Source organism: Urocitellus parryii, chromosome 3 (genome assembly GCF_045843805.1).
Source record: "Urocitellus parryii isolate mUroPar1 chromosome 3, mUroPar1.hap1, whole genome shotgun sequence".
Taxonomy (NCBI): domain Eukaryota; kingdom Metazoa; phylum Chordata; class Mammalia; order Rodentia; family Sciuridae; genus Urocitellus; species Urocitellus parryii.
The window spans coordinates 203132919-203186502 of NC_135533.1; the positions used below are offsets into that span (position 1 = coordinate 203132919).

At 46.9% G+C, this 53584-nt stretch overlaps 1 protein-coding gene and 1 pseudogene across 1 annotated transcript; both read left to right on the forward strand.

Moving 5' to 3' along the window:
- Window positions 1-2210: 2210 nt before the first annotated feature.
- Pbx4 (PBX homeobox 4) lies at window positions 2211-35755 on the forward strand. Its single transcript, XM_026389945.2, has 8 exons — window positions 2211-2366; window positions 17091-17164; window positions 28194-28441; window positions 28726-28916; window positions 29315-29450; window positions 32370-32526; window positions 32925-33031; window positions 35414-35755. The coding sequence occupies exons 1-8, from the start codon at window positions 2215-2217 to the stop codon at window positions 35504-35506; spliced, it is 1158 nt and encodes a 385-aa protein (XP_026245730.2). The 5' UTR covers window positions 2211-2214; the 3' UTR covers window positions 35507-35755.
- LOC144253533 (large ribosomal subunit protein eL21-like) lies at window positions 12929-14264 on the forward strand (annotated as a pseudogene).
- Window positions 35756-53584: the final 17829 nt, after the last annotated feature.

Genomic DNA, 53584 nt, shown 5'->3' on the forward strand with positions numbered 1-53584 from the left:
CCCCACCATTTTTGAGGCAGGTCTTCCTTAGTTGTCCTGGCTGGCTTGGAACATGTGCTCCTCCTGCCTCAGCTGGGATTATAGGCATGTGCCACCATGCCTGGTGAGGAGCCAAAGTCTTAAACCATTAAAGCATCCATTTCAGGTGAGCCAAAAACATCTAGGTCCTTCTACATTAAATGGATCTAGGTTTCCCACTGGGAGAACTTATCCCCTCTTCTGTGAAGAACCAAGAATAAACCAAGATACTTGGTTCTTCTCAAGGGTTCAAGTAGATATCACAGCTCTTAGGGCTTCCAGAAGTGACTACCCAGGCACTCATCCAGATATATGCCAATTAAAGATGCAGGCCCTGCCTTCATGAAGCTCCAGGCCTAATGGACAGACATTACTTTGGGTTCTGAGGCAGCCAATCAATTCCTACAGGCTGGGCACACCTGATGACCTCCAAAATCAACTCTTTCACGCTCTGGCTACTTTTTAATCATCATCCTCCAAGTTCTCCCTTAGAACTTTGTGCTATCAGCTTTTCCTTCTTGGTTTCTCTTCTCTGCCAGGTGGCATCAGGTTTTATTTCTGCTGGTCCCTGAAGCTTTCAGTGCCCCTGCCCCAGTGTTCTCTGAAGGCCACTACTTATCAGGCTTCCTGTGTAGTTCTGCATCAGAGAGTGACCTTTTGTATGAGGCACCACTATGTGGCCTCCATGTGTTCTATTACCTCCTGTTATTGGGGCCAAGCGTTGGGTTTCCTTCATCGCACGCTTTCCTTGTTGTTCTTACACCAGGCCAATATGACTCATTTCCATCCCCTGTGGAGTGTCTTGCAATCCAGTCACATCACATGATGTTTGAATTTCCTCTCCAGCAACAATGGGAAGAAGATTGCCCCTGGTCCTGAGGTTTCCCATCAAGGCTGAGGATTCTACTGAGCCTGCATCTGAAGTCTGTCCTCAGATCAAACTGGGAATGAATTTAGAGAAGGTGTTCACATCCACTCTGTTCCTTTTTCCTCACTTGAGAATCCTTTTCTAAAGGCTAGAAACAAAGACCTGTGATGATTCTCTTCAATTTGGAGTGCAACTGTGGGGGAGGCACTCAGCATATCATCATCCAGTAACCATGTGCTAGCATTTTCCAGGCCCAGAATGCTGTAGACAAAGAATGAATAAACAGGTAAGGTTATGTGGAAAGGATACGGCTAGGGAGTTAGCATGATTCTAAATGACAAGGATAATCATTGAACAGTTGGTGGTAGGGAGGCTTCTCCTTATTTTCCAACACTTGGGAAATAACTTTTTAGTTTATAAATATATGATCAACGTATCCCATAAATAGATACACCAAAATAAATAATAAAAACGATTCTTCTGAAGAAAAAAAAAAAACAGGCAAGGTCACTCATAAGCTGTATCTTGGAAAATGAATAAATTAATTCTGTAGTGGAGAAAAGCACACACTTCTGACCTGGCTGACCACACACACACACACCTGGGTCCCTCTGCCAGGTGAAAGGGACATAAAAGGCTCCAGTGGAAGAGCCAGAAACCCTAGTGACTCACCTGATGGGACTGAGACTGAGGGGAGCAAAAGGGAACCCAGCAAGGGTCATGGATTTGGGGTGTGTCGTTGAGGCTCTTAGAGGTGTGGAGGGGTTCTAAGGAGGAAGTGACTTGGAGGAAGAGTGTGGGGGCCTGAAAAGGAACTGGAGACTTTAAGGAAGTGGGAGCTTTAAGAAGATGTGAGGGTCTCTGAGGAGTGGGGTCTCAGGAGAAAGTTCTGAGAATTTGCGGGGGCGTCTGGAGGAACGGGATTCTTGAGAAGTGGGGTCCCTGAGGGCTCTCGGTGGAGAAGCGGGGACTCTGAGAAGAATGCATGTACTGCGGAGAAATAGGGGGTGCAAGCCTCAGAAGCCTAAAGGAGCCGGAGTTGCACTAACTCAGATTGGAAGAGGGTGAGAGTGGGAAGTGCCTCCGCAACACCGGAGCACGTCCTGGGCAGTTGGCAGGGGTCAGTTCGGGGCGTGTCATGGGGGCGGTGCACGGAGCCTGGTTGGCTGACGGCGACGTGGAGGCGTGTCTTCAAGGTGCGCAGCGGCATGTGGTTGGCTGCCAGCGAAGGGGGCGGAGTCCATAGGCAGCGGCGGTTGGCTGCGCCGCCCGCGCGAGCGCTCCAGGCCCAGCGGCTCCTCCTCAGCTCCCGCCTGGCCGCGCCGCCCATGGACGCCCCGCTGCGCTCGCCTAGCCCCGCGCAGCCACCACCTGCCCCGCGCCACCCGCCTCCCCGGCCTCCGCCAGGTCCTGACACGAGCGACGTCCTGCAGCAGATCATGGCCATCACTGACCAGAGCCTGGACGAGGCGCAGGCCAGGTTCTCCTTGCGGGCTTGTCGGGGGCCACTGAACGGGGCGGGCCGAGGAGGAGGACTGGGGCAACTAGGGCGAGAAGGGGACTGGCACCAACATCTGGGTGCGGAGGAGGTGCAGACAAATATGGGGGCTTGAGAAGGCCTGAAGGTTTCCAAGGACGAGGGATGTAGGGGAATAAAATGGAATGGGTTGGACGGGCCTTATGGGACTAAGCAGAGGGTGAAGGGTTTAAGGAGCTGGGTCCTGGAGCGAGAGGGATGTGTATAGTGAAAGAGAGTTTAGGGGTTACTGGAGGGAGGGAAGGGCCGAGAGATGGGTACACTCAGTCCTGATTGTTGAAGGGCGAACGAACGTCTAAATGGATCGGTTGGTGGGATTTAACAGGATGGCAAATTTGGAGGGCAGATAATGGTGGGGAAAGGGGTTCAGAAAGTCTGTGTAGAAGACTGAAGTTAAACTGGGGTGAATTTGTGTGGGAACCATTCAGAGCTTTGGGGAGAAGGATTTGTGAGGGAGATGGGTGGAGATGGAGGACCCCGCCTTTTTTTTTAAATGAATTTGGCAAATATTTATTGGACATTTACTAAGTGCAGGTCACTAAACCAGGTGCTGACATAATCTTTGCTTTCAAGTTCATGGTTTGGGGGAGAGAAAGTAAGTATAAAGAAGTATATATTCTGGTAAAGCTGTAAGGAAAGGAAGGCATATTGTGGGATGCCAGATGGAGAAGGCAGGCCCTGGAGAAGGGATGGAACCTTCAGAGGTCCTGGGATCCAGGGAGAGAAAGTTCATGGTCAAGGAGAGCCAGGGAAAGAGTTGAGTTTGGAAAAAGACTGGAACCTGATTACAGCTGGAGCCTACAAGTCTCAGTAAGGACTTTGGATTTTATTCCAGTTGCAATGGGAAAAATCAAAGCAAGTTTTAAGACCACCTGCCCATTTACCTCCATCCACCACTTGTCAGACAGAATTGGTGAAGTCAGCTTCACAAGATAGTTCACTGTGTTTGGGGCTTGCTGGGATTATTAGAAAATAGGAAAGGACTGAAGACATTTTGGAAGATGAGACTGTAACTCTAAGGGGCCTGTTTTGAGGTGAAGGTTGTTCCTTAGGGATGGAACTAGGATCTGTAGGGCAGACTGTACAGCCACCAAAGTCATTCATAAAGATGGATTATAAAGCCAGGTAAACAGCAGCCCCAGGGGCTGGAAGGTGTAGCACAATAGTAGAGGGATATGCAAGGCCCTGGGTTCCATTCCCAGCACTGCAAAAAAATAAAATAAAATAATAATAATAATAATAATACAAAAACAAAAAATCCAACAGCTTCAGGAAGAATGAGGCAAAGAAAAAGATGCAATATGCATTTGGGTTTTGTTGTTGTTTAGTACCAGGGATTGAACCCAGTGTCTCTTTTTTTAATATTTTATTTTGAGACAGGGTCTTGCTGAGTTGCTGAGGTGGGTTTTTTTTTTTTTTTTTTAAGAGAGAGAGAGAGAGAACTTTTTTTTAATATTTATTTTTTAGTTTTCGGCGGACACAGCATCTTTGTTTTTGTATGTGGTGCTGAGGATCGAACCCGGGCCACACGCATGCCAGGCGAGCGCGCTACCGCTTGAGCCACATCCCCAGCCCTGAGGTGGGTTTTGAACTCGCAATCTTCCTGCCTCAGCCTCCTGAGTTGCTGGGATTACAGGTAATGTGCCACCATGCCCAGCCATGCATTTGTTTTTCAAACTTTCTTTTCTTTTCCTCTTGTGGAATGTTGACTCTGCAATTTTGTAGCCTCTATCTGCAAAGTTAGGAGTACTCTCATCCTCCAACTATGTTCATTCTACTTTTTGGAGCACTGCCAGGTGCTAGAAAAACCAAGATGGCTAAGATGTTCTTTGCAGAAAAGTAGGGGGTACAAGCCTCAGAAGCCTGAAGAGACAGAGTTGCACTAACTCCTCTTGGAGTTAATTCAGAAATAAGGCATATGATAGACTTGTCATAACAGGAGTGCACAGTTTAGAGATAATTCACAGGCTAAGCCAGAAGAGAGTACCTTACTGTGATGACCTAACAAAGCTTAGGCTTTGTTATACTTTTTCCCTTTTATTCCCAGGGCTATGCACAATGCCTGGCACCTAGCAGTAAAGTGTCATGGCACTGAAGAGATTCTGAAAGGATTAGAAGGAGCTGGGGAGGTATATGCTCTTCACACCTAGGAACTGTTACCACAGAAGCAACACTGGTTTCCTGGGAGCTGCTTATGCTCCTTCCAGTCTGGGAGGGGAGCTGCATGAGGGGAGAGCTCTGCCCAGGTGTGATCTTCCTTAGGTTTTTTCAGGCATCTGTGGACCCAGCACAGCCCCAAGGCTGCTGTATTTTCCTTGCAGTAATCCCTTGAGATTCTAGTTGCCCTAGAGAGTCTTTAGAAGGGAATGTAGTCACTCAACTCTTCTTTGCTGTTTTAGAAGGCAGTTTTTTGTTGTTATTGTTTGTTTGTTTGCAGCATGAGAGATTGAAGCCAGGAACACCTTGAAATATCTTTTAGAGCTTTTTTCCCCCTAGACAGGATCTCATAAAAGTTCCTTAGGCTGTCCTTGAACTTGTGATCCTCCAGCCTCAGCCTCTTAAGTAGCTGGAATTACAGGCATGCATATTATCCCCAGCTTGTCTGTTTTTTTTTTTTTTTAAGGCTAAGAAATTAAATGGGGGAGGAGAGTATTATTCATGCTTTACTTGATAATATAGTTGTTACTTAGCTGTTTGCTCATTCCTGGCTTCTTTCTGAAGTAGAAAAACCCCTGGAGTTTTTATTTTGAAATTTCAAAAGATTCAGATTCCTCACTCCATTGAACCTAGCTTGTAGACAAACTCTACAGTTTCTGAGGGTCACCCAAGTCCCAACAACAATCTTTAGTCCTTAGATGAGTCACTTACTCCAATGTGAAAAAAACACAGCTGGATGGAATCTCTTCCTCACGGTATCCAAGCTCTCTGTATCCAAGGATTCTGCATCCACAAGATCTAACCAACCTCAGATTGAAATATGTTGAAGAATATATTGAAAAAGTTGCATCTGAACAAATGACATTTATACTGTATTAGGTGTTATAAATAATCTTGAGATGATTTAGAGTATATGGGAGGGTACATAAAGGTATATGTAAATACTGTGCCATTTTACAAAGGAAATTGTGATAGGGCAACCTATTCTAGTCCTGGACCTTGAAATAAGAGGACTTCCGAGAGCCCAGAGGAAGGAGAGTCAGAGAGAACTGGGATAGAGCCTCAAACACTCTACTAAGGGGTTGGAGAGGGTGTTTTTGAGGCAGGCCATGAAATGCCATTTCATATTTCTGATCAGTAGACAAGAAGTTGTGGTTTGTTTGTTTGTTGGTTGGTTTTTATTTGTTCTAATTGGTCATACCTGACAGTAGAATGCATTTTGACATATTATACACAAATGGAGCACAACTTCTCGATTTTCTGGCTAAAACATGGTGCAGAAACACTCAGGGTTATGGTTTTGATAAGAAATATAGTTGTGTTAGTTGGACCCGTCAATGGACAAATTAGGAAATGACATTGTAGTGAGCTTTTTACAGACTTACATTTGTTCTGTCTGAAAGATGCTGTTGTTGTTTTTTTCCAGTCCTGCAGATTTTTTCTTGTGTCATGTTACACAATTTTTCTTCTTTCTTGGTTCCAAATCTAGCTCCTGGTCCAAAGCTTTATTTTGCTTAAATTACTATAATGACGCCAATAATTGAATTTGAGAATCCCTACATGTTCTCAGTCTTTGTTTGCTGTCTTTCTTTCTTTCTTTGTGGGTTTGTTTTTAAAGTGACCACTGCAGTTGATTTATGGCATTTATTACACATTGATCCTTCCCAATTTCACTATTATCAAGAACCTTATTTTGAAATGACAGGGCATCTGCCTCCTGAGCTATATTCCTTCCTGAAGTTTAGGGTCCTCTGTGACAATCTAGGTTTTATATCAAGGTTTTATGTTGTTTTTATTTTATTTTATTTTGGTGCTGGGAATTGAACCCAGGGCCTTGTGCATGCAAGGCAAGCACTCTACCAACCGAGTTATATCCCCCAGCCCTTCTATCAAGGTTTTATTTCTTCATTTCTCTCTCTTTTTCTTTTTCTTTTTGTATCAGGGATTGAACCCAGGGTCACTTAATCACTAAACCACATCCCCAGCCCTTTTTTTGTTTGTTTGTTTTTGTTTTGATGCTGGGGATTGAACCCAGGGCCTGTGTATGCAGGCATGCACTCTACCAACTGACCTATATCCCCAGCATCCCCAGCCCTTTTTAAACTTATTTTTAAAATTTGTAAACATTTTTTTTAGTTGTAAATGAACACAATACCTTTATTTTATTTATTTATTTTTATGTGGTGCTAAGGATCAAACCCAGTACCTCCTACATGCTAGGCAAGTGCTCTACCACTAAGCTACAACCCTAGCCCTATTTTTCAAAATTTTGAACAGGATCTCACTAAGTTGCTTAGGACATTGCTAAGTTGCTCAGGCTGGCTTTGAAACTGTGATCCTCCTGCCTCAGCCTCCCAAACTTTTGGGATTACAAATGTGCACCACTTCTCCCAGAAAGGTTTTATTTCTTAAGGGTAGAGAACATGTCTTCTAATTTTTGTTTTGTAAAAGAGATGCATAATGTTATTAGGTTCTTTATAATAAAAATAACCTTTCTAGAAATTAGAGTAATTATAGAGGTTTGATTCTATCTTTGGTTCAGGTGTTAGATCATTGATGTCAGGGAAATTTTTTTCAAGAAATATACTGTTCTACAGAGACAAGATCCCTGAATATATCTCATATGCCTATGTAATTTAAAATTATACCTATGGGCTGGGGTTGTGGCTCAATGGTAGAGCATAGAGCGCTTGCCTAGCACATGTGAGGCACTGGGTTCAATCTCCAGCACCACAAAAAAAACAAACAAAAACAAAAACAAAAAACTAAATAAAGATATTGTGTCCATCTAAAACTAAAAAAAAAAAAAAGTTTAAAAAAACTAAACTAAAATTATACCTTGCTAAGTAAAACAAGTTGCTTCATAATTGCTTGGAACTGCTCAGAAATTATAGCCTAAATTAGAAGCTATAACATATTGTTAGTAGACTACAGAATGTGGATTATGTTCTATTCATTTCTGGGTTCCTTGTTCCTGAACAGTGACCAGAATATAGTAGTTGCTCAATATTGTTTGTCTCATTAATATCCATTAAATTAGACTAGCAGAAATACAGTTCATTACTTTCATTTTCTGGCATTATTCTGTGTGATTCTCAATATTTCAGCTGCAGAATTTTAGGATTGATTATAAAAGGATTTTCACAGAAGTCTTGGGGTTTTTTTCCTTTTAATTTGGTTGTTTTGTTAATTTAGAAGCATCCTCAAAATCTATTTATTTAAATGATTTATTATTTCTCATTGATTGAATTTTTTTTAAAGAAATAATTTTCTCCACATTTTTTATTGGTCATTGACTGAAATTGTGTGTGTGTGTGTGTGTGTGTGTGTGTGTGTGTGTGTGAGTGATGCTGGGGATTGAACTCAGGGTGATGCCTGTGCTAGGCAAGTGCTACGGTTGAGCCACACCCCTGGCCCTTATTGTTACTATTGATTTAATGCTGATGCATGGATTTAATAGAGTACGTTTATATATTTGTTAGCAGGGCCACTATCAGCACTCTTTTTCTCCTAGTCTCCATTCATTGATTTATAATCACTTAAGTAGTAACAGCTGTCTATTGCTATGTAACAAATTACCATAAACTAGGGGCTTAAAATAACACACTTATGATCTCAACATTTCCTTAGGTGAGGAATCTGGGCACAGCTTAGCTGGGTCCTCTTCCCGGTGTCTCAGAAGGCAGGCTGTGTTCCTATTCAGATCTCAGCGTCCTTTTCCAATCTCATGTGGTTGTTGACAGAATTCAGTTCCTTCCAGTTGGAGGACTGGGGTCCTTGTATAATTCCTGGCTGTCAGCTGTGGGCTGCTATTAGCTTCTAGAGGCCACCTAGAGTTTCCCTACCACCAGCCCTTACTGTGTGGCACATGGCTTCAAGGCTAGCAGGTGACTTTTCAGTCAGCTAAGGTTTGAAGTCATAGGTAATGTCACATAACCACAGGAGAGACTGTACCATCACCTTTGCCACATTGCAAATCACAGGTTCTGCCTGAACTTAAGGAAATAGCATTATATAAGGGCCTGACTCATTGGTGGTTACCTTAGGGTATGTCCACTAAGTAGGTGACTTCATCCCCTTGGTAACCTTCTGGACTCACTGGTCAGTAACAGTTTGTTTAAGCAGTGCAGTCAGCTCCTCAGTCTACTCTAGGCCAAGAACAAGTTCAAAATTTAGGCATTTTTCTTTTCATCATAAATTGTAGAAACACTGTGAAATTATTTTGTGTGCATTAAAATTTTCTTTATACTGTATTTAAAGTAAGATGTTTTATAAATAGAAAATTGATGAAAAATAGTCTTAGAGTCTGCTTTAGGGAAGCAGAATAGCCAACCTCACTCTCTTTCCTCTTCTTGTTAGAATGAAATTTATAGGGAGGAAAAAGAAACTCCAACTGGAGTCCATTCTAATTAATGGAAATACTGCTTCTGTGGCTTGAGCCTAGCATTTTAGGCTCAGTATCCTCGGTGGTCGACTACTGCATACTACATCAGAAAAACTAACACTTACGTTTAGATTTACAGAAGGTCAAATCTCATCCCCCACATTCTCATATTTGGAGTTCAGAGACATGGATTTTCATTCTGTACCCCACCTCTAGCCTTTTGAAAAGCATCCCACAGGGTGTATGGTAAATTTGGAAGGCCCTTGAAAAATCAGAAGACTCATAGCAGCATAGGGTACTATGGTAATGTTTGACCTTCCTCATGATGTTAATCACATCTGATTTCCATTATGAAATTATTGATTTTCAGATGTATTATCCATTCAGCCGTGGGCAGTAGTTTTGTTTTTTGGGTTTTTTTGTTTTTGTTTTTTTTTTTGTCTGTTATTGTTGTTGAACAGAGTTGGGGATTGACTCAGGGCCTGCCACTTGCTAGGCAAGTGTTTTACCACTGAGCTACACATTCAGTATCTTTTTTTCAGTGATAGTCCTGGGTATTGAACCCATGGGCACTTTTTCCATTGAACTGCATCCCCGCCCCCTTTTTTATTTTTTATTTTGATATAGGGTCTCACTAAATTTCCCTGTCTGATTCTCCTGCCTCAGATTCCTGAGTAGCTGGGATTGTAGTCATGCACCACTGTGCCTGGCCTGCAGTATCTCTCTCTCTTTTTTTTTTTTTTTTTTTGTACTAGGGATTGAACTCAGAGGTTCTTAAACACTGAGCCACACCCTTAGCTTCTTTTACTTTTTATTTTTGGGATAGGGTCTTGCTAATTTGCTCAGGGCCTTGCTAATTTACTGAGGCTAGCTTTGAACTTGTGATCTTATGATCCTCCTGCCTCAGCCTCCCAAACTGCTGAGATTACAGGCATGTGTCACTGCGCCTGGCTGCAGTATCTTTTAATATTGAGTGCTTGGATGACAGAGGTACGGAATTTAAACTTATCATAATAGTAAATATTAAAATAATGGCATAGTATTCATCAAACTTGCTCACAGAAGTTCTGCTACATGTACACACCATTGCAATTTCAGTTACCCTCACTGCCTCTTTTTCATTATCATGTTCTCCCTCTAGACTGGCTGTTTGGCATATAAACATGTGTTAATGTCTCCTACCTTTAAAAATGCACACACACACACACACAAAAGCCAGGTGTATTGGCATACTCCTATAATCCCAACTACTAAAGAGGCTGAGGCAGAGGATCACAAGCTCAAGGCCAACCTGGGCAACTTAATGAAAACCTATCTCAAAATAAAATTAAAAAGTCTAAGGACGTAGCTCAGTAGTAGAGTGCTTGTCTAGCATTTGTGAGGGCCTGGATCATCCCCAGCACTATAAAAAACCAAATGAATGAACCAATTAAAAACACAAGGAAGCTACAGCCTTCCCTTGACTCACCTTGACTTGATTTGTACTGGGATTTGTTTTATCCAGGCATGGCAAGGTGAGAGAAATGGAGACAGCTGCCTTTGAAAGAGAGTTAATTTCTTATAGTTTTCAAGAAGAGGGGGCACACCGTGCCACACAAGGCCATGTGGAGAAGCTTCTGGTTCAATCAGGAGGCAAAAGGAACAAGGGGAAAGAATGGCCCAGAGACTTTGTAGTGATTAAGAAGAAATGGGTGAGTCAGGGTAGGCCAGTTTGAGCAAGCTTGGAATTGGATAGTGTGAATAATTTCAGCAAGCTCTGGGTATCGGGGTGGCCCTAGTCATCCAGGCCCTGGCCCTGGGGTGATTCAGGACAGGGGAAATATTGGCTTGCTGCGTGAGTTAAAGGAGGTGGTTGGGGATGTGAGCTTTGGATTGGTTGGCTTGCATGTGAAAGGCAAGGCGTGTTCACCACAAGTTATTATCTCATGGGAGTAGATAACTGGGAGGAGCAGTCTCATTCTCAGGCTGTCACATTTAAAAAACAGAATATAAAAAACATTATTTATACACCATTTCTTTTAGCACCTGCTGTACTTCTTTGCTCTCCTTCATGATAAGACGTCACAGAGTTTGTGGTTGCTGCTTCTACTTCCTCTCCATTTCCTCTCTAACCTTCTCCCTCCATGAGTCACCCTTGGCCTCTCATTTCTCAAAGATTATGCCTCTCTCCTGAAATCCTTTTTCTTGGTTCCCCAGTTTGGTCCCAGTCTCCTTTATGGATGTTTGTTTTGCTTGACATTTGCAAGTCAAGTCCCTGTTCCTGGGCTGGGTCCCGATCCCCCCCAATCCACATTCTCCTATGGCGATTCCTGCAAGTCTTGGGGTTTTAAGTACCATCTCTAAGCTAGCAACTCCTCACTGTATATTGTATATTTCCAGTGTAGAGTCCACATCCATGTACCCAGCTACCTATCTGAGTCCTCCTCCTGAGTAACTCAAGGAATCTCAAATGTAACCTGATCAAAACACAGTTCTACTTTCCAAACCTTCCTCCTGAATCTGAACCACTACAGTGTCTCCACTATCACGGTTAATAGGCCCACCATCCACTTGCTCAGACCTAAAACTGGTCTTTATACCCAAATCTCCTTTTTCCCTAAAACCTGATACCAGTTTATGGGAAATTCCTGTTGACTCCACTTTCAAAATAAAAGGTCTGTCTTTTTTTTTTAATGTCTACTATCATAAATCTAAGCTAGCAGCATTTCTGTCCTACTCTGGCTATAATAGCCTCGTCTGACTATTATTTTTGGTTCCACTCTTGCCTTCCTTTACTCTAATCTCCAAAGAGTGACCACAGTGATCTTTTTAAGATGTATTTTAGCCAGACTTGGTGGCCCACACCTAAAGACCCAGCTACCCAGGAAGCTGAGATGGGATAATCACTGGAGCACAAGAATTTGAAGCTAGCCTGATCAATATAATAAGACCCTGTCTCAAAAGTAAATAAACTAAAATTAAAAGTAAGTAAATATGGGCTGGGGATGTAGCTCAAGCAGTATTGCGCTCGCCTGGCGTGTGTGCGGCCCGGGTTCGATCCTCAGCACCACATACAAACAAAGATGTTGTGTCCGCCGAGAACTAAAAAATAAATATTAAAAAAATTCTCTCTCTCTCTCCCTCTCTCTCCCTCTCTCTTTAAAAAAAAAAGTAAGTAAATTTGTAAAAATGCATTTCAATTGAGAATAGGCAAACTGATCAATAGAATAGAATTGAAAATACAGAAATGAACCCAAACATCTGTGGCAAATTGATTTTTGACCAGTGTGTCAAGACCTTCAATGGGGAAAGAATAATCTCCTCAATAGTTGGTGCTGGGATAACTGGATATTCGTGTGCAAAAGAATGAATTTGGGGGGCTGGGCATGTAGCTCAGGGATAGAACGCTTACCTGGTATGCGCAAGGCCCTGGGTTCCATCTCCAGCATCACACACGAAGGAAGGAAGGGAGGGAGGGAGGAAGGGAGGATGGGGAAGGAAGGAAGTTAGTTGGAGCCCTACCTCACACCATACAAAATTGTACTTAAACATTGGGCTGGGGGTGTACTTTAATGATAGAGAATTTGCCTAGCTTGCAGGAGATCCCTGGGTTCGAAAACACTGGGGAGAGGGGATAAGGAATTGAAAAGACATTTCTCCAAAGAAGATATACAGATGGCTGATAAGCACTTGAAAAGATGCTCAACATCATTAGTGGATAGGGAAATGCAAATCAAAAACATAATGAGAGGGCTGGGGATGTGGCTCAAGCGGTAGCGTGCTTGCCTGGCATGCCTGTGGCCCGGGTTTGATCCTCAGCACCACATACAAAAACAAAGATGTTGTGTCCGCCGATAACTAAAAAATAAATATTAAAATTCTCTCTCTCTCTCTCTCTCTCTCTCTCTCTCTCAAAAAAAAAAAAAAAAATTAAATAAATAATGAGAACTTTTCGGCCAGAACCACCATCTTTCAGTAATTCGCCAAAATGACAAACACAAAGGGAAAGAGGAGAGAAACCCGATGTATGTTCTCCAGGCCTTTTAAAAAACATGGAGTTGTTCCTTTGGCCACATATATGCGAATCTACAAGAAGGGTGATATTGTAGACATCAAGGGAATGGGTACTGTTCAAAAAGGAATGCCCCACAGACTGCAAATTGGTGCGGCCAATTTGGAAAGCAGTTTGGAGATTTCTGGGAAAGCTGGGAATGGAACCACCATTTGACCCAGCTATTGCCCTTCTCGGACTATTCCCTGAAGACCTTAAAAGAGCATGCTACAGGGATGCTGCCACATCGATGTTCATAGCAGCACAATTCACAATAGCTAGACTGTGGAACCAACCCAGATGCCCTTCAATAGATGAATGGATAAAAAAAAATGTGGCATCTATACACAATGGAGTACTATGCAGCAGTAAAAAATGACAAAATCATAGAATTTGCAGGGAAATGGATGGCACTAGAGCAGATTATGCTTAGTGAAGCTAGTCAATCCCTAAAAAACAAATACCAAATGTCGTCTTTGATATAATGAGAGCAACTATGAACAGAGAGGGAGGAAGAGCAGGAAGAAAAGATTAACTTTAAACAGAGACATGAGATGGGAGGGAAAGGGAGAGAAAAGGGAAATTGCATGGAAATGAAGGGAGATCCTCATTGCTATACAAAATTACATATAAGAGGTTGTGAGGGGAATGGGAAAATTAACAAGGAGAGAAATGAATTACAGTAGATGGGGTAGAGAGAGAAGATGGGAGGGAAGGGGAGGGGGGTAGTAGGGGATAGGAAAGGTAGCAGAATACAACAGTTACTAATAGGGCATTATGTAAAATTGTGGATGTGTAACCGACGTGATTCTGCAATCTGCATTTGGGGTAAAATTGGGAGTTCATAACCCACTTCAATCTAATGTATGAAATATGATATGTCAAGAGCTTTGTAATGTTGTGGACAACCAATAAAAAATAAAAAAAGAAAAAAAAAAAGGAATGCCCCACAAATGTTATGGCAAAACTGGGAGAGTCTACAATGTTACCCAGCATGCAGTTGGCATTGTTGTGAATAAGCAAGTTAAGGGCAAGATTCTTGCCAAGAGAATTAATGTGTGTATTGAGCATATTAAGCACTCTAAGAGCCGAGACAGCTTCCTGAAATGTGTGAAGGAAAATGATCAGGAAAAAGAAGAAAGCCATAGAGAAAGGTACCTGGGTTCATCTGAAGCGCCAGCCTGCCCCACCCAGAGAAGCACATTTGGTGAGAACAAATGGAAAGGAGCCTGAACTGCTGGAAACTTTTCCCTATGAATTCATGGCATAATAAATGTTAAAAAAATAATAATAATAATGAGATACTACCACACACCCACTAGAATGGCTATAATAAAAAAGTAGACAATAACAAGTATTATTGATGATATTGATAAATTGGAACTCTCATACATATTTAGTGAAAATGTAAAATGGTTTAAATACTGTGCAAAGCGTTTTGGTATTTCCTCATGAAATTACTACGATTTGACTTTCTAGTTGTGTATGTATACAAAACCTTTTACCTGTATGTTCATAGCAGCATTACTCATAATAAACGGAAAGTGGGAACAACTCATATGTCCATCAAAAATTGATTGGGGGGGCTGGGGTTGTAGCTCAGTGGTAGAGCACTTGCCTTGCATGCATAGGGTCCTGGGTTTGATCCTCAGCACCATATAAATAAATAAAAAATAAAGATATTGTGTTCATCTACAACTAAAAAAAAATATTTTTTAAAAATGGTGGCTGGGGATGTGGCTCAAGGGGTAGCGCGCTCGCCTGGCATGCGTGCGGCCCGGGTTCGATCCTCAGCACCACAAACAAACAAAGATGTTGTGACCGCCGAGAACTAAAAATATATAAATATTTAAAAAAAAAAAAAGAGAGTCTCCTCTACAAACTTCAAAAATATTTATGGGCTGGAGATGTGGCTTGGGCTGGAGATGTGGCTCAGCGGTAGCGCGCTCGCCTGGCATGCGTGCGGCCCGGGTTCGATCCTCAGCACCACATACCAACAAAGATGTTGTGTCCGCCGAGAACTAAAAAATAAATATTAAAAAAAATTCTTTCTCTCTCTCTCCTCTCTCACTCTCTCTTTAAAAAAAAAAAAAAGAAAGAAAATTCTCTCTCCTCTTTCTCTCTCTCTCTCTCTCTCTCTCTCTCTCTCTCTCCCCTCTCTCTTTAAAAATAAATAAATAAATAAAACAGTTATTGTCATTTACCTTTAAAAAAAAAAATGGATGAATGGGCCAGGCGCTGTGGTGCACACTTATAATCCCAGTGGTTCTGGAGGCTGTGACTGGAGGATCGCAAGTTCAAAGCCAGCCTCAGCAACTTAGCAAGGCACTAAGCAACTCAGTGAGACCTTGTCTCTAAATAAAATACAAAATAAGGCTGGGGATGTGGCTCAGTGGTTGAGTTCCCCTGAGTTCAATTCCAGGTACTAAAAGAAAAAAAAGAGAGAGAGAGAGAGAGATGAATGGGCAAACTGTGTTCCATCCAATATAATGGAATAAAAAGGAATGAAATACTGATACATGCTACAATTTAGATGCTTAGATGAACCTTAAAATATTCTGTGGGTGAAAAGTCCAATATGAACTCAGTGGGCTGAAATCAAAGTATCAACATAGGGCTATTTTCTTTCTGGAAACTGGGGAGAATCTGTTTCCTTACTGCTCTCAGCATATTGAGGTTGTCTGCATTCCTTGGCTCAGAGTCCTTTTCTCCATGTTCAGGGACAGGAACATAGCATCTCATCACAGCTCTTCCTCCAACCACAACCAGGAAAGATTCTCCATCTTTAAGGGCTCATCTGATACACTGGGCCCACTGGGTAATCCAGGTCATTCTCCCTTTCCCAAGGTTTTTAACCTTAATCATATCTACAGAGTTATTTGTTCCATGAAGGTAACATATTCAGAGTTCTGAAGATTAGCATGTGGACATCTTTGGGGGCCATTGTCCTGCCAAAGAGTTGCTGTCACAGGCAAGCGAAAGTTAGGTTTGTCCTCACAACTTACAAGAGTTAGCTCCTACTTGTCTCTTTAACTTTCCTCATAACTCACTCCCTCACCCATTACCCTGGCCTCAAATAGCCAGGAGTTCTCACAGGGCCTTTGCACTTTTTTGTCTTATAATTTCTCATTAAATTATATCTTTCTTCAGCCTTTTTTCTTTGTTGACTTAATGTCATTCCAATATCAGATTTGATGTCACCTCAAAGACACACAAACTCCAATAAGCTACCTAACCATTACTCTGTCATGACCCCCAATTAAAGTCACCACAAGGTACCTGCTACAGCTGATGGATTTCTTGTTTGTGTATTTGCTCTTAGCCCATCCATCTTAAATGTCAAATAAGTAGAAACTCAATTGCCTGTGTCTGTGTGACATTGGAATGGTGTAGCACATAGTAGGTACTTAGTAAACACCTGCTCAGCTAATGTCATGACACTGGGGTAGGATGGCTAATGTTTCTGCTTATAGTGTAAATACATTTTTCAAATCATTGGACCTTGAAATTTCATAGTTTTTAATGAGTTGAATATTTAGACTTGCATTGTTTAAATATCTACCTATAAAGGGGAATGTTTGACTATTTGTACCGTTGTCCTTCAGATGTTCAATTACTTTATGTAAAATGATATGTGGTATCTGCATATAATCTACACACATCCTCCTGTAGACTTTAAATCATCTCTTGATAACTTATGATACCTAATATATTATAAATGCTATGTAAATAATTGTATTATTTAGGGAATAATGACAGTTTACGAGAGGTCACAAAATAACTATATTTTTGAAGCCAAAGTCTGTACATGTTCACTACAGATGAAAATATTTTTTCCACTATTTTCCACCTTCAGTTAGTTTAATCTACAGATGCAGAAACCACAGATCTAGAGAGCCAACTATACATTGCTTTATTTTAATATTGCACAAAACAAATTCATATGAAGTGCTTTTGCCAAGTATCTTCACAAGAGGAGTTTTTAGTGGTCAGAACTGGCAGGATGGGTTTGACTTCTCAGTATGGAGAATCTTTGCTCTCATGGACAACCTGACCACTCTCTTGTTCTCACATGTACCTCTGTTACCTCTTTCAGAAAGCATGCTCTGAATTGCCATCGGATGAAGCCTGCCCTCTTCAGTGTGCTCTGTGAGATCAAGGAAAAGACAGGTAGGCCATTTCAAAGACACTTCTGTGTGAATCCAGGACCACAACAAGCTTGAGCCTCAGGTTCTGGCTTATGTGTGTGGTAGGCAGTTTTACTCATCACATCTCTGGCAGCAGATGGTGGGTATGTTTTGTTTCTGCCTTTCATGTTTAGTTGGCCCTGTTGCTTTTGGACCTGTGGCAAAGCAGCACATCATGGTCGGAGAATGTGTCAGAGGAAACCACTCACCTTATAGCAGTTGGCAAGCAGAGAGAAAGGATGGAACAAGATTTCAATATCCCTTTCAGGGTCACCCTCCCACCTCCATAAGACCAGAAGATTACCAACTAACTCCCGTCTCTCCCAGTAGCACCACAGGGGACAAAGCCTTTGGGGGACACTTTCCAAATCATAGCAGCCTCCATAGCCTTATAGGGATGGACAGGAACATAAAGTTCAGCATCTTGTACTTTCAGTCACCTGAAGATGAAAATTTTAACATAATGGAGAAATATCATATGCTGCTAATATTGTCTGCTTTGCAATGTAGAGTTGATGTAATCCTAAAATGACAGTTGGGCTAAAGTAAGGCTTTTAAGATATACAGTTGTCGCCTGAATAAATGAAAGAGCGCTCTAGATGAATTCACTAATGCTATTTCTGTAACCCATTGAATGCCAAATATTTCTACTGTATTCTATCCAAAACTAGCTGATAAGGAATTGAGAATTGAAACTAATTGCTTAAGGGTACTATTGGCAAGTCCAGGAAAAAAAATATTTTCCTCCTCTCTTGTCCAAAGCACAAGAAAAGTAAGAGGCTTTGCACCATTCTGTCCTTAGCTCCAGCTCAAAGCCGTCAGTCAGGAATGTTGATGCAGCAAAACAATTATCCATTATTTACTTCATGTCCTGCTCACAATTCCAGATGTAGACATCTGCCTTCCTCCATCCTGTTTCCCCAGAGACCACAAGATCTAAACTGGAAATTGGCAGAATTCCTTTTTATTTGCTTTTCATTTCTCTCTGTGCGTGCGCACGCACACCCGCACATATTTTACTGGCAATTGAATCCAGGGCTTTGCACATGCTAGGCAAGTGCTCTACCACTGGGCTACATCCCCAGTCCTTTCTATTAATTTGAGACAGGGTTGTACTAAGTTGCTGAGGCTGACCTTGAACTTGCAGTCCTTCTGCCTCAGCCTCCCAAGTAGCTGGGATTATAGGTGTGTGCCACCATACCTGGCCAGACTTCTTTTTAAAGTTTTCCCTTTTTCTTTGTAATAGGTGTTCTGTCGGAAGCTCTGAGACGATGTAAATACTCCATTCCTCATTAACTTTTTTGTTTAATCATTTATTTTGTATCAGGATGGATTCAGAGTCCTGTTTTTTCAGAGTCAGGTACCATCATCATTTACTTTGATGCTCAAATTGTCCCACATTTGACTAGTGGGAGCCCCTTCAAGATGGCTTCTTATCCTTCTGACCCGTCTGCAACATCCTTTGAGCAGTTCCTTACTGATGGCCATTACATTTGCCAGGCTCCTATTTTCTGTTTTCTCTGACCCAACTGGCATAAGCTAGTTCTCCAAGGAGCCCTGGCTACATTTAGAGTAGATCTTGGTCCTGTATGTGCTTATTGTTCTCAGGGTGTCGCTACTTCCAGACACAGGATACAGAGCTGAGGAGTATTGTGGGTGATATATATATGTACACACATCTATTTTTATATATCTGTATACATTGAAACCTATATTTGTTCTAATATCATTAATTCTGGTTCACCACTGTAGTGTTCATTCTGTTTTTCCTCTTTCCCAGTCTGTAACTCCTTTCTCTAGCAGAGAGAACCCCAGTTCTCTTATCCTCAGTGTATTTGCTTAATTGGTTTCCCTCCCACCCTCACCCCTAGGTATACCTCTACTCACATATCCCTCTCTCTGGCCCCATGCCCACCTCCAGGCCACAGCTGCTGATAGCTTCCTTGTGACCCCTTTTGGAATGACACCCAGCACCAACTTGTCCTCCACAGACACCCCCTAGTCTGCTAGGCTGTGATGCTTGGAACTTCTCTACCCCTACTCAGATGCCTGTCTCATGTGTATGAATGTCTGGTGACCTAAGAACAAATGTTATAGCTTCCAGCAAATGGAAACACAAAAGTTCAGCTTTCTTAGGGACACACACACAAGCCTCTCACTAGCAATAACTTGGTTTTAAGCAAGTTTGCCTTCAAGCCACTGACAGCACTCGCTGCTAGTGCTTCAGCATTCTGCATGATGGCCTGCAGACAGTGGTCCTGTACGTGCATGAGCCCTGTCTCCCAAATCCTCCTTCCCAGAAACAGCTCTCCTTGTAGGTGTCCAGGGAACACCAAAAAGTTCTCCTTGTGAGAGAACTTCAAATATAGTTAAGAGGACCAAATGCTGGCCACAGTCTCTGCCGAAACCTTGGGGCCAGGTGCCTTGCAGAATTCAGAAGTGTTGGACTTGAGGTTGACAATCACATTGTTGTTCCTTCTGAGGACTGAGGCAGGGTCTGAATTCAAACAGTGGTGTTTGGCATGAGAACAGGAACACTCTCGCATGTTGGTGCAGATCAGGCTTTCCCTCCATATGAACTTAGGTGCCACTTTGTGTGGGGCTGAATACCAGAGGCCCCTTTAAGAGCTATCAACTACTCTGCAGACTGCTTTGTCTTCCTGTGCTGTGACTGCCCCCTGTACTGATCCCAAGCGTACATCCAGGTTTCAGTTGGGTCAGTTCTGTGTTCATCGTGTCTTGCTATGAACCCTTGCTATGCTGTGGGAGCCAAGTAAGCTCCTTGCAGAGAAGTGTAAATAGTTCATAACAGGGAACACCCTGTTACTTCCTGACTGCTGGTGCTGGCCTTGTTAGTGGTTGGCAGGCACAAGCAACCTATCTCGCTTCCCTTCCTCATCAGCTAGTCAGATCTATTGCAGCTGCAAGCTTGTAGGTTCAGCCTCCTGATGGAGATCTCACGTGCTCATAGGGCCTTCTTCCTGTCCCAGTAGTTACGCTTTGGGCCAACATGTGACTTCTGATACTCAGATCCCTTTCTTATTGGCTGTATCCATTTTCTTTAGGACTTTTCTAAGAGTGGATTCCCTGGAGCTGGGGAGTTATTTTCCAGATGTCCTTTTCTGGCCCCCAGTCTAATGACTCATAATTCAAGACTCTGATATAATCTGCCAAGTAGCTCAGGGGATTTGTAGACTGGAGCAGTGGTCCCTCCAGGCAGCAGTTACGCCACCCCATCCAGGAAGGTGGATGTGTCAGATGGTGGTGACAGCAGTCTTGCAAATAAGGTAAAAGGCTTCAAGTTATTTGCTTTAAGTGGGAGGCTGTGTAGCATGTATATCTCAGTAAAGGTGTTATCAGCTTAAGGACTAATGGTGTTAATAGAGGCCCTCTCTAGGATTTGTTTTTGCCTTAAGGCCATAGTACACACTAATTGTACTGGGAACTACTTTGTTGTATCCCACCATGTTTTGGAGCTGGGATTTTACCACTGCTACATCCCCAACCCCCTCTTTTTTTTTTTTTTTTTTTTTGTTTTTGTTTTGAGACAGTGTCTTACTAAGTTGCCAAGGCGTCCCTCAAACTTGTGATTCTTTACCTCAGCCCTCCCAGTCACTGGGATTATAGGCGTGCACCACTGCACCCAGCTGGAACTACTTTGTCCTTGTAAAGTAACATTTTCTGGCAGCACACACCATGTCCCTGATCTATCATCATGTGCTTGGCACACAGTGGATACCAGTGAATTTATCAGAAAATACTCAGCAGTCCATTCTAGAACATCATTCACATCAGGTCCTTGGACAGTTTCCTTAGGAGTTGTGAGGGTATCAGCTGACCTGAAGACCTTTAATTCACAGACTGGAGATTGGAAGGACAGGGTTACTGTGTCTGCTGCTGGCCTCTCACTCTCTCCACCCCAAAAGACTCAGCTAAATAAAGGCCACACCTTGCAGTGACTATAGCCCAGTTTGTGAAGCTTCTAGACTTTTTCTCATGGCTCCCATTAGTTTTCTTTCTTTCTTTTTTGGTGGTACTGGGGATGAACCGTGGAGTGCTCTACCACTGGGCTACATCCCCAGCCCATTTCATTTTTAATTTTGACATAGGGTCTCACTAAATTGCTCAGACTGGCCTTGAACTTGTGATCCTCATTCTGCCTCAGCCTCCCAAGTCGCTGGGATTAAAGATGTGTGCCACTGTGTTCAGCAGTGCTGCTTTTCTTTTCTGTGGCTCTTAAAAGTTTGCAAATCCCCCGTGGAAAGGATGGACTCATTTTTCCAGTTATTTGACCCGGCTGTGTTTTCTATTACTACACCTTGATGTCTTTTCCTTTTCCCTTGATGCTGACACAAGCAAGGAAAACAGCCCAGGAAAACCAGCCTAAAAAACTGCACATCATTTTTACTCTGTCAGCAGTTCATGTGGTAGTTTATACTTGATTTTAGCCAAAAGACCAAGAAGTGATCATGTAGTTTATTACAGAATTGCAGACCTTTAATTATCAAACATGTAAGAATGTTGAGATGAAAATAATTTGCATACTTTGTTCTAATTCTAGCACCTTGAGTTGTGTTGTATTTTAATTAAGGATTAATTTGATATAACTTTGTATATATGATAATACTTTGATTTGATGAGGGTCTAGTGTGTGGCAGCCATGATTTCAGAAACTGATGGGTGTTTGCTAAAGAAATATCTTTTCAGTTGGGTGTAGTGGCACATCTGTAATCCCAGGGACTTGGGAGGCTGAGGCATGAGGATCACAAATTATAGGCCATCCTGGGCAATTTATTAATCTCAAAATTAAAAGGGACTGGAGATATAGTTCAGTGGTAGCACACCGCTGGGTTCAATCTTCAGAATGACAAAAAACAATACAAAACAAACAAACAAACAAAAAAACAGAATCCCTTGAAGAATTAATTGTCTTATTACCTTTGGTTCTTTGAGGACAAGGAAAGCTAGAGCTGATGAAAGTTGAGCTAACATTCTGAGCCTTCTACTTTTCCCAGTATCTTTGTTTTTTTTTTTTTTTTTTTTTAAAGAGAGAGTGAGAGAGGAGAGAGAGAGAGAGAGAGAGAGAGAGAATTTTTAATATTTATTTTTTAGTTCTCGGCGGACACAACATCTTTGTTGGTATGTGGTGCTGAGGATCGAACCCGGGCCGCACGCATGCCAGACGAGCGCGCTACCGCTTGAGCCACATCCCCAGCCCATTTCCCAGTATCTTTGTTTCACTAGGAGAGAAAAATTAAAAACAACTTAGGTTATGTTCCTGTGTTAGTTTCCTGGGCTGCCATAACAAATGCCACCTACAGAGCTGAGCCTCCCTGCGGCTTCCCTAGCCTGCCAGTCAGGAGCCCTGGGGGAGCTGAGAGGCACATCTGAAATGCTCTTGAACGAGCCACAGGTAATGAGCTTGCTATAATCGATGGCAACAAATGTTTAATGAACACAATTAGGCCAGCATTGGTGCACTGGGAGGACGAACAGCGCTGAGGGAGGGAGCTGCGGGCTAGAGGAGCAGTGACAAAGGGCAGATGACACTGTCCATACAGGTCGAGTGAAGTCCAAGTGCATGTGCTTGGGATACTAAGTTTTGCTCTGACTAATGCATTTATACTGCAAAAATATATAACTCTAAGGAAATAAGGCATGTAGCATGTGATTGCCTCTCCTATGGCACACTTAGGAGATGCACACAGTTAACTACATAGGGCCCCAGAGTGACAGGTGTGTTGTCAGTGCCTGAATTCATTCATATCTGGGCAGTTCAGGTCTTTCACAACTAAAACGCTGTGGAAGTATGTGTCCTAGAAACACATCTTTGTTTATAGGTGTCCTTGTATGATAAGTTCTCAGAACAGAAATTTGAAGATAAAGTTATGCACGTATTCAGTATCAATCAGCATTTCAAAATTATCCTCCAGAAAGGAGAAATGTGTGTGTGTGTGGGGGGGTGTGTATGTGTGTGTGTGTAATTTTTGGGGGTACTTGGGGATTTAACCTAGGGGTAATTTACCACTAAGTCATATCCCCAGCCCTTTCTTTTCTTTTTTAATTCTTCTCAGCCCTTTTTATTTTTTATTTTAAGACAGAGTCTCAGCTGGGCACAGCGGCGCATGCCTGTAATCCCATCATCTTGGGAGGCTAAGGCAGGAGGATCACAAGTTCAAAGTCAGCCTCAGCAACAATGAGGCGCTAAGCAACTCAGTGAGACCCTGTCTCTATGTAAAATACAAAACAGGACTGGGGATGGGGCTCAGTGGTTATGTACCCTTGAATTCAATCCCCAGTACCTGGCCCCCCAAAAAATAAAGAATCTCACTAAGTCACTGAATTGCTTAAGGCCTCTCTAAGTTGCTAAGGCTGGCTTTGAACTTGTGATCCTCCTGCCTCAGCTCCCGAACCACTGGGATTACAGGCATGTGCCACCAAGCCTAGCAGAAAGTCTTTATTTTTTTAAGTCCTCAACATCTAGTGTGGTACCTGATTGTGATGAATCCCTAGATATTTGCTGTTGGATAAATAAATAAATAAATAGATAAATATCTAAACAGATAAGTAATAATCCATGTGCCCAGCAGCAGCCCCTTATCACACACAGGGACACACACTTTCATTAAGCCACATTTTCCATGATTGACAACTCCTTTCCTTAATTTAGTCGAACCTGTAATGGAAAATAGGAAAGTGGCTTCTCATTTGTTTGACCTTCAGATGGGAAGACTATTCTAGATTGCCCTAGTAGGCCCAGACATTTCACAAGAGCAGCGGAAAAGTGGAAGAGGAAGGCAGGAAAAGAGCCAGATAATGGGCCCTTATCATGAGAAGGACTCGTGCTTCTGATGTGGCTTTGAGATAAAAGAAGATAGCCAGAAGGAAAGGAAGAAGACCAGGGAGGGCTTGGAAAAGCCAAAAAAGGCAAGGAAACAGACTTTCCCCAGAGCCTCAAAGTCAGTCAGCCCTGCCGGCACTCTGACTTCAGCCCAGTGAGACCTGTATCAGACTTCTGACCCACCGAACTAGGAGATAATGCAGTTACATTGTTTTGTTTTTCAATATTTTTTTTAGTTGTAGTTGGACACAGTACCTTTATTATTTTTTTTATTTTTTTTTATGTGGTGCCGAGGTTCGAACCCAGGGCCTCACACTTGCTAGGTGAGCACTCTATTGCTTAGCTACGACTCCAGCCCTGCAGTTACATCGTTTTAATCTACCAACTTTGTGGTAGTTTGTCATAGCAACAAGAAGAACCTCAACACTTTAATGTTATTAAAAAGTCTTTGAAAACATGGTTGTTGGTGGATTCATAAGATTATCTTATGAATTTTCCTGTGGATCTACCATAATTTACTTAACCAATTCCATGATCCCATGCATTAGCTGTTTTGGCCACTTCTAATTTGCGTAATTGTTGAACAGACAATTTGTGTGGTTAATTTGCACCATGGATGTTCCCTGCTGAGTGCTTGTTAGGTAAATCTGCACCATGTCTGTTGCTATGTTCCACCATCCATTCTGCTTTGAAAATTTAACTGAGTGTATAGATTCTTCTTGCAGTCTTCTAACTTTTCTTAATATTGCTTATTGAAACTTTGAGTAAAGCATAATTTGGGAGAGGATAGTTGCTATTCTATATTAAGTTTTAGTTTTCTGCAGGGTAGTTATAGTTAAAGCATCGTCCCAGGGTTTCATAAATTGACTTCCAGACCACTCACATATAATCAAATCAAGCCTTTATTGAAGCACACCGGTGGTGACTGACCAGAACATAAAGCTGTTCCTCTGATCAGCCCCGCACAATTGTAAGGGCACTCCTTATAAGCCTGAAAACCACAAAAGGGACATTTGGGGGTATAGCCAATGCAAGCAAGCCAAGTTACAGAAGTGGGAGAGTGCAGTCAGGTGGCGGGACACTTAGCCAATCACAATTAGCCCAGTCACCCCAGTTCCAGAAACAGAGCCCCATTATCCTAGTTACAGAAACAATGCCCCATTAGGTAGTTTTGTGTTCTTAAAGATTTCTATAGCAAAAAGGAAAGAACATATTGCCCCAGTCATGACTCTTCTACTTGGCATGGTTGTTTTATAAAATGCAGTTACAAAATGGAGTCACTTTGGCTTGACTATCACAGGTATGGTGGCACATGCCTGAAATCCCTGCAGCTCCAGAGGCTGAGGCAGGAGGATTTCAGGTTCAAAGCCAGCCTTAGCCACTTAGCAAGGCTGTAAGCAACCTAGTGAGACCCTGTCTCAAAATAAAATTAAAAAGGGCTAGGGATGTGACTCAGTGGTTAAATGCCCTTGAGTTCAATCCCTGGTACCCATTAAAAAAAAAAAATCAGTTTTGTGATCTGACCTTAGATATGCTAATTTTTTCCTTTTATAATCTGTTGTATGTGTACTTAGCACTAAGTGTTGAAGTGAATATCTCTAAGGAAAATTCCTATTCTATATCCCTTGTGCTCCTTCAGTTTTAACTAGTGAGTTTTTAACAGAAATATTCTTCAGGTCTTCGGGAAATAAGAAAGATACTTGAAAGTTACTAAATATCTATATGATTAAACTGAATTGTTGTTTGATTACTTGTCAGTCAGCAGTTGATAGTAGTAAGAAAGCCCATTTCCAATAAAACATATTTGTTTTTTTTGGAAAGGCAAAACTCGCTTGATATTACCATCTCCTTCCCCCATGGGAAGGTAGGGGTCTCCCATCCCTTCAGGAAACACCTGTGCCCTACTCTTCCACCTCTTTCTCTGTAGCCACAGACATTTCTCTGTCATCAAGAAGCAAAGAGCCAGGCATGGTGGCACTGCCTGTATCCCTGCTACCTGTGCGGTAGAGACAAGAGGATCTCTTGAGCCCAGGAGTTGGGGGCCAGCCTGAGCAATGTAGCCAGATCCCATCTCTTTAAACACAAAAAGACCCAGATGGCCGCAAGACCACCCTCCTCAGGCCTGACCCTCACTCTGTAGCTCCTGCCGTGGTGTCTCCCTCCCCCCCACTGCATTGCTTTCACATTTCTCTGGAACTTTCTAGACAGATGCTATCCCCACCTACCTCAGCAATTGCTTTTGCAGAAGTTAGTGATACTCTCCTAATGACTAAGTCCACTTTTTGGTTTTGTTCTCGTTTTTATTTTGAGCCATATCCGCAGCCCTTTTTAAATTTCTTTTTTTTTTTTTTTTTTTTTTTAATTTAGAGACAGGGTCTCACTGAGTTGCTTAGGGCCTTGCTAACTTGCAATCCTCCTACTTCAGCCTCCCAAGCTACTGGGATTACAGGTGGGTGCCACTGTGCCTGGCTGATTAAACTTGCTTTTTCACCTTCTGACTTTTTCTGTATTTTTCTTAACCTATCTGATAATTTTCTTTCTGTCTCCTTTTTTCCTATCCCTTAAAAGTCAGTTTTCCAGCTAGTCCAGATCAGATAGCTAAGGAGACAGATGTGTATGTATAGATTCCAAACACACCTACATGCTGGTCACCCCAAGTATACACCCCCAGCCCAGACTGCCCTGTTCAACCCCCAAGTTAGGGAAGAGCTGCCTCCCAGCCACTGGGACATCTGTACTTGGCTCAGTCACAGGACCAGCTGAAGCCTCATATTGACCCAGCCCTTCCTGTACAACCTGCTGTTCTTCACTCTCTGACCCCTTGCATCCACCCAGCTGGCTGCCACTTTTCAACAGCTTCCCCTGTAGTCCAGCCCTTCACTAGTACAGGTCCACTCTCTGCAGAGTGAGCTGGCTTTTCCAGATTACAGGGCCAGTTGTCTTGTTTCCCTGCTTAAAATCTTCCTGTAGGGGGCTGGGGTTGGGGCTCAGTGGTAGAGCGCCAGTCTCGCGCGTGTCGGGTGGGGCACTGGGTTTGAATCTCGGCAACACATAAAAATAAATAAAGATATTATGTCCATCTATAACTAAAAACATATATTTTTAAAAGTCTTCCTGTAGGTTATTCCGTCTTTGTTGGGATCATCTTTTTTTTTTAAGTGGTTCTGGGGATTAAACTTCAGGGGTGCTCTACCAGTGAGCCATACCCAGTCCCTCACCTTTTTTTTTTAGATAGAATCTTTCTGAGTTGCTGAGGTTGGCCTCAAACTTGCAATTCTTCTGCCTCAGCCTCCCAGGTAACTGGGATTTCAGGTGGGTGCCAGGACCTTCTTTTTGTTGTTGTTACTGTATTTATTATACCTTTATTTTATTTCTTTTTTTTTTTTTTTTATGTGGTGCTGAGTATGGAACCCAGTGCTTCACATATGCTAGGCAAGTGGTCTATCCCTGAGGTACAACCACAGCCCCTACTGGAACCTTCTTTTTTTTTTTTTTTTTTTAATTAGTGATACATGACAGTAGAATACACTTTGATACATTATATATAATGGAGTATAATTTCTCATTCGTCTGGTTATACATGATGCAGAATCCCACCGGTCACTTAGCTATATGTGTATGTAGAGTAATAATGTCTGATTCATTCTACTACCCTATTGCTGGGACCTTCTTGATCAGGCATTTCTTCTCCAGCTTTATAAGAGCAGTCCACACAGAGGCACACAGCAGGCCCCACCAACACAGTTTTATGTCTGAATCCAACCACACCGCCAATGCCAGACTGCCACTTGCCTTTATATTCATGTCAACATCCAGAATGCATTCTCCTGCCCAGTATTGGAGACTTGGCTCAGGAGTTCAGACCTCCTCAGTACCAGGCACCTTCCCCACCTACCCTGCTCAGCCCTGACCCTGTGCTCTCAGTGGAGTTCTGCTCACGCAGGCTGCACTGAGCTGATCTGCCTCTCCCCAGCCCATCTCTATTACTGAAGATGGCATTTGGACCACTGTCACCAGGGGTTACTAGGTGTCTGTTATCAAATTTGATAATAAAACAAAGTGTTTCTTTTCCCTAAAGGGATATGTTTTGCCATGGCACCAGTGCTGCCTACTTGTGGTTTGTTTTCTCTGCAGGGAACATATTCTGATCTGTTCTGTCTCTCTTATCTAGTGGTAAGCATCCGTGGCATTCAGGAAGAGGATCCCCCCGATGCTCAGCTCATGAGGCTGGATAACATGCTGCTGGCTGAGGGTGTGTCCAGACCGGAGAAGAGAGGAAGAGGAGGATCAGCAGTGGCGGCCAGCACAGCAACACCAGGTGGCTGTCCAAATGACAATAACATTGAGCACTCTGACTACAGGGCCAAGCTGTCCCAGATCCGACAGATTTACCACTCTGAGCTAGAGAAATATGAACAGGTGATCTTTCTGCATGGAAGAGTTTCTATCATGTGAATGCGCATTTATCAAAGCAAAACATGGGACATTAACCTCCTTTCTTTTGTGGCACAGAACAGGGAGAACACGCAGTTGGTCACTACAGCGGTGGCTGATTTTAATTAAAGCCCTTTTCATTTACTTCTCAGAAACCAGCCTGTATATGACCATGGGGGTTGGCAGATGGCTGGTCAGGTATGGAACCTGCCACCCCACACCATCCTGCTGCTCAGTCATAGGCTGGCATGTCTGTGTCCCCATCCCAGGCCTGCCGTGAATTCACTACACATGTCACCAACCTTCTCCGGGAGCAGAGCAGGATGAGGCCTGTGTCCCCCAAGGAGATCGAGCACATGGTTGGCGTCATACATGGCAAATTCAGCGCCATCCAGATGCAACTGAAGCAGAGCACCTGTGAGGCCTTGATGACCCTACGTTCACGGTTCCTTGATGCCAGGTCAGGGATTCCAGCTGCCCAAGACCCTGTGGGTTCATCCTCAAGAAGATGAGTGGAATCTGTGCGCGTTTGGATTTTTCCAGTTTTTTCTTTTTCTTTTTTCCTGTGTGAGTGTGTGTGTGTGTGTGTGTGTGTGTGTATACATGTGTGTGGTGCTGGAGATAGAATCCAGGGCCCTGCAGAGGCAGAGCAAGTGCTCTACCACTGAGCCACACCCCCAGCCCCTGGTTTGAATATAAGACCATTCTGGAGGTTCTGGCTGTAGACTGTGGGTACAGGCCTCATATCACCTCTTTGGAAGAAGACCCAAAGTATTGATTGCTGTTTGTAAATTGCTAGAAGCATAGTTAGGAATAGGGGCTGTTATCAATGCAGACTGAGACTGTCTGTCTTTACAGGCGTAAGCGGCGGAATTTCAGCAAGCAGGCAACAGAAGTGCTGAATGAATATTTTTATTCCCATTTGAGCAACCCTTACCCCAGTGAAGAAGCCAAAGAAGACCTAGCCAGGAAGGGTGGCATCACAGTATCCCAGGTGATGTCCTCCCCTGCATGGCCTACCATACCTGGAAGGTGTGGAAAGTTTAGTCCCATTGGAAGGACACAAAGGGAAGTCAATCAAATGTGTGGATCAGGAGTCGAGGAACCAGACTCAAGGTCACTTTGGATGGGCTTAGATCCCAGCTCTGTACTACTGAATGTGGGACTTGGGCAGGTGCTCTTCCCCCTCATGTGTGAGACAGGGATGCAAATGCACCCATTGCAAGGCATAGGGACCCCTGAGGAATGCCAGTGGGGTATGAGCCATCTTAATTGATAGCTGGTAGAATGTGAGGTTCCCGAGGGGTGGGACTGAATGTTCTTTGGGCTGGGGATATAGCTTGGTAGTTGAGTGCTTGCCTAGCATGTGTGAGGCCCCCAATTCCATCCAGCACCACACACAAAAAAAAAAAAATACAAGAGGTCCCTGATGTAATACAAGTAGAATATGAGGTCTTGATGCTGTGGAGTATAAGGCCCCTGACCCTGTGCCCTGGCATTTGGCCAACTGTCTCCTCTGTGGAATTGAAGACAGAGGAGGCCAAGAAAGACTTTATAGTGGGAAAAGTTAGTCCAGCAGCCTATGAGCAGTGAATGTGACCAGACCGCACTCACTGGCAGCATGAGTGTGCAGAGTGGGACCTTCCACGGCATTCCTGCTCATGCAGGCACCACCCCACTGCCACTATGGCAGCAGTGATGACAGACAGCTGGCACTTGGCTCACTGAATGTCCCCACAGTCCTCTGACATTGGGACCCCCTCTCCCTGCTTTGCAGTTAGAGGGGTTAAGTTTTTAGCTCTTAGCCACCACACTCAGACCCCAATTCAGGCTAAGTCTATCTCCATCTCTGTGACAGAGCACTCAGGAGCCCCTCAAGGTCATTTAGGTAGCAAAACATCACAGGGGTCCCAGCCACATTGGACTGGTAACCTGGGTGCTGCTGTGGCATCCTCAGAAACAAGCCCAGAGCTGAAGTAGAAGGCTGTGCCACTGGGTCTTCAGGGCCCCAAAAGAAGCTTGATGTCTGGCTGCTGCTTGGCCAGCCACCAGGAGCAGTAGTCTAAGAAGTATCAGGTGACCTCAGAGCCACTCCAGTCGATGCCCAGGGAAAGGGAATAGTCTCAGGTCTAAATAAGCAGAAGTGTGGAAAGCATTAGCCTGACATGCCAGGGACTCTCCTGCCTGCAGTCTGGACCTTGAGACCCCCCTGCCAGTGGCAGAATTCTGTTCTAGGAGCCTCTTCCCATTTTGGTGCACTCACCAAGTATCAGCGCATCCCCAAATGGCTGACAATTAGTTGAAGGGGGGTTTTGAATTTGGGCACAGTCAGGAGAAGTTAAAGGGAGGGAGAGAGAGCACCATTAATGCAGGTGACGTCATGGCTGAGGCTCATGGATGTCTTCAGGACAGAATCAGCTCCACCTCAGGCTAGGGAGGTCTGAGGGAGGAAGGGCTTAGGGTTAGGGGAAAAGGGGAAAAGAGCTGAGCTGAAGGAGAGGGAGGTGGTAGCCTGGACAGCAGAGCTGGCTCAACCAGAGGGGGCTGGATTCTAGGCAGGGATGGTCCATGGCTTCTGAGGTACAGCAGGTAGAGAGGACCTCTAGAGTTGGTGCCACACCTATACCTACAACAGAGTGCCCACATGGGGTATGCCCTATGGAGAAGACAGACCCTGGCCAGGGACCTGCTTTTCCCCAGTCACTGTGCCCTCTGTCCCTACCTAGCAAGAGGTTCAATCTCCCTAATTCACCCACACTGAAAATTTGCTCTTTGTCTCTCTAAAATGCCAATTTGGAATTGGGTGTGGTTCAGGTAAGGGCCCGGGAGTTCAAGGCCAACCTGAGCCACATAGTAAGACCACATCTCAAAAAATAAATAAATAAAATATAAGTTAAAGCCGGGCACAGTGGCACATGCCTGTAATCTCAGTGGCTCAAAAAGCTGAGGCAGGAGTGTCATGAGTTTAAAGCTAGCCTCAGGGGGGCTGGGATAGCTCAGTGGTAGAGTGCGTGCCTCGTACTTGTGAGGTACTGGGTTCAATCCTCAGCACTACATTAAAAAATAATGAATAAATAAATAAATAAAGATATTGTGTAAAAAAAAAAAAGCCAGCCTCAGATTTAGCAAGGCCCTAAGCAACTTAGTCAGACTCTGTCTCAAAAATAATAAGGGCTGGGAATATAGCTCAATGGTTAAGCACCCCTGGGTTCAATCTCTGGTACCAAAAAAAGGTTAAAATGGGGACAACATGAGGAAGTGTTTACTGCCATTCTCTGCAAGCCTTGTTCCACAAAGAAGTTCTGGAACATTCCCAGTAGATAGGTGGAAGCCAAGTGCTCACTCAAGGTTGGATCAAGAGAAGACTACCCCCGCTCCCAGGGGAGGCAAAGAAGTGGTAATGTTTTAGAAGCAGGGAGCACATGCATACAGGTTTGTTTTATTTGTTTTTAATAATTTGGTGATTTTTTTTTTTTTTTAGTTTTATTGAACTACTTACTTACTTTGGTACCAGGGTTTGAATCTAGGGGTGCTTAACTATTGAGCCACATCCCCAGTCCTTTTTATTTTTTTATTTAGAGACAGGATCTCATTAAGTTGCTTAGGGCCTTGCTAAATTGCTGAGGCTGAACCTTGAACTTTCGACTCTCATACCTCAGCCTCCTGGGTTGCTGGGATTACAGGTGTGCACCACAATCCCTGGCTGCATAAAGGTTTTATAGTTAATAATGAGAAGGTAATACTGAGTCATTAAATAAAACATTATTAAAGGAGTAAAAGTCATCCATAATCCCACCACGGCCACTCACCTGTAGTGGGAGTAACAGGCACCTCAGAGGCAGCACCCACACAGTCCGTTCCCATCATGTCTCACTCTGAGCAGCGTTTTGGCAGCTTCCGTGTGTATCCACAGGTCTCTAACTGGTTTGGCAACAAAAGAATCCGATATAAAAAGAACATGGGGAAATTTCAAGAAGAGGCTACCATTTACACGGGTAAATCAGCTATGGATGCCACCAAGGCCAGGGCCCTGGAGAGCCAAGCCAGCTGCCTGTCAATGCCTAGCCCCGGTGAGTGTTGGCTGGGCCCTGCGCCCCTCAGCAGCATCTGGGGAGCCCCCTACCCAGCTGGTCACGAATTACCTCTTTCTCTCTTTGAATTATGAAATTTCTGTTTTCATTGACCAAGATCCCAACTAACAGGTAACCGTAGCCTGTGCCAATGCTGTGGGACGCAGACACTGATACCAGTAAGAAAGGACAAGAGCTGTGTGGCAAGGAGGCCCACCTGCCTCACGGACCTGTGTCCTCACCACACAGAGGCAGGGAGACCGATGCCATGTGGGGACTGCCTTCACGGTCTCTTCTGACCGCGGGGACGGGCAAATGCCACCTGGGGCCTCACTGTGACTTCAGCTGACCCAGGCCCTGCTCTGATCCTCAGCCTGAACCCCTACCACTTCTTCCAGGTTCCTCTGGTCCCTTCCCACTGACCAGTGCTGGGGATACATTCCTCACCCTGCGGACCCTGGCCTTTCTCCAGCCCCCTCCTGGGGGCAACTGCCTGCAGTCCCAGGTAGGTTGGGGCACAGTCCCAGGGAGCCCTGGTAGCTGTGGGTCCTCAGAATGGGGCCGACTTTCCAGTCACCTCCCGCTTCCACTCATCTCCTACAGCAGTGCCCCAACCACATGGTCTCTGTTGTGAGGATCGTAGGTGGGCTGAGCTGCCGCAGGGCCCGGCTCCTCAGGGTCCATGTTGTACACACTGTTCCTTTGGGCTCCCAAGGGCTCCCACCTCTGCCCATTGCAGGATGTTAATTCACAGCAGCCACCAAAACCAGTCAATGGGCATGAGGACCCGCTGTAAGGGTTTTGGTGTGGAGGGGAAGGAGCCTCCCTCCTGGAGGAGTGTGGGGAAAGGTGGCAGGCGGCGTCAGAGGAGGCCTGGAAGAAAGATGGGCTCTTCCCCTTGAGAACATGCTCCCTCCTAGGCTCAGGCCCACCAGTGTCTACCTGGAGGCCTAGCCAGGACAGAGGGCCTCTCACCAGCACCACTTTCCTCTTGCCCTGATGAGGTGTTAGTGCCCAGTGTGGCCACACTGAAGATCCATTTGGTGATTGGGAAGAAAATAAGCCAAGGACCTTGAGTGGCCACAGTACCCTCCAAAACTTTCTTGAGGTGTTACCTGCCCTTTTCTCAGGTCCTGGGGCCTCCCCAGTCTGCCCTAATGGCCACAGGGTCCTGACCCCTGACCTAGAAGAGGGTTCAAGTGGGGCTGATTGGCCCACTGTGTGTAGGTTTTCCAGAAGATGCCACATAGACACAGGAGGACGAGCCCACCAAGGAGGCATCATCCGGGGCCTTACAAAGCCCATGAGTTTTTCCTTTTTTTCGGTACTAAGGATGGAACCCAGGGGCACAGTTACCACTGAGTTTCATCCCCAACCCTTTTTATTTCTAAAGCAGTGCTAGTTTTGTTTGTTTTTAATATTTTTTAGTTGCCAATGGACCTTTATTTTACTTAATGTGGTGCTGAGAATTGAACCCAGTGCCTCACACATACTAAGCAGCACTACACCACTGAGCCAGACCTTCTTTATTTTGAGACAGAGTCCCACTGATTTGCCAAGGCTGCCCTTGAATTTGCAGTCCTCTCATCTTGGCTTCCCAAGTTGCTGGGATTGTAGGCGTGCCGTGAGTTTTCTTCACAGAAGTGTCCTGCAAGGCTGGGATACAGCTCATGGGTGGAGCACTTGTCTTGCATGCGCAAGGCCCTGAGTTCATCCCCAACATCACCCAAAAAAAGTTGTCTACACAGCTTCTCTGATTTTCACCACTCCCAGTTCCTGGGGACTCAGACAGGATGCCTACCATCATGGAGTCTGCCCTGGCACCAAATGGCACATACCCCACTGTGGCCCTGCAGGGGCAGCTGCCTTCTATTGCCATGGCAACACTCAGCCAGAGGCATATGAGACAGGGCCTTGTTTTGCTCTTTATACTCCTGAGGCTCAGTCCTGTGTCTTGGACACAGTGTGAATATGTTTAAGGGGTCCCAGGCTTCGATCCAGGAGGCCAGGTCCTCTCAGCCCCCATGTAAACAGGGAATGCTGGTCCTGGTGTGGAGCCATACCCTACCAGCACCTCCACTTCTGCCTGCCTGCATCCTAGTTAGCATGGCCACAGCCCCCTGCCCACGCCCCTCACAGCACACAGAGGTAAGGACCTGTCTCACTCAGGCACCTTCTACACCCTGACCCGTCATCCCCTCGTGTGGGCACATAGGCCTCCATTCATCACCCTGAGGAAATGCCGGGTGCTGTATGTCCTTCTGAAGGTAGAGTGTCCCTCTGAGGCAAGGGCTCCCCTCTGGCTGCTCTCAGACTAAAGGGCAGAGCAGCCCCCCAGCGTGTGGTGCATCCATTCAAATGAGGGCGAGGCTGATAGGCAAATGTACAGTTGGGCGGGCTCAATGCTGTCCTTGCACCACAGATGATGCCTCCAACCCCTTGTGATGAGGGGACAGCCCCTGCCCATCAGCCATGGGCCCTACCCACCTGGCTGCCCATCCAGGCCAGTGTTCTGACCAGGTTTCTGAGTTCCTCTCACTGAATCTTGCCATGACATTTCAGGGACCATGCTCAGCTCCAGGCCTGACCTTGTCCCCCTCTCCCTCAGAGCATAGGGATCGCAGCATCACCTTGATGCCATGTATTCCTTTACCATAGGCCCTAGAGGCAGCCCGCAGAGGCCAGCTCTCCCCCTGGGGAGATCATCTGTAGCACAGCTCAGGTGATGAGCTGGCCATGACCCAGGGCTGACCCCTCCATTCCTTCCCCCACCTCCTGGATCTTTGAGGTTATTGCCAGCACATTCTAAACCTTCCTGGGGACGTGGGGACTGGGTGGTCACCAGCTTTATGGCAGCCCCCCTGATGTTCAGTCTTTGTGTTTTCAGGCCAGGAGCAGCTGGCAGGGGGCCATCTCCCCACAGTCGATTGTCTCACCCACTGGAGACCCCAGCAGCACCAACTCAGATGCCTCAAATTAAGTTTTGGGGATATGCAGAAGGGTACCAGGTGAACCCCCATGGGTGGCCAGCACTCATTCTTCTGCACATGCAGTTGATTACCTCAGAAACTTGGGGCCCCAGGTGACAGTGCTCCCTGCTCCTGGGCCATGCAGCCAATGACCGACTCACTCGTCTGCTGGGACTTGAAATGGGCTGAACGCTGCTCATTTTCCCACCTCAGTTTGACTTTTTTAAAAATAGTAATGTTATGTTAAGACTGTGAATTGTCTCTTCTAGGACTTGTCTCAAATTTTCTCATTAAAATTTTCGACTTATTTTAATTTTAATGTTTTTAGTACCCGATTTGTTTCAGGTGATACTTGACAGCATGGGTGCCATGTCATAGCTACCAGGGTCTTGTGAGGGGACTCGGTGGCCACCTCTGCCCTTTGTGTGCCAGCCCTCCCCCCTCCCCCTGGGTGTGCTTGTGTTCGGGTCTGACTTAAATCTGTCCTGAGCTCTGAATTCTGCTGAGAGTTGGTTGGTGGTTTTGTTTGTTTTTGTTTCTTTCTGTTGTTGCTTTTGTTTTCAACTGAAATGTCATTAAAAAGGATAAACCGGGCTGGGGTTGTGGCTCATAGTGGAGGCTCGCCTAGCGTGTGTAGGGCACTGGGTTCGATCCTCGGCACCACATAAAACTGAATAAATAAAATAAAGGTATTATGTCCATCTACAACTAAAAAATATTTTTTAAAAAATAAGCTTCCTGAGCTGTTTTCGTCCATGTGCCATAAAGTCCTGCTGGCCCAAGACTTCACCCTTGGCATCAAATTCCTGAAAGTCCCTCTCTATCTCCTCAGCCTGGCTCTTTCCCAGCTCCACCCCGCACCAGGGCTTGGCTTCCTCACCTACCACTGAAGAGCAACAATGGGGTTGAGCCCAGCTATGAGGATCAAAATATGCTGCTAGGCCTGGAGCAAATACTGTAACCATGTATCAGATAGTGTCACAGTATCATGGTGGCCCTAACTCCACTTTGTCTGCTGCCACCATAACCAGTAACTGAGCCCCTATCCAGAGTGTTCTATCTGTCCACACATCCCAGGAGAACTCCTGTGGGCCTCTGCCTCAGCTTCCCCCAGGTTTTTGCCTCAGTGGCCCTCAAGGTCCCTCTATTCTAATTCTGTTCCCTGAGCGTAAAAGTCCTACAGGCATCAACACCAAGGTGCTGGTGTGTGGCTGAGCTGCTTTGGACATCCCGATGGCCTGTGAGAGAGACAGGGAGGATGGAAGACAGTGGTCATAACTGGAGGTTCAGCCCCTGCCACTAAGACAGGGGCACCCCAGCTGTACCATGAAAGCAGTGACTGCTACAGATGAGAGGGGCTTGCCCTGCCTCTGGTCCTCAGCGGAGTCCTGCCCAGCCCCCAGGAACCCTGGCTGCCCTCAGACTGCCCCCTGCCAGGATGCCCCAGACTTGGCTGGGCACCGCCTCCAGGTCTCAGGTTGCACTTGCCCAGCTGTACCCCGACACTGTCCTTCTCCACACCTTCTATTTGTTGTTTCTAAAAGATAAGAAATTAGCCAGGCATGATAGTGCATGCCTATAGTCCCAACTACTTGGAAGACTGAGGCAGGAGGATCACAAGTTGAGGCCAGCTTGGACAACCTAATGGGACTCTGTCTTAAAATTAAAAAATAAAAAGGGCTGGGAATGCCGGGTGCAGTGGTGCACACCTGTAATCCTAGTGGCTCAGGAGGCTGAGGCAGGGGGATTGTGAATTCCAAGCCAGCCTTGGCAATTTAGGAAGGCTCTAAGCAACTGAGTGAGACCTTGTCTCTAAATAAAATATAAAAAAAAAAAAGGGCTGGGGGTGTGGCTCAGTGGTTAAGCGCCCTGGGTTCAATCCCTAGTACCAAAAAAAATAAATAAAAATAAGTCAAGAAATGGGTTTCAAACATGGGCAATATAGAGGGCATTCGGGGATTACTTGGGAAGCTAAAGCAGTAGGATAGGAAATTTTGAGGCCAGACTGGAGAATTTAGCAGGATCCTGTCTCAAAAAAAAAAAAAAAAAAAGGCTGGGATATCCAGGTGTGCCCAGGTAGATGCATCCCCACTTTGACCCAAGATGTCCTGCCACACACATTGCCTTTCTCCACAAGACACATCCTAGAGGTCACTCCTCATCTATTCCTGAGCGCCAAACCACTAGGATGGGACAGCCCGGGCTTCTCCACAGGCTGGGGACAGGTCAGGACATCTGGGGATTAGAGACGGAAAGACAGTGGTCCCTCTGCTGCCCCCGGACACAGCTGGGTCTGTTTGTGGTGGCTGTAGTGGTTTCCTCCTAGCAGCAGAGGATCTCCATGCCCTGAGTCCCTGTTGTCACAGCATCCTGTCTGCCTGCCATGGGGTGCCTGCAGCCCAGGATTCAGACCCCCTGCTCTAGTGAGTCAGGTTCCAGAGAGAAAGATCATCAACACAGGAAAAGTCGAGGGGTGGGTGAGGGCCAGCCTCAGGGGGAAGCTTCTTTTCCTTTCTATTTTTATTGTAATAAAATACATATAGTTTGCCATTTTTTAAAATATTATTTTAGTTGTAGATGGACACGATAACTTCATTTTGTTTATTTTTATGTGATGCCGGGATCGAACCCAGTGCCTCACGCATCTCGACAAGCGCTCTACCACTGAGCCACAACACCGGCCCATAAAGTTGGTCATATTTTTCAGGTTTTTTTTTTTTAATTCTAATTAGATATACATGACAGAAGAATACCTTTTGACATATTGTACACAAATGGGGCACAACTTATTCCTCTGGCTGTATGTGGTGCAGGGTCACTCCATAGTGTAATCATACACGTATATAGGGTAATAATGTCTGTCTCATTCTACCATTCTTCCCATTCCCACAGCCCCACCCTTCCCCCACACCCCTTTACACAAACTGAAGCTCCTTCATTCTTCCCTACCTACCCCTCCCACCCCACTATGGATCTTCATCCGCTTATCAGAGAAAACATTCAGTTTTGGGTTTGGGGGGATTGGCTTATTTCACTTACCATGATATTTTCTAGTTCCATCCATTTATCTGCAAATGCCATTATTTCATTCATCTTTAAGGCTGAATGATATTCCATTGTGTACATGTACCACATTTTCTTTATCCATTCATCTGTTGAAGGGCATCTAGGTTGGTCCCATGGTTTAGCTATTGTGAATTGAGCTGCTATAAATATTGATGTGGCTGCATCACTGTAGTATGCTGGTTTTAAGTCCTTTGGGTATAAACCAAGGAGTGGGATAGCTGGGTCAAATAGTGGTTCCATTCCAAATTTTCTGAGGTATCTCCATACTGCTTTCCAAAGTGGTTGCACCAATTTGCAGTCCCACCAGCAATGTATGAGTGTACCTTTCCCCACATCCTCACCAACACTTATTATTGCTTGTATTCTTGATAATTGCCATTCTGACTGGAGTGAGATGAAATCTTAGAGTAGTTTTTTTATTTTTTAAAGAGAGAGGAGAGAGAGAGAGAGAGAGACAGAGAGAGAATTTTTTAATATTTATTTTTTAGTTCTCGGCGGACACAACATCTTTGTTGGTATGTGGTGCTGAGGATCGAATCCGGGGCTGCACGCATGCCAGGGGAGCGCGCTACTGCTTGAGCCACATCCCCAGCCCAAATCTTAGAGTAATTTTGATTTGCATTTCTCTAATTGCTAGAGATGATAAACATTTTTTCATGTTTGTTGATTGATTGTGTTTCTTCTTCTATGAAGTGTCTGTTCAGTTCCTTAGCCCATTTATTGATTGGGTTATTTGGGGTTTTTTTCTTGTGTTAAGTTTTTTGAGTTTTTTATATATCTTGGATATTAGTGAGGTATGTATGGTAAAGATTTTTCCCATTCTATAGGCTCTCTCATTATGTTATTGGTTATTTCCTTTGCTGAGAAGCAGCTTTTTAGTTTGAATCTATCCCATTTATTGATGTTTATTTTACTTCTTGCACCTTAGGAGTCTTGTTAAGGAAGTCAAGTCCTAAGCCAACATGATGATTGGGCCTACTTTTTCTTCTGTTAGGTGCAAGGTCTCTGTTCTAGTGTCTAAGTCTTTGATCCACTTTGATTTGATTTTTGGGCAGTGTGAGAGATAGAGGTTTAATTTCATTTTGCTACATATGGATTTCCAGTTTCCCCAGCACAATTTGTTGAATAGGCTGTCTTTTCTCCAATGTAAGTTTTTGGCACCTTTATCTAGTATGAGATAACCATATTTTTGTGGGTTTGTCTCTGTGTCTTCTATTTCATACCATTGGTCTACATGTCTATTTTGGTACCAATACCATGCTGTTTTTGTTACTATTGCTCTGTACGATAGATGAAGATCTGTGGTATTGTAATACCTCCTGCTTCACTCTTCTTGCTGAGGATTACTTTAGCTATTCTGGGTCTTTTATTTTTCCAAATGAATTTCATGATCGCTTTTTCTAGTTCTATGAAGAATTTCATTGGGAGTTTAATAGGAATTGCATTAAATCTGTAAGCAATTTTGGTAGAATGGCCATTTTGGCTATATTAGTTCTGCCTATCCAAGAACATGAGAGATCTTTCCATCTTCTAAGATCTTTAATTTCTTTCTTTAGTATTCTGTAGTTTTCATTATAGAGGTCTTTCACCTCTTTTGTTAGATTTATTCCCAAGTATTTTTTTTTTTGAGGCTATTGTGAATGGGATGGTTTTCCTAATTTCTCTTGCAGTGGATTCATTGCTTATGTATTTGATTTTATTAATTTGATTTATGGGTATTGATTTTATATCCTGCTACTTTGCTGAATTCACTTACTATTTCTAGACTTTTCTTGTGGAATATTTTTGGATCTTCTAAATATAGAATCATGTCATCAGCAAATAATGATAAATTGACATGCTTTATTTTCTCTGATTGCTCTAGCTAGAGTTTCAAGGACTATGTTGAATAGAAGTGGTAAAAGGGACATCCTTGCCTGGTTCCAGTTTTTAGAGTGAATGCTTTCAATTTTTCTCCTTTTAGAATGATGTTGGCCTTGGGCTTAGCATATATAGCTTTTACAATGTTGAGGTATGTTCCTACTATCCTTAGTTTTTCTAGCGTTTTGAAGATAAAGAGGTACTATATTTTGTCAAATGTTTTCTCTGCATCTATTGAGATAATTATATGATTCTTGCCTTCAAGTCTATTGGTGTGATGAATTACTTTCATTGATTTCTGTATGTTAACCCAACCTTGCATCCCTGGGGTGAACCCTACTTGATCATGGTGCACTATCTTTTTAATATGTTTTTGTATGTGATTTGCCAGAATTTTCTTGAGAATTCTTGTGTCTATGTTCATCAAGGATATTGATCTGAAGTTTTCTTTCCTTGATGTGTCAGGGTGGTACTAGCTTCATAGAATGAGTTTGGAAGGTTCCCTCCTTTTCTATTTCATGGAGTAATTTGAGGAGTATTGATATTAGTTCTTCTCTGGGGGTCTCATAGAACTTGGCTAAAAGTCTGTCTGGTCCTGGGCTTTTCTTGGTTGGCAGGCTTTTGGTGGTATCTTCTATTTCCTCGCTTGAAACTGGACTGTTTAAGTTGTGTTTGTCCTCCTGATTCAGTTTAGGCACACATCTGCTCTCTGTCCCCGTGGATCTACCTGTTGAGGACATTTCTCATTCCTGGAACAGCACTGTGTGGCCTTTTGTGTCTGGCATCTTCCAGCGTCAAGTTGTCAGTTAGAAGGTGTCAGTGCTTCATTCCTTTTTATGGCTGAGCAGTGTCCCATTGAGGAAGGTGCACAGAAGCCGGAGCCCACACAGTGGGCGCTTTGGGAGCTGTGGCCTCGGTGGGTGCCCCCTCAGCTTGGCATCATGGCTCCCGTGATGCGTGGAGGAAAGATGGCAGGAGATGGGAGAGGAAAGTGGTCAAGGGCAGCAGGCTGGCTGGGGAGACGTCACTGAGCTGGATGTGCCTGAAGGTGGAGCCACAGGACTCCAATGAGTGAGAGTGGCTTGGGTCTTGGGCAGGATAGACAGACAAAGGAAGGTCAGTTCAACGTGGGTGTCGCCACACAAGTGGACATGAGTCACATTCAGGGAAGAGATCTGCTCTGCAGAGGGGAATTTGGAAGCCAGGACAGGCCAGAATATGGGCTAAAGTGAAAAGACAGATTTCAGAAGTAGAAAGGACGCTCCATCAGGATCAAAAAGTGACCACAGACCCTGCAGAGCAGGCGGACACTAGGTGGAGAGACTTGGAGACTCCAGTAGTCCACTCCAGAGGAGACTCACAACCAAGAGGTTGCCAGGGATGTGGACTACGGGAGGAAACTGAGGCAGCGAGTGGAGGGGAGCTGCAGGCAGGTCCCGAGGGAGGGAAAGGCGGGATGCACGGGGCCAGCACCCTGGGCCCTGGAGACACACCAAGAAGGACGAGGCTGGCGCTGGGCCTGTAGCTTTGCCTCCCACTCACTGGCTCCCTCCTGCGGCCATGGCATGAATGCCCATCGTGGTTCCGAGATTCCAAGCTGGCCTTCTTGAGTGTTTTAATTCAAGGAAATCCTCCCAGGTCAAGCTCTGTACATAAAGTCACATGTCACTAACATTCTGTGTTGCATCACGCTGCTCAAATACGCCTAAGGCTAGCCAGATGGCAGCAAGCAAACTGCAAAAATGACAGGAACTCGGAGGAGCCCCCTGGGACATCCCCCAACTCAGCCTGCTAGCCAAGTGGACACTAAAGAAGTCTCCATGCCCCAGGGGAGGACACTGGGGCTTGGAGGCTGACCTGCACCCCAAGCCCATGTTAGGAGAGAGAAGCAGACGCTGAAGGCAGTGCTGACAGGACTGTCCATGAGTACAGCTGCCCAGAAGCTTTTCATATTAAAAATGCACATATTTTTTACACCCCAGTCCCCTTGTAGGAACTTTTCTTAAGGTAATGTGTGTGAATGCAAAATTACGAGGCACCTATTGCCATATATTGTAATTGCAAAAAAATGGAAACAAACATTCATCAAGTCAGTGGGTGGAGTGCAAACAGTAGCTAAAGGCTGGGCCAGCTTCCATGGTGGGTTAGTGTAAAGAGCAGGGAGATTTTACCTTCATTTTCTGGAAGAAGACACTGATCACAGCCCTGGCCTCTGGGGAGGGAATCAAGGGCTGGGGGCTAGCAGGGGCAACAGTCTCACCCTAGGACTGCATGCATTCTCAAACCTCTAAGAAGTGGACCTAGTGAACAAGGCCAGGGTTTCATCCTCAGCACCAAAAAACAAACAAACAAAAAATTGTAAGAGTCTGATGTAGGGAGGAACATGGGAGCCCAGAAATCCTTTTCATTTATTTTGGGGGAGTGGATACTAGGGATTGAACTCAGGGGCACTCAGCCCCTGAGCCACATCCCAGCCCTATTCTGTATTTTATCTAGAGACAGGGTCTCACTGAGTTGCTTAACACCTTTTGCTGAGATTGGCTTTGAACTCTGGATCCTCCTGCCTCAGCCTCCCAAGCTGCTGGCATTACAGGCTTGAGCCTCCACGCCTGGCATAAGCCTCTGGAATTCTGATCTCTCCCCCCTATATCTGGGGCTTAGAGGTGCATGACCAGTGGTTTCCCCTGAGAGGAAGCCCACCTGAAGAGGGCACTGCAGGAGATGAAGGTGGGGTTGGCTTGAGAGGTCCTGCTGGAACTGGCGGCAGTGGCCCACACCTGTAATCCCTGCAGCTCTGGAGCCTGAGGCAGGAGGATCACAGGTTCAAAGCTAGCCTCAGCGGGGGCTGGGGATGTGGCTCAAGCGGTAGCGCACTCGCCTGGCATGCGTGCAGCCCGGGTTCGATCCTCAGCACCACGTACCAACAAAGATGTTGTGTCCGCCAAATACTAAAAAATAAAGAAATATTAAAAAAAAAAAAAGCTAGCCTCAGCAATTCAGCGAAACCCAGTCTTAGAATAAAAAAATAAAATAAATAAAAATGTGTCTCAGTAGTTAAGCGCCCCTGGGTTCAGTCCCTGGTACCAAAAAAATAAGAGGTCCACTTGGGGCTGGAACTGTAGCTCAGTGGCAGACACTTGCCTAGCATGTGTGAGGCACTGGGTTCGATCCTCAGCACCGCATAAAGATAAACAAAGGCATTCTGTCCATCTACAACAACAAAAAATAAATAAGAGGTCCATTTGTTGCATCCCACCATTGGCCATCAGGGGACCCCTCCACAGACCTGGAAAGCCCTGCTGAGGACACAGATCTGAAGACCTAACTATTTTTATGTGGTGCCTCACACATGCTGGGTAGGTAAGCACTCCACCACTGAGCTATAGCCTCGGCTCCTGAAGACCTGTCTCTTTTAGGCTCGGGTCACAAGAAAGTGAAGTTCCCTCCTCCCTGTGGGGTCCCAGGGCCTGGTTCAGGACAGGAACGGCCTCCAGTATATGCATCTGACTTCCCGAGGCCCGGCACCCCTCCTGTGATATTTGCTACGAGATGTTATTTGCATATGATTTGCATGATCCACTTCATTCGATTTAAATTTGCGTGTGTGGCTCTTAGATTTGTCTTGCTTCTGTGAGGCAGTTTGGTGGGCGGCAGTGACTGGGCATCTGGGTCCTCCTGGGCAGCCTCTGTGAGGTGGGTGGAGACTGTGCCTCTCTCCCAATCAGATTCCAAGAAATCACATCTCAATTCTCAATTAATTGAGGCAAAAACCACCGTGATGTAGGCAGTCACAGGCCATCACGGGAGTACCAGGGGAGCTACTCGGAGGGGTCTGCCGGGCACCTGCATTTCCACCAGCTCCCGGAACATGCTGAAGCCCTGGCCAGGCGTGTTCTTCATCCACACATCCTCACCTGACTCCCAAATGCCTGTCACGCTAACTGGCCAAGGTCTGTGACCCTTTGGAGGTCAAAGGGGCTGGGCTTTCCGTTAGAGTTTTTCCAGCTCTAAATACCTGAACGTGATCTGGTCAGTGTAACTGCTCCTGCCCTAGGGTGGGCCACACTGAGGCACCACTCACACCCACCACAAAATGAAGTTTCCTCATTTTGGAATAGCAAGAAATTAGAAAATGACCTCAAAACACACAGCCCACCCCGTTTTTAGGTGCATGAGTTCAGTCAGGAATTTCCACTGGCTGAGGATGGCAGTGATTCACACAGCGGTCACCAGAGGGCACCAAATTGAACAAGGGAAAGTAGGAGGGAGTTGGCACTGGCTCCTCCCCTCCCTCCACTGAAGAACTGGAGAAACTGAGGCACAGGTGCAGAGCGTCCTCCAGACATTCTGGATTCCCCAGCCCCTATCCTGCCCACCTGCTCTTGATGACTCCTCCAGCTCCCAACAGACACCCCCGGCCTGGTCCAGCTGCCTGGACCTGGCAGAGCCCCAAACAAGGACTGGGGGCTCCAGGATCAAGGTCTGCCCTCTGGACCTCAGTTTCCTCCTCTGGGAAATGGAAACAGCAGTAGCTCCCACCCCCAAAAGGCTTGATGGGAATCACATGGGCTCAGCAAAGCACTGAGGGTTGTGTCCATGTAGGGCATGCTCTAGAGGGCCTGGGGTTATTTGGCCCATAAGGACAGCCAGAATGAAAGAGGGAGGCCACTCATCTGCCAGATAATGAGGGCCCCAGGATAGACACAAAGGTGGACTGGCCCATCTCCCAGACCCTTCTCTATGGGGCCACCAGGGGGCGATCCTACAACATGAATAGGATCCAAGCATGTTTATTTCGGGCCCTGGCTTCCCTTCCGAATCCAACACCACAATCCCCCACTTTCCCACTCCTCCTTGAAGTCATTTCTTTCTTCCCACGACGCATTCCTGTGCAGGGCCTTTGCCCTGGCCGTGCCCTCTGCCTGGGGCCTTCCCCCAGCTCTTTGCCAGGCTAACGGCTCTACCCCTCCCCCAGGCCCCTCTTCTGCGTCTCTGCTTCTCCTACAGAGTCTGGACTCTACCACCCCTGCCCGGCTCTCTTCTCCCCCCACTGCCCCTTCCTCACAGGCCTCTGCCTCCCGAGGCTTCAGCCAAGGGGCCAGCGCACCACTTCCGGCAGCTGCAGGCCTGGCCCTTGCTGCTGTCCTCTAGGTCTGTCTCCACCCCGACCTGGGCCCAGAATTACCCCTTCCTCCAGTTAATGGGGGGGGGGGGAGGGCGGAGCAGTGTGTCCTTGGGGACAAGGCTGCTCCTCTCTGGGTCAGTCTTACACCTGCCTGGCCAGGGGATTTTTCTGGATGGAAGCAGATCCTGGAGAGGTTCCAGGAGCAGGAGAAGAATGGCTCGGGGGAGGGGTATCTGTCACTTCAGTCACCTCTCATGGGTGGTGGGTAGAAATTTCCCGCAGCATCAAGTTGAACTGTCCATCTCTCCTAGACAGGGGCAGGGCAGGGCACCAGGAAGGCATGTGGCCTCTCTCTACCTGGACCCCCATCAGACCTTGACTCTGGCTGCTCCCTTCCGGCTTATCCCTTCAGCCCCCTGTCTGGACACACCCTATTGGGATTTGGGTCAGGCTCAGGATCCCAGCCTCGCCCCTCCATACCCTGAAGCTCCTTCACTGCTGAGCTGAGCCTTCTCTACCCCCAGGAACGCCATCGCGTCACCTTGGACAGAGGGGAGGGTCAGAAGCCGAGGTTGGGGGATATGGGAGTTTCCAACCTTGAAAAATGGCCACCAGGATGCGCCCTCCCAGGGCCATTAAGTGTGTGAGCCTTTAGGGGGGGACGAGGCAGGGGCTCGGGAAGGGAGATGGTAAGGACCGGAGATTGAACCCAGCTGCACTTAACCACTGAGCTACACCCCAGCTCATTTTTTTGTATTATTTAGAGACAGGGGTCTCCCTGAGTTGCTTAGGGCCTCGCTAAGTTGCCTAGACTGGCTTTGAACTCACAATCCTCCTGCCTCAACCTCCCAGAGCTGCTGGGATTACAGGTGTGAGCCACTGTGCCCTGCTAAGTGGGTGATCCTTGAAATAGTTTTGAGCACCCTCTTTCTCTCTGTCTGTCTCTCTCTCTCTCTCTCTCTCTCTCTCACACACACACACACGCACACACACACACACACACACACACCACACACGAAAATTTGGAAACTCCATACCCAAACTCTACCAGAAATTTCCAGATCCCCTAGACTATGCATGAGATTTTTTTTTTTTTTTTTTTTTTTTTTTTTTTACATTTTGTGAATGTGTCGAGTGGAAAAATTTAGAGGGCTCCAAGTCCAGCTCACAGAGGTTATATCCAGACCCAGGTCAGGCATGCAGTGATAGTTTCAAGGTCCCCCCACATATATTTTCAGTATCTCCCACATCAAGTTTCAAAGTGGAAAGTCCAAGTTTGCCTTCGTCAGCACCTGCTAAGGCCCCACACCCTAGCCCTAGGAAATAGTTTCCTTTATTTTTATTTTTGTAGCTCTGGGAATGGAACTCGGGGCCTGGCACATGCTGGCCAAGTGCTCTGCCACTGAGCTACGTCCCCTCCAACCCCATAACATGTAAACATTTCTGTTCCCCTAAGATTCCAGGTCATGTTTCACGTCCCAACACACAGGATCCTGGAGAAAGTCTGGAGCCCCCCAAATCCTTGTAAGGAAATTGCAATTGTGATTTGGATGCCTTGGGGAGTCTTAGCTGTCTTCACCCAGAACCAGAGCAAAGCCTCCTGGAGGGTGGCAGAAGCTGAGGGAGGGGACCCTCTGCCACGCAGGACACCCCAACTCAACCCTTCTCTTACCTGTTCCCTGGGGCGGGGGACAATTGCAGTTACTGAACAACTACTGCATACCAGTCTCAGGCACTCAGCAAGGCCTGGAGCGGCCGAGTTGGTTTAGTCCTCAGCTAACAAACTTTATTGAGGATAGGACCTGGCTCTTACTCAAGAGGCCGGGTTTTCCACTCGGAGGTTGTCTGTGTTCACCCAGGACCCCTCCTCCTGACTAAGGGACATGGAAGCCATGGAGGATGTATGAACTGGAGAGTAGTAACCTAAGGCAGTTCTTAAAGCCACTGCCACCTGTGTGGCCCCAGATGCAGTTCTCTATTTTGCCACTAGGGGGCGCGCCCAGCATGGAAAAAAACGAGATTTCCCCAGGGCCCTTGTCCAGGCATCAGAAGAGAATTTGCTCCTATTTCCAGAATTTGCCCGTGCAGTCTCTGGAGACAAATTCAACCCTCAGAGCCTCAGTTTACCTATATGTAAAATGAGGCAGGAGCAGGACCAGCCTCACTGGAGAGGCCAGTGAGTAGTGCAATAAAAGCCCTCAGCATCCATTGGGTGCTCAATAGATGTATGGGATACATGGATAACGCCAAAACATGGCTACCAGGCAAGAAGTGCGTTTTGGGATGAGATGCTTCTGGAACATACTGAGCCCAAGGAGCTGAGAGGACATCTTCAGGACCTGGAGGTGGCTAGACCCCAGGAAGAGAGGGATTTCTCAGGGGCCTTGACCTCCCCTCTGCAAAGCCGAGGGAGTCAGAGCCTCCCGTGGAATCAGCTCAACTCCAGGCTTCTGATGGCTTGGCAGGGCAGCTGTAAAGGGGTGAGCTCCCCTCAGCAGGGGTGTGCAAGCAGAGAAGGGGTCTCTCACCACAGCCAGTCCAGGAGGCCCAGCCAAGAGACCTGATTCTCAAGGACACCCCAGGAGGCAAGTCACAGTCTGATGACAGGGGACTGAGGGTGGCACTGCCCAGAGGCCGGATTCCCAGGTCAGAGAGCAGGTTCCAAAGGGCCAGAGAGCAGACATTCCTGGGCTCTGGGCGCCAGGCAGGCCACTCCTGCTGTGAAACGTAAGCCGGGCCTGGCCCCGTGGGCTGCGTGTTTTTCCAGTGGCTTCTTCAGCCACGGCCTGACCACAACCTAGATTCCGTTGGGTCGGCCATTTCCAAGTGTTTGTGTTCAGCTGGGCCAGACGGCAGGCAGGGGCCCAGGCTTCCCAGAGAGCCAGTCAAAGCACCGCGGGCCGCACACCCGTCCCTCTCCCTCGAAGCCCACCCCACTCCGAGACCCTTTGCAGCCAAGGAACAAGGGGTGGGGTGATCTTGCTGAAAAGACCCAGGGGGCCTTGTGTGTCCCATGAGGGGGGCCTGACACCCTACCAGGGTCCCAGGTGCAGAGCATGGCCCTTGCCAGAGCTGACTTATTTGAGCTTTACTGTTCTGGTCTTCAAACTTTAGAGTCAGCGTAGGACCAGGTGGGTAGCCACAGCTGTGGGTCCGATCCGAGGTTGTGTGCGAACAGCTCTGCCTCCCTGTGTGACCCTGGGCAAAACACTTCCCTCCCTCAGTGTCAGTCTCCTCAGCTGTAAAATAGGACTAAGAACAGCCCTCACCTTCAAGGACTGTCGACAGGATCCAACCTGTGGCAGATCCAACCTTGTGTCCTCCTTGCTGAGTCTGGCTGGGGCCCTCCCATCTGACGGAAAACTCCCTGGAGACAGAGGCTGAGCCCCCCCCGGGGGGGGGGCAGGTCTCATTAGTGAGGCCTAATCCCAGCTACTCGGGAGGCTGAGGCAGGAGGATTGCAAGTTCAAGGCCAGCCTCGGCAATTTAGCAGGACCCTGTCTCAAAATAAAAAGGGTTGGGGGTGTTGGGAGTGCAGCTCAGTGTTTGCCTAATATGGATGAAGCCTTGGGTTCAATCCCCAGTAGTACAAAATATATATATAGAGAGAGAGAAATAAAAAGAGGAAGTCAGGAATTGAGATTTGTCTGTTTCCCTTCTCTGCTCACAATCCTCACAGACAAAAAGAAAACTCACAAAACCAGTGTTCAAACCAGGCAGTGACACATGCCTGTAATCCCAGTGACCTGGGAGGCTGAGGCAGGAGGATCATGAGTTCAAAGCCAGCCTCAGCAAAAAGCGAGGCATCAAGCAACTTAGTGAGCCCCTGTCTCTAAATAAAATACAAAATAGGGCTGGGGATGTGGCTCAGGGGTCGAGTGTCCCTGAGTTCAATTCCCAGTACCTACCTCCCCTGCAAAAAAAAAAAAAAGCATTCAAGACTTTTGGACATCTGGACTGTTGGACATCAGGCTTTCAGACTCACTCACTTTGCAATGCCCATATGACAATGTCCCCTCCTCCAGAAAACCTTCCCTGGCCCTCCTCCAGCCCCCGGCCCTCTCGCTAACCCAGACTTGACCTTTCGGGCTGGCATATCTGGGCCTAGTCCTGCTTTGCCCTTCTGACCGGGGTTCCATGAAGGCCCGTCCTGGGGCTGGGTTTGTCCGTCACATCTGTACCCCAGGTCTGCACGGACAGCCCATGGGAGCACTGTGTCCATTTGTGTTCAGGTCCCTGTGCGGGGGCCCCAGGACAGGCAGCCAGGCCAGCTGCCACCAGACAGTGACGTCTTTACTGGGCAGGGAGAGTGAGCTAAGCGGGGCCCCTTCGTACGTCACTCTGGGGCACCTTGGCTCCACTGGGGGTTCATTTCTCCACCAACCTTCCGCTGGGAAGAACAGGGACGTGAGCAGTGGCCTCAGCCCGCCACCAGGTTGGCCCCCTGCCTTGAGCTCCACCTTGAAACTCAGCCCCATCTGGGATGAGGGGGAGGCCGGGCCCAGGGGAAACCTGAGTCTGAGTGGGAGCCCCCTGCCCGCCCTCGCTGGACCCGCCAGACAGACTTCGAGGACATACCTGAGGTTTGGCAGACCTGCCGCCTGCCCGGGCCTGAGTCAGCAGGAGGAAGGGATCAGGACTTCCCTGGCAACGCGGCCTGGACCCGGAGGCCCCCAGTCCCCCGCCCCCACACTCCTCTCCAGGGCTCCAAGGGGTGGGACGTGCCTCATGCACGGAGCTGGGGCCAGGGCGCTCAGTGGGGCTGAACCGTGGGGGTCGTGGGTGTTGGGACCAACGCTGGCCCAGGCCATCTGGGAGTCAAAGGCGCCCCAACACGTGGCTTCCCACATCGGGGTGCATCTGACTGCACCCGCCACTGTGAGGGGTGGCATCCTGTGCATCTGGCAGGTCCCACCTCATGCACTTTGCAGGCGTAACTGCCTGTGTGACTGAAGGTGACAGTGTCACCTGTTGAGTGACAGGAAGGCAACCAGGTTGTAAAAGGAAATATACCTGATGGCAGGGAACGGGGACCAAGCATGGTGAAGACAGTGTGGCCTCAGGACTGGTGACAGTCACATCTGGCTGTGACACACAGTGGTGCTTTCCCATGGTGGTGACCCTGAGGAGTGCTCTGTGTGTCCCCCTGCATCTTGGGTCTCCTGCTCCTCTGAGCCCTGGGTCTCCTTCCCACCTGCCCAGAACCTGGGGTCTGGCCTCCATTCTTGCCCTGAAGGGGTCAGGCAGCCAGGCGCCAGCGTTCCCTGGCGGCTCGCTCGCTCGGCTGGCCTCCTGCCTTCCTTTCCACCATGAACGCTCCAGCACCCCCCACCTGACAGAAGCCAGGTCACCACGCCAGGCTGGCTCCCGCCTTTGGGGTCTGAGACTGGGTCCTACCCAACTCTGACGGCTGATGAGAGAGACAGACGGGGGAAGTGGTGGGTGGCCACGCCAGTCCACGAGGCCCTGATGGAGGAGCCAGGGACGTTCGGCCAGGACAGGAGGCAGCTGTGGGGAGGGGGCGCTGGGCTGCAGGATTTGGATTCTGCAAGAGCCACCATGTGGGAGGGAAGAGACTCCAGTTCCATGAAACACTTCCCAATAAGCTGAATCCAGTTCCAGGGGAGTCTGTCCTGAGAAACTGTGTGCCCCCCTTCTGTTCCAGCACCTTCCATGGCTCCCCATTGCCCATTGCACGTTCCCAAATCAGCATTTGAGCTCTGTTTACCTCCCCTCAGTGTCTGCTGCTGCCTGCCTAAGGCTTCCTTCATTTGGCCTTGGCATACACGTTTCCAGCCATCCAGAAGGTCTTTCCTTCCTTCCCCACCAGGCAAACTCCTACACATCCTTCAAAACCCATGCTTGTGTCTCCTCCTTTCGGAAGCATTGCTCTTACCTTTAGCCTATAATGTTTCCATGTGCTTTGTGACTCTGGGCAAAGTGTTTCAGCCACGAAGTGGGGAGGAGAAATCATTCTCCCTAAAAGCATGTTTTGGGGCCTCAAGACAATATACATTAAATGGCCTTAAAGTAAGTTCAATCATGGCGGCATGGAGTGGCTGCATCCATTCAGAGCTTAACGTGTGTTCATTTTTTAATTTTCTTCCTCTTGGATTCTGTGGTTTTAGACTCTTGTTTTAAGCATTTTACTGTTCCAAGATTCTTCTCTCCGCCGTGGTGTGAGGAATTTTAAGAACCCCTGGTTCTAAAATTATAAAAGTCTAAAATGCCGTGGGCGGGACTAAGGGCCTCCTCATGCCCTGAGCTGACCCCAAGATGGCTGGAGCCAGGGTCTCTGGGGTCTCACGCCCTCCAGCCCCCAGGCTGTGCAGATGTGCTCTGGCAGCCCCAGTTTGGCAGAGGGGAGGTGGGCAATGGATTTTCCAGAAGGCAAATGGCCCCTGTCCTAAGAGGGCAGGGTGGGACTCCTGGTGGAAACTAGAATGAGGGGACTCAAGGCGTGGGCCTGTGAGCTCAGGGCCACGGCTTCCTCCTCTCAGAGCCTCAGTATCCTCCTCCAGAAGCTGGGGACCAATGATCCCATCTTAAAGAATCATCTCAAGGGTGAGGAGGAGATGGGGCTGCAGCCCACCCTGGACCAAGCTTCGCTGGTCCTCAGATGCCCTCCTTGGCCTGCTTTCCCTGGCCCCCTGCAACTCCTTGGCCCAGTCAGGTGGAGAGGGGGCTTCAGGAGGATGCCCACCTACCCTACCCCACCCTAAGAGAGGGTGCTGGGCCAGGCTGGCCATTCGCCCCACCGGGCCGGCTGCCCTGGGCTTGGCAGCAGCCAAGGCCCCAACACTTCCTCAATGAAAGGTATTTGGCCACGAAGCAGGACACCTCATCACCCCAGGCCTGGAGTCTGCAGCGGGCTGTGCCTGCCGGCCGCCAGGACAACCCCCCCATGCCCGCCACTCCCCATGACCCCGCCAGGCCGCTCTGAGCAGGGCCCCGGGCAAGCCGGGAGTCTGGATTGCCTTGGGCAGGGACCTGGTCGGCTGGGGGTGCGGATGTAGTAAATTCTGGATAAACACACATGTCCCTTGCTTCCATGCGCTCCCAAGCAACTTTCCATCACAGTCCACCCTGGCCACAGTTGGAGTCCTGGGGCCCGCCTCCCAAACCAGGCTCCAGGGGCGTCCCGGACTGCGGCTGGTACACTTGGGCCTGTTAGCATCTCCTAGTCCCTCCAGGCCCCGGATCCACCCTTGGGACACAGGAAGGTGTTCCAAGGAGAAGTGGCCTAAGCGAACCAGTGAGGGCTGAAGAGCTTCGGAGTTACCAGGGGCTGAGCCAAGAGCCTGGCGTGGGGTGGGAAGCGGGGGCATCTGGGGTGTGGTCACGTGGAGAGGAGCCAAGGGAGCGGCCCCCAGGGGTGTGTCAGGGACTGCATGTGTGAGCCCCTCTCTCCCTTCCTCCTCAAGGCTGGGATCTCTAAGGGACCCCAGGGTTGGCACAGAGATGACATGGCTGCAGCTGCATAAGCAGATCACGGAAGTGGGTGACCAGGTGTTCAGAGGCTCTAGCAGGCCCTAGGCTCCCCTCCCTGCCAGGACCCTGGGGATGGTCAGCCAGGCCCAAGCCCCCTCCCAGACCTCCCTGCAGGCTCCTCCAGCCATGCCACATTGATATCTCCAGGCCGGAGGAGCCCCTGGGGTACATGTAGAGGGGTTGAGCCTGCTGGGTCATCCAGAGAGCCACCACTCCTGCTGGGACTCATACCAGCACCTGAGGGCCTCAGCTTCTCCATAAAATTGGGGATGTGATCAGAACAGTGCCTGCTCCTCGGGTCACACACACATGGAATGTGAGCAGTCATGATTCTGCAACTCCAGACTGAGGGTCCTGCCCAGGTCAGAGAGCCTAGGACCCTGGCCTAGGGTACCTCAGTCACCATGTGGCCATGGCATGGCCCGACCTCAGCTGGGTGGGGCTGCTGTGACCCCAGCTAAGGAAGTCTAGGGCGGCCTCTTTTGCTGCCGCCTGTCCTGGGCGCTCCCCCGCCAAGGCCCCTCCCTGCCCACTGCAGCTCCAGGGC

What these genes read in the sequence shown, in the direction of transcription:
- Pbx4 (XM_026389945.2), top strand. Translation starts at nt 2,215, where the DNA reads ATGGACGCCCCGCTGCGCTCGCCTAGCCCCGCGCAGCCACCACCTGCC. An exon ending in TGAGATCAAGGAAAAGACAG is followed by an intron (nt 17,165 to 28,193) that starts GTAGGCCATTTC and finishes TCTCTTATCTAG; the next exon opens with TGGTAAGCATCCGTGGCATT. An exon ending in GTGGCATCACAGTATCCCAG is followed by an intron (nt 29,451 to 32,369) that starts GTGATGTCCTCC and finishes GTGTATCCACAG; the next exon opens with GTCTCTAACTGGTTTGGCAA.